This window comes from Pecten maximus, chromosome 1, assembly GCF_902652985.1.
Source record: "Pecten maximus chromosome 1, xPecMax1.1, whole genome shotgun sequence".
Taxonomy (NCBI): Eukaryota; Metazoa; Mollusca; class Bivalvia; order Pectinida; family Pectinidae; genus Pecten; species Pecten maximus.
This window is the reverse complement of record NC_047015.1, coordinates 21,414,215-21,464,949: the sequence shown is the minus strand read 5'-3', so window position 1 is coordinate 21,464,949 and position 50,735 is coordinate 21,414,215. Positions and strand designations below refer to the sequence as shown.

The window sequence follows — 50,735 nt, the reverse complement described above, 5'->3', positions numbered from 1 at the left end:
GTCTCCTCTTTATAACTGTGTGTCTCTCCTCTTTATAACTGTGTGTGTCTCCTCTTTATAACTGTGTGTGTCTCCTCTTTATAACTGTGTGTGTCTCCTCTTTATAACTGTGTGTGTCTCCTCTTTATAACTGTATGTGTCTCCTCTTTATAACTGTGTGTGTCTCCTCTTTATAACTGTGTGTGTCTACTCTTTATAACTGTATGTCTCTCCTCTTTATAACTGAATGTGTCTCCTCTTTATAACTGTGTGTGTCTCCTCTTTATAACTGTGTGTGTCTCCTCTTTATAGCTGTATGTGTCTCCTCTTTATAACTGTGTGTGTCTCCTCTTTATAACTGTGTGTGTCTCCTCTTTATAACTGTGTGTGTCTCCTCTTTATAGCTGTATGTGTCTCCTCTTTATAGCTGTATGTGTCTCCTCTTTATAACTGTGTGTGTCTCCTCTTTATAACTGAATGTGTCTCCTCTTTATAACTGTGTGTGTCTCCTCTTTATAACTGTGTGTGTCTCCTCTTTATAGCTGTATGTGTCTCCTCTTTATAGCTGTATGTGTCTCCTCTTTATAACTGTGTGTGTCTCCTCTTTATTGCTGTATGTGTCTCCTCTTTATAATTGCTTGTCTCTCCTCATTATAACTGTATGTGTCCCCTCTTTATAACTGTGTGTGTCTCCTCTTTATAACTGTGTGTGTCTCCTCTTTATAGCTGTATGTGTCTCCTCTTTATAACTGTGTGTGTCTCCTCTTTATAACTGAATGTGTCTCCTCTTTATAACTGTGTGTGTCTCCTCTTTATAACTGTGTGTGTCTCCTCTTTATAGCTGTATGTGTCTCCTCTTTATAGCTGTGTGTGTCTCCTCTTTATAACTGAATGTGTCTCCTCTTTATAACTGTGTGTGTCTCCTCTTTATAACTGTGTGTGTCTCCTCTTTATAACTGTGTGTGTCTCCTCTTTATAGCTGTGTGTGTCTCCTCTTTATAACTGAATGTGTCTCCTCTTTATAACTGAATGTGTCTCCTCTTTATAACTGTGTGTGTCTCCTCTTTATAACTGTGTGTGTCTCCTCTTTATAGCTGTATGTGTCTCCTCTTTATAGCTGTATGTGTCTCCTCTTTATAACTGTGTGTGTCTCCTCTTTATTGCTATATGTGTCTCCTCTTGATAATTGCTTGTCTCTCCTCATTATAACTGTATGTGTCCCCTCTTTATAACTGTGTGTGTCTCCTCTTTATAACTGAATGTGTCTCCTCTTTATAACTGTATGTGTCTCCTCTTTATAACTGTGTGTCTCTCCTCTTTATAACTGAATGTGTCTCCTCTTTATAACTGTGTGTGTCTCCTCTTTATAACTGTATGTGTCTCCTCTTTATAACTGCTTGTCTCTCCTCATTATAACTGTATGTGTCCCCTCTTTATGACTATGTGTCTCCTCTTTATAACTGCTTGTCTCTCCTCTTAATAACTGTTTGTGTCTCCTTTTTATAACTCTTTGTGTCTCCTCATTATAACTGTTTGTGTCTCATCTTTATAACTCCTCGTGTCTCCTCTTTATAACTGCATGTGTCTCCTCTTTATAACTGTGTGTGTCTCCTCTTTATAACTCTGTGCGTCTCCTCTTTATAACTGTGTGTGTCTCCTTTTTATAACTGTTTGTGTCTCATCTTTATAACTTTTCGTGTCTCCTCTTTATAACTGCATGTGTCTCCTCTTTATAACTGTGTGTGTCTCCTCTTTATAACTCTGTGCGTCTCCTCTTTATAACTGTGTGTGTCTCCTTTTTATAACTGTTTGTGTCTCATCTTTATAACTTTTCGTGTCTCCTCTTTATAACTGCATGTGTCTCCTCTTTATAACTGTGTGTGTCTCCTCTTTATAACTCTGTGCGTCTCCTCTTTATAACTGTGTGTGTCTCCTTTTTATAACTGTTTGTGTCTCCTCTTTATAACTGTGTGTGTCTCCTTTTTATTACTGTTTGTGTCTCCTCTTTATAACTGTGTGTGTCTCCTCTTTATAACTGTTTGTGTCTCCTCTTTATAACTGTGTGTGTCTCCTCTTTATAACTGTTTGTGTCCCCTCTTTATAACTGTTTGTGTCTCCTCTTTATAACTTTTGTGTCTCCTCTTTATAACTGTTTGTGTCTCCTCTTTATAACTGTTTGTGTCTCCTCTTTATAACTGCTTTGTGTCTCCTCTTTATAACTGTTTGTGTCTCCTCTTTATAACTGCTTTGTGTCTCCTCTTTATAACTGTTTGTGTCTCCTCTTTATAACTGCTTTGTGTCCCCTCTTTATAACTGCTTTGTCCCCTCTTTATAACTGCTTTGTCCCTCTTTATAACTGCTTTGTCCCCTCTTTATAACTGTTTGTGTCTCCTCTTTATAACTGTTTGTGTCTCCTCTTTATAACTGTTTGTGTCTCCTCTTTATAACTGTTTGTGTCCCCTCTTTATAACTGCTTTGTCCCCTCTTTATAACTGTTTTGTCCCCTCTTTATAACTGTTTGTGTCTCCTCTTTATAACTGTTTGTGTCTCCCTCTTTATAACTGTTTGTGTCTCCTCTTTATAACTGTTTGTGTCTCCTCATTATAACTGTTTGTGTCTCCTCTTTATAACTCCTCGTGTCTCCTCTTTATAACTGCATGTGTCTCCTCTTTATAACTGTGTGTGTCTCCTCTTTATAACTCTGTGCGTCTCCTCTTTATAACTGTGTGTGTCTCCTTTTTATAACTGTTTGTGTCTCATCTTTATAACTTTTCGTGTCTCCTCTTTATAACTGCATGTGTCTCCTCTTTATAACTGTGTGTGTCTCCTTTTTATAACTGTTTGTGTCTCATCTTTATAACTTTTCGTGTCTACTCTTTATAACTGCATGTGTCTCCTCTTTATAACTGTGTGTGTCTCCTCTTTATAACTCTGTGCGTCTCCTCTTTATAACTGTGTGTGTCTCCTTTTTATAACTGTTTGTGTCTCATCTTTATAACTTTTCGTGTCTCCTCTTTATAACTGCATGTGTCTCCTCTTTATAACTGTGTGTGTCTCCTCTTTATAACTCTGTGCGTCTCCTCTTTATAACTGTGTGTGTCTCCTTTTTATTACTGTTTGTGTCTCCTCTTTATAACTGTGTGTGTCTCCTCTTTATAACTGTTTGTGTCTCCTCTTTATAACTGTGTGTGTCTCCTCTTTATAACTCTGTGCGTCTCCTCTTTATAACTGTGTGTGTCTCCTCATTATAACTGTTTGTGTCTCATCTTTATAACTCCTCGTGTCTCCTCTTTATAACTCTGTGCGTTTCCTCTTTATAACTGCATGTGTCTCCTCTTTATAACTGTGTGTGTCTCCTCTTTATAACTCTGTGTGTCTCCTCTTTATAACTCTGTGTGTCTCCTCTTTATTGCTGTATGTGTCTCCTCTTTATAATTGCTTGTCTCTCCTCATTATAACTGTATGTGTCCCCTCTTTATAACTGTGTGTGTCTCCTCTTTATAACTGAATGTGTCTCCTCTTTATAACTGTGTGTGTCTCCTCTTTATAACTGTGTGTGTCTCCTCTTTATAACTGAATGTGTCTCCTCTTTATAACTGTGTGTGTCTCCTCTTTATAACTGTATGTGTCTCCTCTTTATAACTGCTTGTCTCTCCTCATTATAACTGTATGTGTCCCCTCTTTATGACTATGTGTCTCCTCTTTATAACTGCTTGTCTCTCCTCTTAATAACTGTTTGTGTCTCCTTTTTATAACTCTTTGTGTCTCCTCATTATAACTCTGTGCGTCTCCTCTTTATAACTCCTCGTGTCTCCTCTTTATAACTGCATGTGTCTCCTCTTTATAACTGTGTGTGTCTCCTCTTTATAACTCTGTGCGTCTCCTCTTTATAACTGTTTGTGTCTCATCTTTATAACTTTTCGTGTCTCCTCTTTATAACTGCATGTGTCTCCTCTTTATAACTGTGTGTGTCTCCTTTTTATAACTGTTTGTGTCTCATCTTTATAACTTTTCGTGTCTACTCTTTATAACTGCATGTGTCTCCTCTTTATAACTGTGTGTGTCTCCTCTTGATAACTCTGTGCGTCTCCTCTTTATAACTCCTCGTGTCTCCTCTTTATAACTGCTTGTCTCTCCTCTTAATAACTGTTTGTGTCTCCTTTTTATAACTCTTTGTGTCTCCTCATTATAACTCTGTGCGTCTCCTCTTTATAACTCCTCGTGTCTCCTCTTTATAACTGCATGTGTCTCCTCTTTATAACTGTGTGTGTCTCCTCTTTATAACTCTGTGTGTCTCCTTTTTATAACTGTTTGTGTCTCATCTTTATAACTTTTCGTGTCTCCTCTTTATAACTGCATGTGTCTCCTCTTTATAACTGTGTGTGTCTCCTTTTTATAACTGTTTGTGTCTCATCTTTATAACTTTTCGTGTCTACTCTTTATAACTGCATGTGTCTCCTCTTTATAACTGTGTGTGTCTCCTCTTTATAACTCTGTGCGTCTCCTCTTTATAACTGTGTGTGTCTCCTTTTTATAACTGTTTGTGTCTCATCTTTATAACTTTTCGTGTCTCCTCTTTATAACTGCATGTGTCTCCTCTTTATAACTGTGTGTGTCTCCTCTTTATAACTCTGTGCGTCTCCTCTTTATAACTGTGTGTGTCTCCTTTTTATTACTGTTTGTGTCTCCTCTTTATAACTGTGTGTGTCTCCTTTTTATTACTGTTTGTGTCTCCTCTTTATAACTGTGTGTGTCTCCTCTTTATAACTCTGTGCGTCTCCTCTTTATAACTGTGTGTGTCTCCTCATTATAACTGTTTGTGTCTCATCTTTATAACTCCTCGTGTCTCCTCTTTATAACTCTGTGCGTTTCCTCTTTATAACTGCATGTGTCTCCTCTTTATAACTGTGTGTGTCTCCTCTTTATAACTCTGTGTGTCTCCTCTTTATAACTCTGTGTGTCTCCTCTTTATTGCTGTATGTGTCTCCTCTTTATAATTGCTTGTCTCTCCTCATTATAACTGTATGTGTCCCCTCTTTATAACTGTGTGTGTCTCCTCTTTATAACTGAATGTGTCTCCTCTTTATAACTGTGTGTGTCTCCTCTTTATAACTGTGTGTCTCTCCTCTTTATAACTGAATGTGTCTCCTCTTTATAACTGTGTGTGTCTCCTCTTTATAACTGTATGTGTCTCCTCTTTATAACTGCTTGTCTCTCCTCATTATAACTGTATGTGTCCCCTCTTTATGACTATGTGTCTCCTCTTTATAACTGCTTGTCTCTCCTCTTAATAACTGTTTGTGTCTCCTTTTTATAACTCTTTGTGTCTCCTCATTATAACTCTGTGCGTCTCCTCTTTATAACTCCTCGTGTCTCCTCTTTATAACTGCATGTGTCTCCTCTTTATAACTGTGTGTGTCTCCTCTTTATAACTCTGTGCGTCTCCTCTTTATAACTGTGTGTGTCTCCTTTTTATAACTGTTTGTGTCTCATCTTTATAACTTTTCGTGTCTCCTCTTTATAACTGCATGTGTCTCCTCTTTATAACTGTGTGTGTCTCCTCTTGATAACTCTGTGCGTCTCCTCTTTATAACTGTGTGTGTCTCCTTTTTATAACTGTTTGTGTCTCATCTTTATAACTTTTCGTGTCTCCTCTTTATAACTGCATGTGTCTCCTCTGTATAACTGTGTGTGTCTCCTCTTTATAACTCTGTGCGTCTCCTCTTTATAACTGTGTGTGTCTCCTTTTTATTACTGTTTGTGTCTCCTCTTTATAACTGTGTGTCTCCTTTTTATTACTGTTTGTGTCTCCTCTTTATAACTGTGTGTGTCTCCTCTTTATAACTCTGTGCGTCTCCTCTTTATAACTGTGTGTGTCTCCTCATTATAACTGTTTGTGTCTCATCTTTATAACTCCTCGTGTCTCCTCTTTATAACTCTGTGCGTCTCCTCTTTATAACTGCATGTGTCTCCTCTTTATAACTGTGTGTGTCTCCTCTTTATACATGTGTGTTTCCTGTTTTGATTGTTTGTGTCTCCTATTTGTAATTATGTGTGGGTGTCCGTTTCGTAATTGCGCGTGCGTCCTCACGTTTGTGTTAACTATTTCATGTGTAGACATCTATACATTAGAACCGCCGTCAGAAATACAAGTCCTCCAAATTGCTGCCTTAACACTAAAAGTCGCAATGGCACATGCTGAGAGTCGAGGATATTTACTCTGGGGAGGGGGCAAATGCGGCTTACTAAATGTTATCTAACAAATTGATTGAGTTGTTCGGCATGAACGGAATATTTGGAGCCGTTTTTGAGCGAAGTGGATGTGACAGGATTCACTAAACACCACTCTGGGAGACCAGGTTTTCCGCGTATCGAGTCATAACAGTCCAATTTTCCTTTATTTTTTTCGAATTTGATTTAATTTCTATTCAAACTCTACTCACCACGTTGTAGTCAATAAAAAAGAGTAAGTTTGAGGTATCCGGCCTAGTGACAGTAGCTCTCTATTACACATTTATGATACCTAGGGGATCAACAAAACCAACAGGACTTTCAGTCTAGATAATACTAGAACAGTGCACAATTAAAAAAACAAAAAACCCAACATGGCTGCTTAATCGATACGAATTGCCTCGCTGTTTAACATTGACCAATAAATAATAAAGGATGGCAAAAACTGTCTAATCATTATGTCGTTCAGAAAAATACCACTTAAAAATCAGAAGATAACAGTTGTGAGTTTGAAGTTAACGGAGTTGGTAGAGTGAGGATGACAAACATCTATTTATGGTTAGAGTAACCTCAATTTGGTCGCTTGAAATTGAAATACGAATTAATTCAAAAGATCATAGTTGTGAGTAGATGTATGCCGTTTTAGGACAACTAGATACAGTGTATAACCAATGAAGTAGGAAGAGTGGAGGATTTTAAACATCTATTTATATTAACAGTGACCTCTATTTTGAGTTCAGGAGACCTTTGGGTAACCCCTTTCCATAAAAAAGGATGGTTGTAAATGTATGCAGTTCCAAGACTTTAAGAAATAATGACGTCGATTGAGCAAAGACATCGAAATCGACTTCAAAAATCTGTTCATAGTAACAGCAACACAATCTAGCAAGATGTGATGATTGCTGGTAAGTGCATTCGTGAAATCTGTGGAGGAAGGACCTCGAAAATCTATTTATAGTGACAGTGACCTCAATTTTATCTCAGTTGGTAGAAGCGCCAACTCGTACCAGATATCATACAATGTACAATTGTACAAAATGTATTTCTGAACAAGAAGATGAAGATTGAGGACAATCCGATACATTTTTTATTGTATAATTAATGAGGTCGGTAGAGCGATCATGTCGAATACCTATTTATAGTAACGGTGATATCAATTTTGACCCCAGAGGTTTGAAACCAAAATTTCCTCAAAAGATAATGGATGTGAGTAAGTGTATGCTGTATTACAGTTCTACAGTTATATGTCACTGGAATTAAAGCTCCTCTCTATTAGGCTATCGTTAGTCCCTCTTACACAGTACTGATTTCATCTCTCTTCGTAAGGCATCGTACATAAGGTCATCACCAGAGAATTCCAGTGTTGTCTGTCTTTGGACATTCGTTGTCCCCATGTACATGTATATCCTGCTTCCTTGATTTCTTTTTCGACCGACTGCCTCCAGATTTCCTTTGGTTTACCTCTCCTGATGGGGTCCATCTCATTTCTGCCCTTGGGATGGAGTCCGGGTGCATCTTGTAGATGTGCCCTATCCTCCGCAATCATCCTCGCTGTTTTTCCTGTGACAGCGGTTGTCCTCCTGTATAATTCTACATTGGAGATGGTATGAATATTCGTTACATCTTTTCTGGAAGACATCCAGATTACTGACGATTCTGTTGGTTATCTCCCATGACTCCGCACCATAGACAAGGACCCCAAGGCCATTGCTTTTAAATATCTTCAGCTTGATGGTGTTGCTGATCTTGGTCGTTCTCCAGATGATCATCAATGATGCAAACGCTCCTCTGGCAGTTACAATGCGGGTCTGCACCTCTACCTCGGAGACCAGCTCTATGCTGTGATATCAATTTGGATAGATTCATTTGACTTTGCGTTGACCTTCAGAATCTTGTTTTTGTTTTTTGTTTTTTGTTTTGCTTGCATTTCTGTTCAATCCAACCTCAACCTCTTTTCCTGTTGTAGCCATGTCACTAAATTTTTCATGGATGCCACACTTGCTGTCAGCAGCGCTATGTCGTCTGTGACATCTAGATAATCTAGCATCTCCGTCATGGTTCAGGTGATTTCTCTCTTACTTCTCCTTGTGGTTTCCGTCATAGCCAAATATATGCAGAGGAAGAAGAAGAGAGGGAAAGCAAACACCCCTTCATCACTTCTGTCTCTAGTTCGATCTCAATTGTCAATCTGGATACACCGCTGACGTTAGCTATTAAGTCTACGTACAGCATCCTGATGATGCAGACGACTTTATCTGGTATGCCGTAGTAATTAAGGATTCTCCACACGGATGGATGGTGGACACTATCGAACGCCTTTGTGAAGTCGATGAAATTGACATAGACGGACGAGTTCCATACATATCTGTTCACTGCATGATCTCCCCTTCCATATCACTGCTTGTCCTCAACTTAGTAGACAGTCTTTTACTTACATATGCATTTGAAAAGTAAAAAAGTCGGAAGAGCAAGGGAATCGAAAATCTACTTTTAGGAATAGTGACCAGCGGCAAAAACTTCCAAACAAAAGATGATGGTTGTAAGTAAATGTGTGACATTTCAGAAAAATAGAACCATTAATGAAACTGGGAAAGTGAGGACAACACTCACTGGTATAATGTGTTAAGAGACGAGGACGGTACGGATCCAGGTGTCTGTAACACGTGTATAATATAGGAAGGGGACGAGGACGGTACGGATCAAGGTGTCTGCAACACGTGTATAATATAGGAAGGGGACGAGGACGGTACGGATCAAGGTGTCTGTAACACGTGCATAATGTAGGAAGGGGACGAGGACGGTACGGATCAAAGTGTCTGTAACACGTGTATAATATAGGAAGGGGCCGAGGATGGTACGGATCAATGTGTCTCTAACACGTGTATAATGTAGGAAGGGGACAAGGACGGTACGGATCAAGGTGTCTGTAACACGTGTATAATGTAGGAAGGGGACGAGGACGGTACGGATCCGGGTCTCTATAGCACGTGTTTAATATAGGAAGGGGACAAGGACGATACGGATCAAAGTGTCTGTAACACGTGTATAATGTAGGAAGGGGACAAGGACGGTACGGATCAAGGTGTCTGTAACACGTGTATAATGTAGGAAGGGGACGAGGATGGTACGGATCAAGGTGTCTGTAACACGTGTATAATGCAGGAAGGGGACGAGGATGGTACGGATCAAGGTGTCTGTAACACGTGTATAATGTAGGAAGGGGACGAGGACGGTACGGATCAAGATATCTGTAACACGTGTATAATGTAGGAAGGGGACGAGGATGGTACGGATCAAGGTGTCTCTAACACGTGTATAATGTAGGAAGGGAACGAGGACGGTACGGATCAAAGTGTCTGTAACACGTGTATAATGTAGGAAGGGGACGAGGATGGTACGGATCAAAGTGTCTGTAACACGTGTATAATGTAGGAAGGGGACGAGGACGGTACGGATCAAAGTGTCTGTAACACGTGTATAATGTAGGAAGGGGACGAGGATGGTACGGATCAAGGTGTCTGTAACACGTGTATAATGTAGGAAGGGGACGAGGACGGTACGGATCAAAGTGTCTGTAACACGTGTATAATGTAGGAAGGGGACGAGGACGGTACGGATCAAGGTGTCTGTAACACGTGTATAATATAGGAAGGGGACGAGGATGGTACGGATCAATGTGTCTCTAACACGTGTATAATGTAGGAAGGGGACAAGGACGGTACGGATCAAGGTGTCTGTAACACGTGTATAATGTAGGAAGGGGACGAGGATGGTACGGATCAATGTGTCTCTAACACGTGTACAATGTAGGAATGGGACGAGGATGGTACGGATCAAGGTGTCTGTAACACGTGTATAATGTAGGAAGGGGACGAGGACGGTACGGATCAAGGTGTCTGTAACACGTGTATAATGTAGGAAGGGGACGAGGACGGTACGGATCAAGGTGTCTGCAAAACGTGTATAATGTAGGAAGGGGACGAGGAGGATATCCGTGAATGTTCCTGAAAATTTAAAACCAAACAGACATCCTAAATGACTTCTGTACATGCATCGAACAGAAATATTTACACATAAATCATACCAACCCGGCTGCCGTATACATTTCTTCTGACTGTTAACAATAATTTTATGTCTGCAGTTTTATAATCTTACTGGACATCTTTTAAAAAGTCAACCGTTTAAACGTGAAATTGACGTAAAATCTAACTGAATCTTTGACCAGTTGGATGGATGGACCAGATGTTTTTTTGTTTATTAAAGAAGGACGGGTCTGGTGTTTTGAAGCTGTTTTCAGGCATTATTTACCCAAAATATAGGTTACCGTTTTGTCCTTTATTGAGTTTTAACGAGGAATTGGTACCAGCTTCTTCTGTCTCAGAGAGATTCTAATAACTGTAGTCATGACAATCATTTTTATTACTCTACTACTTGTCCATAAAATGCGCTGATTTTCCATGTTGTCGTTATATAAATGCCGGTAATTGTCATACAGATTTTTTTGATGATCTAGACTAGATCTCTGTGGATTAAACATAGCGAAATCAATATTGTAGACTACTTATTCATTGACTTCCACAGCAAAATGACAAGATGAGGGTAATTCCTGGCAGTTACAAATATATGGGTATCTTTCATCGATATAGTACGGACACTGTGTATACAGGGAATGTGTCGGCTATACACCGCCTGTATACAGCCATTCCACCTATTGGGTTCGTCAACCATTTTTTCTGTTTTTATATTTAATACGCTTTTATGTTGAATGGTTTCCTCAGACAGACCAGCAGCAAGCTTTGTAATAGTACAATAGAAAACAATAAGCAATACTTTAAGTTTTGATTGAAAAGGGCCGTTTTATTGAAACAACATAACATATAACATACATGTTACAATCATGTAATAAGCCCCTTACAAAGAATACAACTTGCATTTGCTTAGTATTTATCTAAAGCAATACAAAATAATATTAAATTTGTATAACTATTGTAGGTGAGGAGACCAAAAAACGCCCCCTCACCAAAACAAAACACATGTTACAAATCATGACATGAAAAACCAAACAAATGACATAGGCGGCGCAACAAAAGGGGTGGTGGCGGGTAAATCAATATTAAGATGGCGCCTACCTTTTGACCTGCGGGAATTTTCTGAGAGAGTGACACTATCAACGATCACGTGATCTAGTATCCTTCCGCATCACAGTTTCTCAAAGGGGACACATCACTCAGAAAATACCACTCTGCGCCAAGGAAAATAAACCATACCAAAAAATACAACCATCATCATAAAGCAATTTTATTCTCTGAATTAAATTGCTGTTTTATGTTGAATGGTTTCCTCAGACAGACCAACAGCAAGCTATGTAATAGTACAATAGAAAACAATAAGCAATACTTTAAGTTTTGATTGAAAAGGGCCGTTTTATTGAAACAACATAACATATAACATACATGTTACAATCATGTAATAAGCCCCTTACAAAGGATACAACTTGCATTTGCTTAGTATTTATCTAAAGCAATACAAAATAGTATTAAATTTGTATAACTATTGTAGGTGAGAGGGACCAAAAAACGCCACCTTGCATCAAGAGGCATCTTTATATATATACACGAGTATAAAAATGGCTCCTCGATGCAACCCCCACCATGTAACGTATTACATGTAAATGATGTAAGAATTCCGACTATAGAAGGAATATTGCGATCTCAATATTACAACGTTCAATGCCATATTCTGCAGTCAGCGCACTTTAAAATCTTTATGAACACGCCTTCTCTTTTTTTAACCGTAATCTTACTTAAATTATCAAGAAGCTTAAGATCGTCTGACAGATTTTTTTCTCTTTCCAAAATACGGTTTATTCGGGGAATGTAAATACAACGAAGCCTTCAATCTTTTTGAAAGGAAAAAAATATTCTAAAAGTCGTGTATATTTAAACATCAAAAGTACTCTGTTAAGTGCTACCACGTGTCGTCTGCACGTGTAAGTTCATTTAGTGAGTAATTTCAACCATTTGGAAAACTACCTGTTGTTTCGGCCGTATTTGACATACTTCTTCACTTGAACATGAGAGGAAAATTCCGTTGGTAGTGACACCGATCTGTTTTTATGTTTATGCTTGGTTTATAACGGAGAATATGCCCAATTATTTCCCAGATAAAATACACTATCCTATGCGAGAAACCGCCACAGACTACACCACGGAAATTGTCGGTACATCTGTGGAGGAATTTGATGGAACGGTTGGCCTATACAATTTGATAAAAACATTTTTTTTTTTTCATTTTTGAATGGTATCCATGTACGTAGATGACCTTCGTACGATCACGTACATCAACAGGCCTTCTTTTCTGGCAAGTATGAACCTTGAGTTCGACATAGTATAATTCTTGACAGAAATGACAACATATACATATAATTGTATGTATACTGTTAGATTTAGCATAAAAACCAATCGTTTACCAGGATCTTGAATCATATGGCGCAATGACGAAATATTATCAGTTACCTATATTTACATTATGTCGCTCAAGGTATTGTAGGTGAAGCAAATTGAAAATGGCCGCCAGTTACTTTCAGTATCAACAGGCGTAGAGGGCTAATAGTTACAGTTATAATTTAGTCACATGAGATGGTCAAGGTCACTGAGGACCTGGTTGGAGTTTGTTTTCATGTGCTCTATCAAAACCTCTATTTACTTGAAAAAATCAGCAACTGTTTAACTTCTAGTTTGAGGTGTGGTTAATGATTATACTTCACAATGGAATGTGCATACACTGGACAGTGAATTTCTTAGGGAAAGGTGATTTTGATGAGCTTCAAAATATTTCAAAATACTAGACTGATGATCAGGACTCACCATGGTTGAGTGACCACACTAGAAAGACTACCATCAGCCAGGTAAACACAACAATGTTATAGACAATTTGATCAGCATGTATTCTACCTGAGCAGTCAAACCGGGTGTACCTAATGAGTGACCAGGGAGTAATGAGTGTCCAGGGAGATACTTTTCACGCCCAGGAATTCGTTAATGAAGATTTTTTGAAAAAATTTTCTGCAACGTACATATTGTCCCATTATCTACCACCATGCAAAATCTCACTTCGATCGGACCAGTGCATATTATGTAAATGCACCGATGAAGGTGCAGTGCAACGTGCACTCGGAGTATCCCGGGCGTATTTTACACGCCCAAGAAGTCGTTGATTTAAATTTTTTGATTATTTTTTCTGAAACATACAGATTAAACCTTTATCTAACATCATGCAAAATTTTACTTCGATCGAATGTGTGCATAATACTAAATTTTACCATTAATCTTACGAAGTTACGATGAAATTGCCCTGTATTTCGGCTGCGGTCAGCACGTGAGTGTCCAGGGCGTATTTTTCACGCCCAGGAAGTCGTCGATTTATATTTTTTTATTATTATTTCTGTAACATACAGATTATACCTTTATCTAACACCATGCAAAATGTCATTGCGATCGGACGTGTGCATAATACTAAATTTTACCGTTAAATCTTACGAAGTAGTGTACTCCAAAGATTGGAAGGGAAGTAACTCTATTGTTAAAATAAGAATGTTACCAGACTGCGATGAGGACGCGGTTCTACAAAGAGTCCATTATTTATTTATTTTAAAATGAGTATAACTAATATATTGGCTATATGTAACACATTCACTTTATTTTTTTGACTCTCCATAATTTTATTTTATTTCTTAACACTAAGATATTGTTTATGATAAAGTTTTTCAAGTATAAAATCAGAATATACTATTTGGAATAATTTCCTCACTTTGCATTAAAACATTATTTGATTATAGATGAAGATGTAATTTATTATAAAACTTATATTATGTGTATTTTTTACTGAATAATGTCACAATGTTTGATGATGATTTAATATCTTAACCAATTTCTGCATTGTACTTTGCATAATAGTTATTGTTGTAACAATGTATTCATCTATATTCATGTATTATTTTTTATGATATTTATTTATTAAATGTTTGATAATAACTTAATATCTTAACCAATTCATGCATTTTAATTTGCATAGTAATTATTGTAAGTCATGATCTATTCATCTTTATTAATGTATTATTTTTTATGATATTTATTTATTGAATGCCTTTACATGAGTTATATATACTAACTGTTTTAGACTTTTAGTTAATTTTTGTTGTTGTTAGTTACTTAGTTATTGATAAATTGTTCAATTGGATATTTATATAATTACATTTTTTAATAAACTGCTGTAAAACTATTCTGATGTGAAAAATTCTGACAGGATTGCCTGATAATAATGCTATGTACAGTGTGATTTTTGTTTTTAATATGCAGCATTATTTCTTTTAACAGTATAATTACAAATCTTATAAGAGCTTACAATCAATTTATTTTGTATATATTTTTTCTATTGCAATATTCCCTTTAGAGTGTTTAAACTTTGTATGAAACCTTTTGAAAAAAAACAAATTTTACTTTTAGAGTATCCTAAACTTTTATTTTTTTGGCAGTTGTCTTGGCATTTCTTACCCTTTTTCCTGTCCTGTCTCTTCTTTAAAAGTTAAATATTGTGCTAGCTAAAACCGGCTGTACTTCCTCCTTTGTCATTAAGAAATGAAATTTAGAATTATAACAGTAATTTAGAAAGTCAGCATTCACTGTTTTGTCATGATTATAAAGTTTTTGATGTTCTTGGTTATAAAAGATATATTTGCCTAAAAAATGGGATTCTGTTTCAAAGAAACGTCGTAAGAATTAAAGTATACAAGTAAATTAAAACAAATACATGTACACATATGTCGATGTTTCTTTCGTGTAAGTATATTCTTTATTGTTTTTCTCATTTCAAACATTGATTGTTAACACAGCAAGGAAGTATAAGTACAAGTAGTATAACATAGAAAATGATACAGTAATGTATTAAATAAAGGTATTAGACAACAGACTTTTAAGAGAAATTAAAGGAAGAAAAAAAATCATATCTAACATATGATTCTTTTGAAATGCGTGTATATTATAATCATATAAATTAGAGAGTTTGAAATCTGAAATGAAATACAAATAAAACAGTCAACTGGCATTGGAAACTGTCCTATATCCAATAAACAGTTCTTCAAAATCTATTTCAAAGTTTGAAACTCGAAATGAAATACTGATAAAAACTTGTTGATATAATGATAAAAAGAACGTGCATATGGGATAAGAATGTGAAATGGCATCGAAAACTGCATGAAATAAATGTTTTACATGGAGTGTACAGAGGAGTCCGCGTGTAAAAAATATTATAATCTGTCAAAATGTATTGCAGTATTTCAAAGTTAGAGTCTGCAACCAAATTGTGAATCATGATACGAGATTCGTATCAAATAATAGAAAAAACGGTCGATGGATTTTAACTGAAATAAAAGGTGATAATTCGTGCCATTTCGGGAAGATAAATGTGTACAAGTTTGTACATGCAGGGACATACTATACTCCTACATTTGTTTAACCAAGGACAGATCAATTAAAAATCTTAAGTCCCTTATATCCAAAATAAAAAGGCCACTGATTTTATTTTTTATCCGACCATATTGGGCTGATACCTAGTGTGATTAGAACCATCTTCTTGGGATCTAGATAAACCCTACCCTACCACATTGTTCCGACAATAAACGATCAGTACCTCTAAAAACGGCCCTTTTCAAAGCCGACCCCTTAACGAAATGTGTTAAAAAAATCGCGAAAATGCACAACTTAAATCGATAGAACTTACACTTCAAAAAGCCAATTGGTGGTATTACGTAGTCATCAATAACAGTAATTGATGATTATTCACTCGGGCAACAAACGGTCATTTTTGTACACGTGTTGTTGCAGCAGTACAAGATGCAGAAAATTACATTTGGTAATAAAATGACTTTATTTTTTCATTTTTCTGGTAGCAACAAAATATTCTTTTTATATTAGAATAGAAATAAGCAAACTGATGGTGAGGGACAAACAGCACGACACCTAATTTGTTAGTTACGTGACTCCGCCTACTGATGGCTTTCGTCACCTGTCACTCGTCTTCCATTGAACACAAGTGAGGCGGAGACGCGGGTTAGTTGACAGCTAGACAGGCGCCAAAGTTATATAAACTAATCCAATTAGACTACACCGCAGGTGGGCGGAGTTACCGATAGATGATCTTTTTCACTTGACTCGGTCAATTATTGTTTTATAAAATATTAATGCATTTATTGATCACTTCGAAATTGTAAGAATGTATTCATGGTTTTGATGAAATAATACGTTTTTATAAGTATTTTATTTCAGGTTTCAGATTTAGAATTCCACAATTGACATATTAGAGACGTGTACATAATTTGGTTTGATTTATTTTGTTTAACGTCCTATTAACAGCTAAGGTCATTTAAGGACAGCCTCCCGTGCGTGCGACATACATGCGTGTGGTGAGTGCGTATGTGTGTTTTGGGAGGCTGCGGTGTGTTCGTGTTAAGTCTCCTTGTGATAGGCTGGAACTTTTGCCGATTTATAGAAGAAACGCAGAGAATGTCTTTATTCTTCTCTACCAAAAATGGTATAGATATAAATATTCTTTGTGACATCATGCCAGAAAGATTAGCAGAAATCCGTAATATTTTAGATTCCCATCATCTGAGACAACCTAACTTTCGATTAGAAAATATGCGTATTTCCTTCTTTCCGTCGTCCATCAAACTGGAACGATCCAGATATTAAAGGATTCGTCTACTTAGAAGTTCATTAAAAGAAATATACCTAGGAAGTGTCCAATAATAAAGGCATCTTGGTGTGTGGCTCCCGCATGTTAAAAATACTGCATAGCCGTTTGAAGAACCGTGCTAGCTCTCTTAACTATGACCTTTTCAGAGCAAATTTTAAAATTAATTCTCCTGATTATATGTGTGGTAATCCTTGAACGACCCTAAAGGTCCTTGGTTGTTTTTCTATTTACAATTTACATTGTTATAACCTTTCCGCAAAAATCAAACCTCCGACTTTCTCCTATTGGGCGAACCAGAATACGGGCATGTTAAATAAGTCCATAGCCGATTTTAATACATTTATCAGGTATGGCAACGGAGTTATAACGTTACAATCAATTCTGTCATAATGCGTTATATTCTATTTCATTTGCAGGAGATTGATAAATAATTGCTATATTTATTTTTAAGTCGTTAATTGTACTAGAATACTAAAACAATATATGTTTGCCTCTGATTGTACGTTATCTAGCGAGTGTCTAGCTAGATTAGCCGAACACGCGGGTTTGTCACTCAATAAAACTATTTATATTGTAAAAAAATAATGTTAGTATTTAACTTGGAATGTATGATTTTCGTATTTATTTTAGAACTCAAAGTTTACGATGTTATTAAACGTTCTAATTACAGAACTGAAACTGTAACTGAAGGAATAATCGTAACTGATGAAATAGTAAGTTTTTATTTGTATTTTATTCCGGGTTGCAATATGTTATATATCAATTAACAGGGACATGTGAAGTTGTTATGTAAACCAATACAATTACCGGTCACACCGCAGGTGGGCGGCGCTACGGGATTAATTTGTCAGATCACAGGTAGATATAAAATGGCCTGGACAATGAAGTGATCACCTAAGGCTGGATTCAGTAACAAAATACAATAATATACACTCGTCCGATCGAAGTGAAATTTTGCATGGTGTTAGATAAATATATAATATGTATGTTACAGAAAAAATAATAAAGAAATATAAATTAACGGCTTCCTGGGCGTGTAAAAACCTCCCTGGACACTCATGTGCCAACCGCAGCCGTAATACAGGGCAACTTCCATGTAACTTCGGAAGATTTAATGGTAAAAATTAGTATTATGCACTCGTCTGATTGAAGTGAAATTTTGCACGATGTTAGATAAAAGTATAATCTGTATGTTACAGAAAAAATAATCAAGAAATATAAATCAACGACTTCCTGGGCTTGTACAAACCTCCCTGGTACACATGTGCCGAGCGCAGCCGTAATACAGGCCATCTTCATCGTAACTTCGTAAGATTTAATGGCAAAATTTAGTATTATGCGATCGTCTGATCGAAGTGAAATTTTACACGATGTTAGATATAGGTATAATCTGTATGTTACCGAAAAAAAAATAAAAAAATCTTCAATAACGGCTTCCTGGGCGTGTCAAATACGCCCCGGACACTCAAATGCACGCTTTAATGCACCTTCAGTGGTGCATTTCCGTATTATAAAATCATTTGATCGCAGTGAAATTTTGCATGGTGTTAGATAATGATGTTATTAATATGTTACAGAATTTTTTTTTTAAAAATCTTCATTAACGAATTCCTGGGCGCGCCCGACACCCGAGTGCACGCTGCACTGCAACTTCAGAGGTGCATTTCCATATTATGTAATCATTCGATCGAAGTGAAATTTTGCATGGTGTTAGATAATGGTCTCATAAGTATGTTACAGAAAAAATTATTAAAAAATCTTCATTAACGAATTCCTGGGCGTGCAAAATGTCCCTGGACACTCCCTGGTCACTCATTAGGTACACCGGTCAAACCAGCCATTCTTACATATGTTTTGATTTGGAGTCATAAGTGACTCTCTCCTGTATCATACATACTGACCAGTTGATATTTATATTGAAGAGAACTCTACCTCAGTTATTGTCTACTTCCAACATGGCTGCTAGTAATCTAAGGAGTGGTAGTACAAGTGGAAAAACTGCTAAAAATAATAACCCCAGATTGAGTGATGCTAATTTAAAATCCGGAAAACTATCAACTGATGAAAGACTAGATGAAATCTGCGTAGTGTTAGCCTCACTTAAAGATGACATGAGATCTCAGATAAGGGCACTCGGTGATGAGATGAAAGCTGAAAATAGAGATCTTGTTGAAAGGCTTGAAAGTAGAGTGATGGACTTAGAGCTAAGAAATGATGTTCTTAATAAGAAAGTGACCCTGTTGGAGCAACAAGTTATTGACCTAAAGGAAAATCAAAGAAAACAAGAGTGGGTTGACAATGATATTGAACAACAAGGGCGAAAAAATTCTATTAGAATAATTGGTCTTGAGGATAAAAACAGAAATGAAACTGTAGAACAGAGTGTAGAAAAGATAGTTAATTTTGTGAAAAACAAATTGAAGGTGCCAATTACTGAGGCTGATATTGATACGGCTCACAGACTTGGACCGTATACTGGACAAAGACCGAGAAATCTGATATGTAAATTTACACATAGAAGGAAGAAAATGGAGATTATCAGGAACCGAAAAATTCTCAAAAAGTCAGGAATTGTCATCACAGAGGACCTCACTAGGATTAACCAACAAAGACTGAAATTGGCCTATGAGTTACCTTGTGTTGAGAAATCCTGGAGTATGGAGGGTAAACTTTTTGCATTGCTGAAAAATGGTAAAAAGAGACAACTTCTCTACACAACAGAACTGACTGAGGAGTTCTTGACAAATGACAGAAACTTCCCAAGGAGCTTTTAATATTTCCGTTGTGCAATCTTTCAAGGACAAGTGAACTCTGTAAAACTTTTGACTCATAAAATACATAAATATAGATTAAGATATGCATGCATTTACATATATGTTTTACAAAAATATGTAATCTATATAAAGAATTATTTTAATATTCTGGGTAGTTCAAATTAATATAGCTTCAGTATTATGTTCAACACAGAGGAGAGTTAGTTTTACTCCTAAAATGTACTTATATATAGTGAAGTGTTGAGGCTATTCATGAATGCGAGTCGAAACTGGATTAATACTTATACTAGTTAATGCAAGTATGTATACTCTTCTCAGTCCGATAAAATAGTAAAATTATGGTGGCATTTTTTAGGGGTTTTCTTTAGCCCATTATTTTTCTTTTTTACTCCTTAGCTGTACTGTATGGATCTATGGTAACTTCACAATTATGTACATGTGAATCTACTTACGTTATTTAGGGCATGTATCTATCTTCGTACAAAATAAAGATAGTAATTGGTATATAATCTTGAAGAGAGTGCAACTCCTTCCAATAATAATTTGATATATATATATACATGTATATAGCTGAGTTGTAAACTAAAGTAATATCCGATAGTATAATACCTTAAAGTAATATCTTATACATGTATAAGTACATTTACATATATAGAGATGTTTTCATTTATTAAGGAATGTAACATCCATGTATATAGGCATTTAGTTTTCTTTTGGGTGATTTATGTTGGCAATAATGATGATTTTTATATATATATGATGTTTATACAGTTCTTTAACTGTATTACCAAATAGTAATACGAGTCTATCAATTAAAGAGTATATGTGTGCTGTTTGGTTATCCTTGGTCCAGATCTTGGTATGCTTTGTCCAATATTTTAAGTATAATTAATGTTTTAACCTTATGTACTTGGATATTAGCCTAATCATTGACATATATTATGGCCTAATTAATAATAACGTACAAAGAAAATGAAGCTTAGTGTGATTAAATTCAGGCATAAAAAATATGAGCAGATACAGCATTGATTTACTGTACTTGAAAATGTACTTACCCGATAATCTCTATAATGATAGTTTGCATACATGTAAACCGGATCTTAAGTCAATATTTATATTGATGCATTATGGTTTCCGGTGCGGTCCCGGTCAGCTGGACTCTTGTTTTACTCACACCATAGTCTGTATGACGTAAAAGAACCTGGTCGAAACAGATTAGTTGCCGGCAACCGATGGATTGTTGTTTGATCTGGATTTTTTTTTCTGTGAGAGTATGACAGTACATGTACATGAGGGACTGAGTGAGTGTGCAAGTTTGTTTGGCTGGTGGTAAGTCTTTTTGACCTATTTCAATGATTTTACGTTTCCCGTTTGTTTGTATGTTTTTTTCTATGTTGTATGTTTTTGTACTTATTGTGTCTCGTTTAAATTCCCTTTCTTTCCTTTCTTCTGTTCTATCAGGTCAGGCATTTCAATATGATACTCCAGATACATGTATGTACGCCGCATACTTGCAGGATTCAAACACGTTATCTGATCCACGTAGTCCTCTAAATGTAATATCTAGACATGTAGAAAATACTTTAGTGTATCCATGTTACCGATTGTCCAAGTTGACAATATTATTTCTTCATGCAATAGTTTTGATTTTATCAATCCATTTAGGGAGATTAGAGTTACTTTCTTATAACTTTTATGGAAGGAATTAAGATATTAACAGCAAATTGTCAGGGGCTTGGGGACAAATTAAAAAGGAAGGATGTTTTTTCATACTTAAGGGACAAAAGTTACAATATTTACTGTCTTCAGGACACACACTTTACAGATGAAATGGAAAATATAATTCAATCAGAATGGGGGTATAAATGTTATTTTAGCTCTTTTAAATCTAATGCAAGAGGGACTGCAGTGCTGATAAATAATAACTTTGATGTGAAGATTTTTAAAGAAAAAAAAGATTTGACAGGCAACTTTTTAGCATTGGATTTAGAAATTGAAGGTAATAAAACCACATTAATCACTCTATATGGTCCAAATTTGGACACTCCTTCCTTTTTTGATAAGATCTCGGAAACTATCTCAGACTTTAATAATCAGAATTGTATAATTTGTGGAGATTTTAACTTAGTGATTGACCCTGACATAGATTATGATAAAAATTATAAACGGGTAAATAATCCAAAAGCTAGGGAAAAGATGTTAGAAGTTATAGAGAATTTGAATTTAGTTGATGTGTATAGAGAGCAACATCCTAATACCTCAAGATACACATGGAGAAAGAGTAGACCAATAAAACAAGCACGATTAGATTTCTTTTTAGTATCTGTAAACCTTCTACCAAGTATCTCTGATTCAGCCATAGATCCAGGATATAGATCTGATCATTCCTTCCCAAAAATAACTTTAGAATTTAATGAATTTAAAAAAGGTAAAGGCTTATGGAAATTCAATAATTCATTGTTGCATGATCAAAACTATCTTGAAATTATAAATGACACTATTGAACAAATCAAAATGCAATATAGTCTTCCAGTTTACAATCCTGAAAGGATAACTGATATCCCTGATTCATGTTTGCAATTTTTTATAAATGATCAGCTATTCCTAGAAACTCTTTTAATGGAAATCAGAGGCAAAACTATTTCCTACTCATCTTTTAAAAAGAAACAAAGTCGACTAAGAGAAAAAAAACTCCTACATGAAGTGCAATTGTTAGAAAGTCAAAATAATGTTGACATTGAAGTTTTAAATCTGAAAAAAAAAGAATTGGAAGATATAAGGTCACATAGAATTAAGGGCAGTATAGTGAGAGCTAAGGCTCAATGGACTGAGGAAGGGGAAAAACCCACTAATTATTTTTGTAATTTAGAAAATAGAAACTTTACATCGAAGATAATTCCAAAATTACAGCAAAATAATGGGGAAATAATAACAAAACAGGAAGATATTTTGACTGAGGTAAAAACTTTTTATGAAAATTTATATGGAATAGATAGTAACACCAATGAAGTAAATATTGATGAATTTCTTGATGAGTTTGATGTTCCTAAATTAGATAGAGAGGAAGCTTTGGGTCTAGAGGGTATGATATCTTTAAAAGAAGCTTCTGTAACTCTTAAAAATATGAAAAATAATAAGAGTCCTGGGTCTGATGGCTTTACCTCAGAGTTTTTTAAATGTTTTTGGAAAAAGATAGGTAATTTTATTGTACGGTCTATAAATTTTGGTTTTGTAAATGGCCAATTATCCATTACCCAACGACAGGGCATTATTACTTGTATTCCTAAACAGAATAAATCTAAATATTTCATAAAAAACTGGCGACCGATATCCCTTCTAAATATTGTTTATAAAATTGCCTCTGGATCAATTACAAGTAGATTTAAATCAGTCTTAGATAAACTAATTAACTCGGATCAGACTGGCTTTCTATCAGGTCGTTATCTTGGAGAAAATACTAGACTTATTTATGACATCATGCAATATACAGAAGAAAATAATATACCTGGTATGCTTTTGCTTATAGATTTTGAGAAGGCTTTTGATTCTGTGTCTTGGAAATTTATTGATAATGTTTTGAAATATTTCGGTTTTGGTAATGATATAAGAAAATGGGTTAAAATATTACATTATAACAGTAATTCTGCCATTAATCAAGGAGGTAATTTGTCATCTTTCTTCAATATCAAGCGAGGCTGTCGCCAAGGCGACCCGATCGCCCCATATTTATTTATAATGTGTGTAGAGATTCTGGCAATACGAATCCGAAATAACAAAGATATAAATGGTATAAATGTTAATAACTGCCCTATTTTAAACTCTCAATATGCAGATGACACTTCACTAATACTAGATGGAACCGAGAAATCAATGAAGAAATCAATTGAGGAATTGGATTTTTTTGCAAAAATTTCAGGTCTAAAAGTCAATACAGGTAAAACACAAGTTGTTTGGATAGGCAGCAAAAAATACAGTAATGACATTTTTCTACCAGAGTTGAATTTTAAATGGGGAGTAGATAGATTTACCCTTCTTGGGATTGAATTTCATGTAGATTTACATAAAATACCTAGAATGAATTTTGATAAAAAACTTACTAAGATGAAATCAATAATTAAGAGTTGGAGTAAAAGGTTACTTACTCCAATAGGAAGAATCACAATAATTAAATCACTATTAATATCACAGTTAAATCATTTGTTTATTTCCCTACCAAATCCAGATGGAAAGTTTATAAAAGAACTGAATTCACTTCTGTTTAATTTTCTATGGAACAGTAAAACAGATAAAGTAAAGAGGGATGTAATTATTCAAAATTATAGTGATGGTGGCCTTAAAATGGTTAATTTGATAGCTTTTATTGAGTCTTTAAAGATAGGATGGATAAGAAGGATTTTCAATTCAAAAGGGAAATGGTTAGAAATTCTTAAGACCCGAATAAACCTTAACCTTTTGGCTGTTTCTGGAAGGAAATATCTTGACAAAATATTGACTTGTTGTAAAAATGTGTTTTGGGTGGATGTTTTTAAAGCCTGGAATAATCTTAGAGTAAGAGAAGAAATATATAAGAAAGATGGTTATTCTATTCTTAAATCACCGTTATGGTATAATAAAAATATAATTGTGGGTAAAAAAGTAATCTTTTTTCCAAACTGGTTTAAGAAAGGAATAATAATAATTAATGACCTAATTAAGGATAAAAGTGATGGTTCTTTCTTTTCATTTGAAGAATTTTGCAATATATATGGGAACATAGCTAACTATTTACAATATCATGGAGTAATTAGAAGCATAAAAGAGTTCCTTAATAACTATCCTATCCTAAATAGAACCCCACAATACCCGATCATCCCTTTAGATTTAGAAATTATTTTTAAACAGAAAAAGGGGTCTCAAGATTTTTACAAACTACTTATAAAACAAGAAAACATTGTTTTAGCTCAAAATAAGTGGGGAAATATATTTGATTTTAATAATGATGCATGGAAAAAGATATACTCTCTCCCATTTAGAATAACAAAAAATACAAAACTACAATGGCTACAGTTTAGAATAAATCATCACATATTAACCACTAATGCTTTTATTTACAAGATTGGCCTAACAAATAATCCTAACTGTACATTCTGTAATGGTGACAGGGAGACAATCACCCATATTTTATGGGAATGTAATGAAGTTCAACAATTTTTGTTCACTTTTGAATCACTTTTAGAGATCATTACTATTCCTTTTGCAATTAATAAACAAGCTATGATTTTTGGATTATTTGAACATAAAGGCATTTATAATAAAGTTGATAATGAAATTATTTTAATTTTTAAACAATACCTGTACCAAACCAGGTGCGCTCATAAATCATTAAATGTTATGGCATTGGTAAATTTGATAAAAGATTATTACAAAGTCCAAAAGTATATTGCTCAGGGAAAAGGTGAACAGTGCCTCAATGTTTTAAATAATGAATGGAAAAAATGGTTAAAACTTGTTGAACTTGCCTGATCAAAAACGTTAAATTTAATATTTTTTATATATAAACCAAAAGTCTGACCACCTCTCACCCTAATATCCCCCTATCTCCTATCTTCTCTATCTTTTCCATCACCATCACCCCCCCCCCCCCCCCCCCCCCCCCCTTTTCTGTCTCTTTCTTTACTATAGCTCTTTTATATGTGTTATATTTTTGTTCTGCTGTTTCTTTGTGCTTTGTCTGATTCTGTATGTCTTCATGTTGTATGCGAGTGTGAATGTAAGGTGGGTTGGATCTAACGTAAGTATTAGTGTGATCAGTTAAACTGTTCAAATGAGAGAATGAAGAAAATTTGTGAGCAAGTAATTATATAAATGTACTTGTGAAATGTAACCTGTTTGATGTTTATCATGCAAAATGTTTAAAAAATAAAAGAAATATAAAAAAAAAAATTTAGTCACATGAGCCACCAAAAAATACTTAACAAGTTATGACACTACAAATTTATTATAAGAAATGTATTTGTCACACTAAGCGCTATTCTACATACGAAATTACCTTTTGTCTACGTCATTAGAGAGGCCTATTTTCGAACTTTGAGAAATGCAAGACAGGCCAACTAAACATCTGTCATAGATGACATAGCAACACAATTGACGGAGGAAGTCGTGCCCTGACCGGGACTCGAACTCACGATATACGGCATCTGATCGCCTAGCCAGAAATACCCGCATCTTAAACCACTGCTCCCAAAAAAGAACGTTTGAATGGCGCAGGTGATAGTCGGCCCGATATCCTGACATAACCATAGGGGAGTCGTCTATTAGATGATATGACTACCTGGGATGCGAATTTACACATATTATAAATATTCATCACAGTACAACTACGACATTTTGCTAATTATTTGATATATAACATAGTAAGAATGCTAGTCGTTTCGGTAACAAGTCGTTTCGGTAACAAGTCGTTTCGGGACTACCGAAACGACTCGAAGTCGTATCGAGTCGTTTCGGTACATTCTCAAGATATTTCGGGACATTGATAGGACGTTTCGGTAGACTTCTAAAATAATTTATATTCTATCATAATTGTATTAATTGCAGTTCTGTTGTTTGGTTCAACATCTGTATGTTTCTTTACGATAGTTAGGGTTATGTCCCTTACTACGTTTTTTCTTCCGGGTTGTGATGAACTCTGCCACGTGCCACGGGTCAAAAGTCTGCGTAGTTAACATCCATTTGGTAGGCTAATATATTCTTTTTTTTTCTCTAGGAAATATTTCTGTAATGTTACGGAAAGACTTTTGACCCGAAGCTGCATAAAACTACATGAGAATATTATGGAAAATCAGCACAAAACCACAACGCACATGTAATGTTTTTATTATCATTAATAACAAGCAAATATAACAGTGTAAAAATATCAGTGTAACAAACAATAATTTTATTATAAGTTCATAAAAATAACAATGATGTAAAATGAAATTATATAATATAAATCAATTAATAATAAAAACAAGTTACCACATAAATGCATATATTATATGACATGCTGTTGAAAAGCATTCGCTACACAATAAATTAATATATAATATACATGTATATCTGTGTACCCAGGACTCGGGACGTGGACCCTGCTTTTCTGAAGCCCCATATTTTTTTTTTTTTTTTTTGCTTTTTTTTATTATTAATTTTTTTTTTTTTTTTTTTTATTTTAATTCATGATATCTATTAACACTACAATCTATAAACATATCTATGAACAAAACTACGAGAGAACTACATAAGCGCTACATAAATTAACATTGCATGATTGGACCATCCTGGAAATAAACTAACAAAATGTTCATTCAGCACTACAAACTATATACATATCTATAAACAACTATAGCACTACATCAGCACAACACATAGCACTACACAACACAACACTACAGTTCATCTACATAAACACACTTTCAATGTAACAAACGTCCTATCCTCCGCATCAGCTGGGAGGTTGAAACCTCACCATCTGTATACTGTCCCCACAAACGAAAGACTTCCCTCTGAATGTCCCGTGTTTTCTTGCGCTGGTATCTTGCGAGCTTGTTCTCGCAAACCATCTTTGATTGAAGGGGGATCGCGGTGGCTTCCCTGAAGAGCTCCTGCAACAACAGATAAAATGGAACGGGACCCCTGATGTTGACTCGGGAATTCAACCTGTTGTGCCACCCTTCTACGTCGTTGTTGGTTCTAATAGCCGACATGAAAATGGACCACGAGCTGACGGGGAAAGTTCTGTAGAGAAACAAAGAATGAATTAGTAATGCGACTAAATAATAACATCGTTTTTAGGTTTTACTTTATAGTAAAATAATATCGGATTACACTGTATGCTATTTTCGAAAAAATATGATTTCAAAACTAATATATATATGTTACATTATACAAATAGTTATTTCTTCCAACCCCTTATTTTAACGCACCTGCTTCGAATCCATGTTCTGTCGATATAATCCATCAGGGATGCTAATGCCGGTGATGTGACGCGGTCATCCAGCCTCATGAAAGTCTCCACAATCTGTTCTGATGGAAGGAACGGGAGACACATCACTTGCCGAATGAAATCGTACACATCTCCTCTCTCGTTGTAGGCAGTCTGTATATATTTTCTCTATCTTTCCATAATTCTATACCTATAACCTTAACTATTTTGCCGTAAACTACATGTATATATTTTCTCTATCTTTTCGTAATTCTTATATATGTAAAATATTTTCTATCTTAGCGTAAACTACATGTATATATTTTCTCTATCTTTCCGTAATTCTTATTTATGTAAAATATTTTCTATCTTATCGTAAACTACATGTATATATTTTCTCTATCTTCTCGTAATTCTATACCTATAACCTTAACTATTTTGCCGTAAACTACATGTATATATTTTATCTATCTGATTCAAGACACCTCACAGCTAGTATCAAATATACAACATCAATTATTCATATAAACATATACACAAATATAAGCATACAGCAATGAGAACAAATACTTTACATGGGCCCGGAGAATTTAAAAAAAAAAAATTTCGGCATTTATATACATACTTTCTTGTTAACTTTCTTTCAATATAAGTATGTTTTCTAAGAAAATGTCATAAAGCCTATGTTTAATGCTTTTTACATTATAAAAAAAACTGTTGCCGTACTTTCTTTCAAAATAAGAAATGGTATCTAAGAAATAGCAATAAAACCTGTGTTATGATATTAAAATAATGTAATAAAATATGTCAATACAGACTATTAGAATATCAACAATTTGTCTTGTTTAATTTCCATAGGAAAGGCCCCTGTAATCGCATTTTAAATTCTAAACATGTAACAATTTTTTTCACAACACTCACCTGAATTGCACGTTCTATGTTGCCATCTGGAGCACTTGTCACACTCAAGACCCTCCTGTCGAGGACGAACGGGTTTCGTACACGCGACGCAAAGATCCGATGAAGACATGTTGAGAGATTCAATTGATAGGTGCCAATTGGTGACAGTATTTAATATACCCATTGTTAATGTTTTTCCTCATCCATGGAGTAACAATTAATTATGTTTTCTTACGAGAGTTGCTCCAATTCATTAGTGTAATGATCGGTACATGTAGGTATACGCATGTATAAAATTAATTAACTAGGTATAATTATGTTTTCTTACAAGAGTCGCCCCAATTAGTGTAATAATCAGCTGGTATGCGCCCGTAAGTAATTAATTAATTATGTTTTCTTACCAGGGTCGCGTCACTCCACCGTCGTACGTAAAGCACACATCAATCAGCGCCGACTAAGAAAACATTGTTTGTATTAATGATACAATTGTTTTCAAAATCAGCAGTAATCATTGATTAATAATGTATCAATTATCTACGGGTGCAGCTTCAATAATAAAATAATAAAAAGATAAATACACAATATCAAGGAATAAATACACAATATCAAGGAATTAAACATCAAAATAGTAACTATTCATTTCTTTGATTATTTGTTAACTATTACTTTCTTAATGCTTTATACATGTATATGCTATCAAAGTAATGAAATCAACCTGTATAGACTTTATTTCTCGGGCATGGGTTGTTATAACAATTTTTGAAAATTATCTCCCGAAACGACCCGAACTTCTACCGAAACGACCCGAACTTCTACCGAAACGACTTCCGAATGTCCCGAAACGACTTCCGAAAAAGTCCCGAAACGACTTGTTACCGAAACGACCTGTTACCCATAGTAACACTATTAACGAAGGAAGACAACTTTATGACTTCCTCTATGATCATGTCAGGATATCGGACCGACATCACTGCGCCATTGAAACGTTCTTTTTTAAGAGCAGCGGCATAAGCTGTGGGTATTTCTGGCTGGCGATTGAGTGCCGTAGATTGTTCGAGGCGTGGTCATGGCACGAGTCATCAAGTTGTCTTTCTTTGTCAATTGTGTTACTATTTTATATATCAAATAATTAGCACAATCAGTGAATGTATCATATGCACTATGTGTTGATGATCCGAATAGTGATCCGAAGATGAAGATTTGAATTTCCTGTCGTAGTTGTACTGTGATGAATATATATATATAAAGGAGAAAGCTAGCCAGTATCGACATGGTTTTCTGGTGTGTTTACTTGATTTTTGGTTTTCTGATTTCTCATTGATGTCAAAAGCCTGTCTTACAACAAGAACCCGAGTCTCCGTGGACATCTTCTGCTACCTAGACACTGATATGGCCGATAAGACATAGAATCTGTATCAAACAATATAAAAACGTAAGTGTTTCTGAGAAATTAATCGAGTCTAGCCGGCGAAGAAAGAAAAACAATAAGAAAACATGAAATTGTTTACAATTTTGCGATATCAATTTATCTGTCATCCAACTTGTATTCATAACGAGTATATACATGTACTAGTAAAACATACATCGATGTAGTAACAGTTCAGATCTTAAATTATGTCAGCATTTTGTATTGTTCTTTTCACATGTATGACGATGTTTCCGCGTGACGTTGCTAATCACGTGACGTTGCTTACCGCGTGACGTTACTTACAGCGAGATGTTGCTAGTCACGTGACGTTCGATTGTTCTCTATTGTTGTTGGTGGTAATAATACAACAAACTTGTACAACATTAATCTTAATTATGTCTGGATCGAAGAGTCGTTTAGATCACGGTGACGCTATGTGGGGGGTCGGTTTAAAAGGGGAGACGGAGACAGAGAGACGACAATATCAGGTAGGCTGTGTTTTTTCTTGTCGATATAAGATGACAGGGAGACGGAGACAGCTGATGTTACAGAGAGACGACAATATCAGGTAGGCTGTATTTTCTCTTGTCGATATAAGATGACAGGGAGACGGAGATAGCTGATGATGTCACAGAGAGACGACAATATCAGGTAGGCTGTATTTTCTCTTGTCGATATAAGATAACAGGGAGACGGAGATAGCGGATGTCACACAGAGACGACAATATCAGGTAGGCTGTGTTTTCTCTTGTCGATATAAGATGACAGGGAGACGGAGATAGCGGATGTCACACAGAGACGACAATATCAGGTAGGCTGTGTTTTCTCTTGTCGATATAAGATGACAGGGAGACGGAGATAGCGGATGTCACACAGAGACGACAATATCAGGTAGGCTGTATTTTCCCTTGTCGATGCAAGATGACAGGGAGACGGAGATAGCTGATGATGTTACAGAGAGACGACAATATCAGGTAGGCTGTGTTTTCTCTTGTCGATATAAGATGACAGGGAGACGGAGATAGCGGATGTCACACAGAGATGACAATATCAGGTAGGCTGGTATATCTGGGTTTTTTTCTCTACTCGATAGGCGGCCACACGGTTGTGTTCATATTCTTCAGTGATACAGTGTTAATGTGTTATGATCCTCCCAAAGAATACAATCAAATTATTATTTCATGCCTGTAATTTGAATCAAACTATTTAATAGAAATAACAGAAACATGTAAATTATTAAAAAAAAAAAAAAAAAAAGTGAAGAAAAACTCTATACCTTTTAGGGGAAACAATCATATGGAGATGTCTTATGTCCTCAAAGTCCGAGATCTGACGGTGACCTGAGGGACCAAACAAAGCCTACATGTAAGTGTTTTGATGTTCTTATCAATTTTCCTGGGCTTTCCTACTGTAAAATAATGTCAAAAAAGTTTGTACAAAAATAAGTTTGGCTTCTGGATAAAATTATACATGTATTATTGATACCTAATGTCAAGCTGGTTTTTGTTGTTTTCTAAATGTTTTAAACATTTCGATTATACAGGTACAATGGGGCATTTTTCGACAGACCTGACACAAAAAGGCACACACCTAGCACCTGCCGGTGTGGAACTCACAATGGACCAGTCTAATGATACCGTGATCAGTGTTGAAGATAGGGTCGCACGTAGTGAACACACCAAAGTCCCGATGTTGAAGTGTTTGGTACCACACATTAGCGTTCCGACCAAGGTACCAACAAACCGCCCCTCCCCCGGATACACAAGACCACAATGCAAGCCCTGTGCCATATTGGTAAACGGTAAATGGGTGAACTTGAACAAACGACCCTGTGTACTGGTAAGACTGGGAGAAAGAATGGCGCGTGTGTTTCGCCGACTGAACCGTTGGTACGATGAAGTGATGCTTGATTTTGTCATCATCAGGGCCCGGAGGCAGGCCGATAAGAGGAGGGAAGAAGGACTACGTCAGCAGAATGTTTAAGATACGGACGTGTCATGTGACACATTCCATGGAGAGGCAGAGAGACAATCTGTTTATATTGACAATAAGATGTTTAAATCATCAAAATCAGGCATTTGTATATTTAGCACTCGAAATGTGTAAAAGGCAAGAGCAATTGAATGTAGATAGATCGCTACTTCTTGGATCTTAGAGTACACGTTTGGTTAGCATACTATACATGTACTGTATATGTTACAGCAAGTGAACTCTGTTGATTATAAATAAACATTTTCTTTTAACAAAAATGTCCTCTTGAAAGCTTTCTTTAAATTCAAGATTGGAAATGGCCGAAGGTATAATATACGAGTACCATGTATACCTTACCGGAAAATAATCTTATGTATAAAAGATGTGGAGCGAAATCGGCACCCTAGCGTGTCCCATTGTTAGATACATTCTTCTAAACAATAACACAGACTTGTGACCATAAGTACACAAAAACAAAATGTACTATGTTGAGAAATGATATCCAGTTCTGCATTCTACATATTTTGTCACTGATACAGGGATATTTATACTATTTTTTAACTATGAACGTGGTTGTACATGTGTGGAAAACTATGGCAGATTTTCACGAGTCTCGGAAGATTCGATTTAAAATCGACCATCAATGATAGACTGTTCATAAAGACGTCAGATTTCAAAATGTCTAGTTTTGGCTCCGTTTCACGGCTATAAAGACGTCTTTGGTTATTTCAAGAAAGACTTTTTCTACTTATGGGTGATATAAGATTCGTGGATAGTATGCACATTTTGTAGGACCTGTATCTGTGTTGATAAAACGAGGAGAGTTATTCTCGACACCAATCTAATATGTCACTGACTACATCACATACTTTAACAATAATCATATGTCCACATCTAGAAGGCATTCATGTACAATTCACTTGTATTTAAATACTTTCGAGAGAATGAACTTCAACATTTACTGACTTCGAGGAAAAAAAGCTGATATTTGTCGGAGATAATAAAGGCCTAAGTATCTCTTCAAAGATACACTCTTTAAACAATATGAAATGGGGAAGAAATAAGTCGATAGCATTTGAAAACATGGATATCTTCATCAGGGAATTCCGCCATGTTGTGATCTGACCACGGAAAAGGACATAGACTTCTGTGATACATTACAGTACAGAAGATTAACCAAGTTAAAAGCTAGATACTACGGTGGCTGATTTGTGCCATTTCGTCCTTTCGTCTTTACGCCCCGAAAAGACGAAAATCAAATATCTTAATTCTCTTCCTTTCGGACGAAAATTAGCAAAACTTAAATTTCGCCTTTCGTCCCGAAAAGACGAAACATCATACGCGAAAACATGAAATAAACTGACGCAAATAAGCGACTAACATTTCTTCTTTTGGGGTTCATTATTTTCGTCTGTTCGAATTTACGTCTTTTCGCCCCAAAAAGAAAAAAATAAACAAACCTTAAATTCGTCTTCTCACACAGGACCAGAGGTCGTCAACAGATACACAAACACTGGGCCAAAGGTCGTCAACAGATACACAAACACAGGGGCCTAAGGTCGTCAACAGATACATAACACAGGGCCAGAGATCGTCAACAGATACATAGCACAGGGTCAGAGGTCGGCAACGGAGTCACAAACACAGGGCCAGAGGTCGTCAACAGATACATAACACAGGGCCAGAGGTCGTCAATAGATACATAACACAGGGCCAGAGATCGTCAACAGATACATAACACAGGACCAGAGGTCGTCAATAGATACATAACACAGGGCCAGAGATCGTCAACAGATACATAACACAGGACCAGAGATCGTCAACAGATTCACAAACACAGGACCAGAGGTCGTCAACAGATACATAACACAGGACCAGAGGTCGTCAACAGATTCACAAACACAGGGCCTAAGGTCGTCAACAGATACATAACACAGGACCAGAGGTCGTCAACAGATTCACAAACACAGGGCCTAAGGTCGTCAACAGATACATAACACAGGGCCTAAGGTCGTCAACAGATACATAACACAGGGTCAGAGGTCGTCAATAGATACATAACACAGGGTCAGAGGTCGTCAACAGATACACAAAACAGGGCCAGAGGTCGTCAACAGATACATAACACAGGGCCAGAGGTCGTCAACAGATACACAAAACAGGACCAGAGATCGTCAAGATACACAAAACAGGACCAGAGGTCGTCAACAGATACACAAACACAGGGCCTAAGGTCGTCAACAGATACATAACACAGGACCAGAGATCGTCAACAGATTCACAAACACAGGACCAGAGATCGTCAACAGATTCACAAACACAGGACCAGAGATTGTCAACAGATACATAACACAGGGCCAGAGGTCGTCAACAGATACATAACACAGGACCAGAGGTCGTCAATAGATACACAAACACAGGACCAGAGATCGTCAACAGATTCACAAACACAGCACCAGAGATCGTCAACAGATGCACAAACACAGGACCAGAGATCGTCAACAGATACATAACACAGGGCCAGAGGTCGTCAACAGATACATAACACAGGGCCAGAGATCGTCAACAGATACACAAAACAGGACCAGAGGTCGTCAACAGATACACAAACACAGGACCAGAGGTCGTCAACAGATACATAACACAGGGCCTAAGGTCGTCAACAGATACATAACACAGGGTCAGAGGTCGTATACAGATACATAACACAGGACCAAAGATCGTCAACAGATACATAGCACAGGACCAGAGGTCGTCAACAGATACACAAACACAGGACCAGAGGTCGTCAACAGATACATAACACAGGGCCTAAGGTCGTCAACAGATACATAACACAGGGCCAGAGGTCGTCAACAGATACATAACACAGGACCAGAGGTCGTCAACAGATACATAAAACAGGGCCAGAGGTCGTCAACAGATACATAAACACAGGACCAGAGATCGTCAACAGATACACAAAACAGGGCCAGAGGTCGTCAACAGATACACAAACAGAGGGCCAGAGGTCGTATACAGATACACAAACAGAGGGCCAGAGGTCGTCAATAGATACACAAACACAGGACCAGAGGTCGTCAATAGATACCCAAAACAGGGCCAGAGGTCGTCTACAGATACATAACACAGGGTCAGAGGTCGTCAACAGAAACACAAAACAGGGCCAGAGGTCGTCAACGGATATACAAACACAGGGTCAGAGGTCGTCAACAGATACATAACACAGGGTCAGAGGTCGTAAACAGATACATAACACAGGGTCAGAGGTCGTCAACAGAAACACAAAACAGGGCCAGAGGTCGTCAACGGATATACAAACACAGGGTCAGAGGTCGTCAACAGATACATAACACAGGGTCAGAGGTCGTAAACAGATACATAACACAGGGTCAGAGGTCGTAAACAGATACACAAAACAGGACCAGAGATCGTCAACAGATACATAACACAGGACCAGAGATCGTCAACAGATACATAACACAGGGCCAGAGGTCGTAAACAGATACATAACACAGGACCAGAGATCGTCAACAGATACACAAGAATAGTTGGCATCAGGAAGGAAAGACAGTGTCGCTAAAAATCTGGAGCAGGATAGCAGTAGTCGACACAATTTAAATGCCCAACCACAGACCAGTTTTTGGAAGACAACGAAAATACATGTAGCATACCGACCACCCTACCACAATTCCACATTATACCCGACACAACCATTACTGGAAATATAGGAGATGAGGAAGAAAGACTTGATAAAGAAAAACAATTATATATAGTGCTACATGCCTAGTATCATGAAACTCGGTTATTGAAAAAGGCGTTTAATAAGATTTACAGTAAAACCTGGATATAACGAACTCACAGGGACCATGCAATTTTTTTCGCTATATGTACATGTTTGATCCATGTGACCTTAAGAGAAGGTTAAGGCACATTTTGTAACACCGGTAGTCCTTTATCGAAGTACCTTACTTACCCAATACCATGCATCTGAAACGCTTGGTTATTGTTATAGTTCTTTAAAAATTAACATTTTGGATACCAATGAACTTAAAAGTTGGTCGATGTCATTCATCCGAACAACCTGAGGATCATTTTATTCCTCTATGCCACTGGCCCAGCATCGTGACACTGTGCCTATTCTTTATTGGACTGAAGTCTTTGAAAGAAGAACAGGGTCAGGTAAGTTGAAACAAATACCACAGATCGAATATATGTGTTTCTTCTTAATGGGGGCAAGTTGTAAGAGAAAACGCTGACACCAGACGACGACAGACGGACGCCGCCGACGCCGACGCCGACGACGACGACAGACGTCATGGCACGACATAAACTTCGGTACAACACCAGCACACGAGTTCTTCTGATACATGCATACCTGCACATGATTTCAGAAAATAAATGTTTTTCCTCTCTGAAGTACAGACTAAAACAGGCACATGAGCCATCTAATCTAACCTCTAGACAGATTATTCACATTTATAGTGACGTCAAGTGAAGAATGCGACCCCAGTTATAAAATGTCTAGGGACACATACCGCCAACGTAAAACATCAGCCATACACGTTTTGTTATCAGTATATGCAATTCTTCTTGTTCATCAGAAATGCACTTTAGCGTACTCATCGCATTGCGCCATGTAAGGCAGTCACATCTAAATTGAATTTTGACATGTGTAGGTGTCATATCTAGCTATTTGTGATATGTGTAGGCGTCATATTTAACACTTTGTGATATATATAGGTGTCGCATCCAAGGTATTGTGACAGGTCTAGGTGTCACATCCAAGGTATTGTGACAGATATAGGTGTCAAATCTAAGGTATTGTGACATGTCAAGGAGTCACATCTAACGTATTGTGACAGGTCTAGGTGTCACAACTAACGTTTTGTGACAGGTCAAGGAGTCATATCTAAGGTATTGTGACAAATCTAGGTGTCACATCTAACGTTTTGTGACAGATCTAGGTGTCACATCTAACGTATTGTGACATGTCAAGGAGTCACATCTAAGGTATTGTGACAGGTCTAGGTGTCGCACCTAAGGTATTGTGACAGGTCTAAGTGTCACATCCAAGGTATTGTGACAGATCTAGGTGTCACATCTAACGTATTGTGACATGTCAATGAGTCACATCTAAGGTATTGTGACAGGTCAAGGAGTCATATCTAAGGTTTTGTGACAAATCTAGGTGTCACATCCAAGGTATTGTGACAGATATAGGTGTCACATCTAACGTATTGTGACAGGTCAAGGAGTCATATCTAAGGTATTGTGACAAATCTAGGTGTCACATCCAACGTATTGTGACATGTCAATGAGTCACATTTAAGGTATTGTGACATGTCAAGGAGTCACATCTAAGGTATTGTGACAGGTCTAGGTGTCACGTCTAAGGTATTGTGACAGGTCTAGGTGTCACATCTAACGTATTGTGACAGGTCTAGGAGTCACATCTAACGTTTTGTGACAGATCTAGGAGTCACATCTAACGTATTGTGACAGGTCTAGGAGTCACATCCAAGGTATTGTGACAGGTCAAGGAGTCACACCTAAGGTATTGTGACAGGTCTAGGTGTCGCACCTAAGGTATTGTGACAGATACAGGTGTCACATCCAAGGTATTGTGACATGTCAAGGAGTCACATCTAAGGTATTGTGACAGGTCTAGGTGTCACGTCTAAGGTATTGTGACAGGTCTAGGTGTCACATCTAACGTATTGTGACAGGTCTAGGAGTCACATCTAACGTTTTGTGACAGATCTAGGAGTCACATCTAACGTATTGTGACAGGTCTAGGAGTCACATCCAAGGTATTGTGACATGTCAAGGAGTCACACCTAAGGTATTGTGACAGATACAGGTGTCACATCCAAGGTATTGTGACAGGTCTAGGTGTCACATCTAACGTATTGTGACAGGTCTAGGAGTCACATCTAACGTTTTGTGACAGATCTAGGAGTCACATCTAACGTATTGTGACAGGTCTAGGAGTCACATCTAAGGTATTGTGACAGGTCTAGGTGTCGCACCTAAGGTATTGTGACCGATCTAGGTGTCACATCCAAGGTATTGTGACAGGTCTATGTGTCACATCTAACGTTTTGTGACAGATCTAGGAGTCACATCTAACGTATTGTGACAGGTCTAGGAGTCACATCCAAGGTATTGTGACAGGTCAAGGAGTCACATTTAAGGTATTGTGACATGTCAAGGAGTCACATTTAAGGTATTGTGACAGGTCTAGGAGTCACATCCAAGGTATTGTGACAGGTCTAGAAGTCACATCCAAGGTATTGTGACAGGTCAAGGAGTCACATCTAACGTATTGTGACAGGTCAAGGAGTCATATCTAAGGTATTGTGACAAATCTAGGTGTCACATCTAACGTATTGTGACAGATCTAGGTGTCACATCTAACGTTTTGTGACAGATCTAGGTGTCACATCTAACGTATTGTGACATGTCAAGGAGTCACATCTAAGGGATTGTGACAGGTCTAGGTGTCACATCTAAGGTATTGTGACAGGTCTAGGTGTCGCACCTAAGGTATTGTGACCGGTCTAGGTGTCACATCTAACGTATTGTGACAGGTCTAGGAGTCACATCCAAGGTATTGTGACAGGTCAAGAAGTCACATTTAAGGTATTGTGACATGTCAAGGAGTCACATTTAAGGTATTGTGACAGGTCTAGGTGTCACGTCTAACGTTTTGTGACAGACCTAGGTGTCACGTCTAAGGTATTGTGACATGTCAAGGAGTCACATTTAAGGTATTGTGACATGTCAAGGAGTCACATTTAAGGTATTGTGACAGATCTAGGTGTCAAATCTAAGGTATTGTGACAGGTCTAGGAGTCACATCCAAGGTATTGACAGGTCTAGGAGTCACATCCAAGGTATTGTGACAGGTCAAGGAGTCACATCTAACGTATTGTGACAGGTCAAGGAGTCATATCTAAGGTATTGTGACAAATCTAGGTGTCACATCTAACGTATTGTGACAGATCTAGGTGTCACATCTAACGTTTTGTGACAGATCTAGGTGTCACATCTAACGTATTGTGACATGTCAAGGAGTCACATCTAAGGTATTGTGACAGGTCTAGGTGTCGCACCTAAGGTATTGTGACCGATCTAGGTGTCACATCCAAGGTATTGTGACAGATCTAGGTGTCACATCTAACGTATTGTGACAGGTCAAGGAGTCATATCTAAGGTATTGTGACAAATCTAGGTGTCACATCCAAGGTATTGTGACAGATATAGGTGTCACATCCAAGGTATTGTGACAGGTCTAGGTGTCACATCTAACGTTTTGTGACAGACCTAGGTGTCACATCTAACGTATTGTGACATGTCAAGGAGTCACATCTAAGGGATTGTGACATGTCAAGGAGTCACATCTAAGGTATTGTGACATGTCGAGGAGTCACATTTATGGTATTGTGACTTGTCAAGGAGTCACATTTTAAGGTATTGTGACATGTCAAGGAGTCACACCTATGGTATTGTGACTTGTCAAGGAGTCACATTTAAGGTATTGTGACATGTCAAGGAGTCACATTTAAGGTATTGTGACATGTCAAGGAGTCACATTTAAGGTATTGTGACTTGTCAAGGAGTCACATCTAATGTATTGTGACAGGTCTAGGAGTCACATCCAAGGTATTGTGACATGTCAAGGAGTCACATCTAAGGGATTGTGACATGTCAAGGAGTCACATCTAAGGTATTGTGACATGTCAAGGAGTCACATTTATGGTATTGTGACTTGTCAAGGAGTCACATTTTAAGGTATTGTGACATGTCAAGGAGTCACACCTATGGTATTGTGACTTGTCAAGGAGTCACATTTAAGGTATTGTGACATGTCAAGGAGTCACATTTAAGGTATTGTGACATGTCAAGGAGTCACATTTAAGGTATTGTGACTTGTCAAGGAGTCACATCCAAGGTATTGTGACAGATCTAGGTGTCACATCTAACGTATTGTGACAGGTCAAGGAGTCATATCTAAGGTATTGTGACAAATCTAGGTGTCACATCTAACGTATTGTGACAGATCTAGGTGTCACATCTAACGTTTTGTGACAGATCTAGGTGTCACATCTAACGTATTGTGACATGTCAAGGAGTCACATCTAAGGGATTGTGACAGGTCTAGGTGTCGCACCTAAGGTATTGTGACCGGTCTAGGTGTCACATCTAACGTATTGTGACAGGTCTAGGAGTCACATCCAAGGTATTGTGACAGGTCAAGGAGTCACATTTAAGGTATTGTGACATGTCAAGGAGTCACATTTAAGGTATTGTGACAGGTCTAGGTGTCACGTCTAACGTTTTGTGACAGACCTAGGTGTCACGTCTAAGGTATTGTGACATGTCAAGGAGTCACATTTAAGGTATTGTGACATGTCAAGGAGTCACATTTAAGGTATTGTGACAGATCTAGGTGTCAAATCTAAGGTATTGTGACAGGTCTAGGAGTCACATCCAAGGTATTGTGACAGGTCTAGGAGTCACATCCAAGGTATTGTGACAGGTCAAGGAGTCACATCTAACGTATTGTGACAGGTCAAGGAGTCATATCTAAGGTATTGTGACAAATCTAGGTGTCACATCTAACGTATTGTGACAGATCTAGGTGTCACATCTAACGTTTTGTGACAGATCTAGGTGTCACATCTAACGTATTGTGACATGTCAAGGAGTCATATCTAAGGTATTGTGACAAATCTAGGTGTCACATCCAAGGTATTGTGACAGATATAGGTGTCACATCCAAGGTATTGTGACAGGTCTAGGAGTCACATCCAAGGTATTGTGACATGTCAATGAGTCACATCTAACGTATTGTGACAGGTCAAGGAGTCATATCTAAGGTATTGTGACAAATCTAGGTGTCACATCTAACGTATTGTGACAGATCTAGGTGTCACATCTAACGTTTTGTGACAGACCTAGGTGTCACATCTAACGTATTGTGACATGTCAAGGAGTCACATCTAAGGGATTGTGACATGTCAAGGAGTCACATCTAAGGTATTGTGACATGTCAAGGAGTCACATTTATGGTATTGTGACTTGTCAAGGAGTCACATTTTAAGGTATTGTGACATGTCAAGGAGTCACACCTATGGTATTGTGACTTGTCAAGGAGTCACATTTAAGGTATTGTGACATGTCAAGGAGTCACATTTAAGGTATTGTGACATGTCAAGGAGTCACATTTAAGGTATTGTGACTTGTCAAGGAGTCACATCTAATGTATTGTGACAGGTCTAGGAGTCACATCCAAGGTATTGTGACATGTCAAGGAGTCACATTTAAGGTATTGTGACATATCAAGGAGTCACATCTAAGGTATTGTGACAGCTAGAAGCATTATATCTAAAAGCACTGTGTTAAGTCTTTGAGCGACGTCATATGTATTATGACAATTTCACAATAAAAGTGGTGTGATGTGTACTACGACCATTGGCCCTTCAGTTTCGAAGTGGACACTTCCCGTATATGGTATACATTTGTAATTACATGTGCAGTATGAACTTTCGTTATAGTCGGGAGTACTTTTTAAGAATGATGTATTGCGATTGGTTTTCAAGAATTAGATGTAGCTCTCCTTAAAATATAAATTGCTGATAAAAAAAATCAGCCCTATTTCGGAATAAACCTTAGATTTGCAGTGTCACGGCAGTACATTGTCGTAAAAGTCACCGTTAATTAAAAATATACAATCCTACCATGGCCCTCATTGGCTAACAACCGTGTCATGTTAACCATTAACATCATCACTGACACTAAAAACAAGTGTTAAGCTTCTGTCTGAACCAGATTGTGAAGGTAAAAATGTGCCGATTTCGTCACTTCCGTATCTTGCACATTGGTAAATTGGACGGGTTTTAAGGTAATCAATCATTAATTCAGCTGTGGCCTTAGAGTACATACAATGTAACTATCAATGTACGACGATGTATTGTAGTTTGTAGTGACTCGGATAGTTTGTTATACTGTTTACATTCACGGAATTGATTTGTATGTAATCTGTCCTATCACACCTGCACGCATCCGGGTAGGGTTCTTAAATATTCAGATAAGTATTATTTTTATTTATGTAACAGGCCTAGCCTCTCCTTCTCCAATGGTCATAAGTGAAGTATAAAAAAAACCTGACAAACACAATAGGAACAGTTCCATTCGGTTTTAATCACTTAATAAGCACATGTACATAGGTGGTGTCACTCATCATATGTCACATTCTCATACTGTCATAAGTCAGTGTGTTAAGGGACAATAATGTACTGCTATATATATAGCGAATAAAATATAAATAGCTGTAACAGTTACTTTACGTTGAAACATTTTTGTCTTTGAATACTATAATGGAACGTTCGACCCTAAATACCAGTACACTTGAATTACCGTTACTTTTTACTTTAGTAGCAATAAACCAATAACAAATGCTATGTGATTAGAATATAAATAAACGTACCTAGATCTTAGAGTTAGCTCCCTTTATTATATATAGAAGATGTGTCGGGTGCAGTGCAAGCTATCAAGATTGCATGGCGGGTATGACTTTCGAGCCCCCCCCCGCCCCCCCCCCTTTTTTTTTTACCTTTCTCACAAGATCACATGACCTCTCTCAACCAATCAGATCGCGTCTCACATCCAATCTCATAAAAAAGTTCCTCTTGTTCGCACATTACATTATTAACGACATAAGAAACCTTTTAGTATCTATAATTATATATTTTATATTAAGTATCCATTCAAGCCACATACTCCCAAACAACCTAAAATTCTAGTTACACACATGTATTAATGCTCATTCAACCTCTCCTAACATTATAATGACCACTGGCCTAGACGCTTGACCGGGGAGTCCTTGAGACATCAGTGTATAACAAGAAATATCTTTAAAAAGATAAACGGCATAGTTTTAATGCTGGTGGTTATAATGTAAAACTGATGATGAAATAAATCAACGAACTAATGCGTTTCAGCACGGATAACAAAATTATATCAGTTTGAATGATTTTTGGTGGTAACAAGACTGCATTTGAATCAGGAATATAATTTTATAATGTGTCATTTGAAAAGATACATCCACTTATTCAGCTTGCATTCTTAACTTGGTTTCGTTTTTAACTGCATATCTGCATTTTGCATTTACCGCTACATTGACCAATCACATACTTCATCTTGACCAGTAACGCCACCTGTCGCGTCATATCCGGGGCTAAAAGAATATTATACGGCTATGCCGAAAAATAACTCGCCGCATTTATATTTATCGCGAGATTTGTCACGGAGCCGAGAACGAGGCTAACAACGTGCACTGCATACATAGACTACACACATGGCCGTTGTTTGAGCATACACTTTGTACGTGAACTTTACCTAATAATGCCTTCATTTAAACATATTAACAGAATATTCGCGTAATAACTGAACAAAATAAACATAGTTTACATTTAAATATTTAATTTCAAAATGTAGCAATATGCATACAACAAAACAACGATAACATTTTAGATCGGTAAAGTTGACAGTGTTTAAACGCTAACCAGCAATCCAATAGACGTCCGGCAAAATCGGAATTCGAGTCTATTCCCTTTCCTTTTCTCGCTAAGTTTCAACGAATCATTTCCTTTCCTAAGGAAATACTCGGATTTTGCCGATTCCACTCACGTTTGCGTCTTTTTTTGGCAGAATCTGTCTGTGTTTTCCTAGGCCCACGCTTTCGGCGTTCCGCCATTTTGTATGGTCTGTAAAACCCGCCGTTGTATTGTGGGACTAATTCTCAGAGAAACTTGGTCCGGCAGCCACAGTTATTATTTATGGGAATTCCCTGTATACTTTCATGAATACACATTTTCTTTAAGTTTCTGATTCACGATAATCTGTTAGGTATGTATTAAGTCCGAAAACTGTAAAAAGCTCAAAATGTAAACATTGATATAATAATAGCAGACGACGTGCGTAACGTTACTAGTAAAAAAGAGAGAATTGTTCAGAAGGATATAGTTCCTACGATTATACATTAACACCACTTTTTACATAATGAAACTTGCAAATAATGATCAAATTCCAAAATTGGCCCTATAATATAATCATCTTAGTTATAAATGAACAAAGAAATACTTGGTTAATTCTTACTAAACTAGACGAGGACCAAACAATAGTTGGCTTAATTTCATGTGGATTTATGTTGTGTTTAATTGTCAGTAAAACTGATACTTCAAGTCATCTTCTTGGAAATAGTAAGATATGTCAGTTTGGTCAGTTCCAATACTTAGTTTGATTATGTAATGCATGATGCATTATTATCAGCTACGGCCCTCTTTTGGTGCAAGGTGTATGGGTGTGGTGAATGTGTTCATGTTTTGTCTCGTTGTGAGTGCGCCATGGAACTGAAGCTACTCGTTGAAGCATACTGTTGAATACACCAAACAGGACTTCACCGACAACGGGCGAACGAGTCGTCCCACTCCCGATATCTCGGCCAGGGAACAGAACTTTCCTCACAGGGGCGAACGCTCAACTGAAGCCCAAATATGAGGCAGTATCAAGGGAGGCATTAGGAAGAAGAAAGATGTTTAGAAAGAAAAGATAAGATACCAAAGGAGGTGGTGCATAGGAGGGCTAAATCGGCCCACGGCGAGTTTTTTCCCGGAAACATATTTTTGTCAAAAGCATAATACATATGTATCCCCTATTATGTGAGAGGAATTAATTTCCATTCCTCAATGTATATATTCTTTTTTTGGTGATTTCATTATTTCCCCATCAAACTGCATAAGAAGCTAATGTTTTGACTACTAATTATTATAGAACACATTTTTATTTCCTATTTGTGAAACAAATTCACCCCATTTGTTTAAGGTTTAATTTTGTATATGAATCATCACGCTCCGTGACACTAAAATTAAATTTCAGCCTAACTTGATGTCTTCTTTGTGAAAATCATTGTTTTAAACTTTTCATTTAAAGTCTAATACCACAAAGTTATTAATGGAGTACTATCAAAATTTCCGGTTAGAAATAATCTATGGATATTCATAAACATTTAATGAAACAAATTTATTTTGTGAATTAATGGATATGCCAAGATTTTATTATGTTAAATGCATACACCCCAAATTTTGGACAACATATCAAAGTACCGAAAGTACTGAAAAATAGAGGCAAATGCTACAAAAGGTACATCAAAACGTTCGATTAAACATTATTTTACTGCTTTACTGCTTGTGTCAGACAGGGTGCTCCTTTGTAACCTTTGGTTTTTTAATACAATTTACTTCATGACCTTTCTTTGTATGCAAAAATCTTTTGTTATCCAGTAATTTTTGATGATTTTTTTTGATTGTGTATTAAGATTAATATGCAAACATGTTTTTTAAAAGCAAAATTTGATAGTACTCCAACGATTATTACATTTTATCTACTTAACAAATAAAAGAAAATTTTAAGAAGGTACATTTTTTACTGATAATTTTGTTAAAAAAGCTGTAATTACACTTTCTATTATACAAATTCATACTAAACACACATGTTTTTATAAAATACAACATCACACGAGACTATCAATGCAATATGAAATTTATCAAGTACTTTTGTACGAGAAATATATTGAATCTAAAAGGGAGGGTACACATTTTTTACAGAAATCATATTAGGTGGCGCTGCGTATACAGCATTTGCCAATTTTCGTTTTAGTGTCTAAAATGACATGTATTTGGTAAAAGTATATCACAATATCATGCATAAAATAAGATTCGGCCGTGGGCCGCTATGCACCACCTCCTTTAGTCGCCTTTAACGATCATTCACTGGCCATGCTCGATCTGCACTAACTGCTGTGCCATTTCTAAAAAAAAAAAAGGAAAAAAAGCTCGCTCGTCAAAGTAGCATTACCAGGGAATTTTAAGTTAGTATACTGTTTGCATGCTTCCTAAAATTAACATTATACCCAACATTAAACATCAGTTTGAATAGTTATTGATCAATATCCATATACTGTATGTAATATTCTAAATGAATTATCATCGAATTAAATAAAAATGGCCATTTTGTGTTTGTGAGAGATGAATCGTGAAATTTTAAGTGTTTGATGTTAGCGGAACTGGTGTAAAAGGCACCCCAGGAGGTTGTTTTGTATTAAATATCTATTTAAACAAGGATGAACTGGATATCTGTAAAATAGATACGACGTGTTATGATTTGATCTCTCCACTGATCTGGTATCGACTTGTTACACGTTCCGGATCATTTCATTCTTCTTCGGGTCCGCTTACATTATTAATCAAATGAATGCAAAAGTTCACAATGTAGTAATTATATCTAGGATCCTAAATGGGCTTTCATTTCATATAATATTTAATGAAACTTGCCTTACATGTTTTTATTTTTTTTGCGAGCCTCGACGAGCAAAAAATAAAACTTCAGAACGAGTTTCATGAAATCTCATTTGAAAGAAAACAAATTCAAAATACTTTTCACTGAGAACATTATGCATGCTTTATGAAATTAGCATTTAATCCAAATCCAAACATAAATTTGAATAGTTATTGATTAATACACTTATATAAGTAATATTCTGAATAAATTATCATCAAATTAAATAAAAATGACCATTTTGTGTTTGTGAGAGATGAATCGTGAATATTTTTAAGTGCTTGTGTTAGCGGAACTGGCTTAAAAGGAACCCCAGGGGCTTGCTTTGTATTAATTATCTACTTAAACAACTATTATGTTAAGCGAGTATTAGATGTTTCTATTTTTGCGACCTTAGCCGAGCAAAAAATAAAACTTCGAAACGAGTTTCATAAAATCTTCTTTGAAAAGAAAGTAAATTTAAGATAAATTTTACTCAGAAATTTTACATTTTGACAAGTGTCTCAGTCAAAATGAAAAGGACAACATCAAACTGATAATCATTTTGATGTGCTATGTACAATTCATGACGCAGTACATGACGCATATTATGACGTCGTGATCGATTTCTGACTGGCACAGCCGATGGAAAAAGCTGTATATATCTAAGCATTGAACGGTTTGTGTATGCTATTCGCACTTTATGTTGTCTGCTTAGAAAAGGTCTGGCGTTCCAAGAGATCATATATACCATACAAAAACAGCTCAACGTTTACATAAACATCTTCTTCACTTTTAAAAAATAATTTGCTAAAAGATCATATTTAAAATTCATTTTTTCCCGACTTACCGACAGTCATCAAACGTTTTGGTAATAAGATGGAGTAGCTGGAACATGTTCGCGTGCTGATTGGCAAACAAAATAGTTTAAATAAATACTTCAATTTTGTTTAACATTTCAATTTCATTATAATGCGCACATGGCATGTTTCAATAAAAAATGATGTAGACAAAATAATTCCTCGTTGAAATTTGTTTTAAACAATGTTTTGATTTTCACATTAAGTACATTGTAGTTTCGGTTTGCGTCGTATGGGACCTGACAAAATAAACAGTACCCCAATATGACTGAGGCCCTGACATAGTAAACAGTACCACAATATGACTGAGGCCCTGACATAGTAAACAGTATCCCCAATACGACTGAAGCCCTGACATAGTAAACAGTACCCCAATACGACTGAGGCCTTGACATAGTAAACAGTACCACAATACGACTGAGGCCCTGACATAGTAAACAGTACCCCAATATGACTGAGGCCCTGACATAGTAAACAGTACCACAATACGACTGAGGCCCTGACATAGTAAACAGTACCACAATACGACTGAGGCCCTGACATAGTAAACAGTACCACAATGTGACTGACGCCCTGACATAGTAAACAGTACCACAATACGACTGAGGCCCTGACATAGTAAACAGTACCACAATACGACTGAGGCCCTGACATAGTAAACAGCACCACAATGTGACTGACGCCCTGACATAGTAAACAGTACCCCAATACGACTGAGGCCCTGACATAGTAAACAGTACCACAATACGACTGAGGCCCTGACATAGTAAACAGTACCCCAATATGACTGAGGCCCTGACATAGTAAACAGTACCCCAATACGACTGAGGCCCTGACATAGTAAACAGTACCACAATACGACTGAGGCCCTGACATAGTAAACAGTACCACAATGTGACTGACGCCCTGACATAGTAAACAGTACCACAATACGACTGAGGCCCTGACATAGTAAACAGTACCCCAATACGACTGAGGCCCTGACATAGTAAACAGTACCCCAATACGACTGAGGCCCTGACATAGTAAACAGTACCACAATATGACTGGGGCCCTGACATAGTAAACAGTACCCCAATACGACTGAGGCCCTGACATAGTAAACAGTACCCCAATATGACTGAGGCCCTGACATAGTAAACAGTACCACAATACGACTGAGGCCCTGACATAGTAAACAGTACCCCAATATGACTGGGGCCCTGACATAGTAAACAGTACCCCAATACGAATGAGGCCATGACATAGTAAACAGTACCACAATACGACTGAGGCCATGACATAGTAAACAGTACCCCAATACGACTGAGGCCCTGTCAGAATAAACAGTACCCCAATACGACTGAGGCCCTGACATAGTAAACAGTGCCCCAATATGACTGAGGCCCTGACATAGTAAACAGTACCCCAATATGACTGAGGCCCTGACATAGTAAACCGTACCACAATATGACTGAGGCCCTGACATAGTAAACAGTACCCCAATACGACTGAGGCCATGACATAGTAAACAGTACCCCAATACGACTGAGGCCATGACATAGTAAACAGTGCCCCAATATGACTGAGGCCCTGACATAGTAAACAGTACCCCAATACGACTGAGGCCCTGACATAGTAAACAGTACCCCAATATGACTGAGGCCTTGACATAGTAAACAGTACCCCAATACGACTGAGGCCCTGACATAGTAAATAGTATCCCAATATGACTGAGGCCCTGACATAGTAAACAGTACCCCAATACGACTGAGGCCCTGACACAGTACCCCAATACGACTGAGGCCCTGACATAGTAAACAGTAGCCCGATACGACTGAGGCCCTGACACAGTACCCCAATACGACTGAGGTCCTGACATAGTAAACAGTACCCCAATACGACTGGGGCCCTGACATAGTAAACAGTGCCCAAAAACGGCTGAGGCCCTGACATAGTAAACAGTATCCCAATACGACTGAGGCCCTGACATAGTAAACAGTGTCACAATACGACTGAGGCCCTGACATATTAAACAGTATCCCAATATGACTGAGGCCCTGACACAGTACCCCAATACGACTGAGGCCCTGACATAGTAAACAGTACCACAATACGACTGAGGCCATGACATAGTAAACAGTACCACAATACGGCTGAGGCCCTGACATAGTAAACAGTGTCACAATACGACTGAGGCCCTGACATATTAAACAGTATCCCAATATGACTGAGGCCCTGACACAGTACCCCAATACGACTGAGGCCCTGACATATTAAACAGTATCCCAATATGACTGAGGCCCTGACACAGTACCCCGATACGACTGAGGCCTTGACATAGTAAACAGTGTCACAATACGACTGAGGCCCTGACATAGTAAACAGTACCACAATATGACTGAGGCCCTGACACAGTACCCCAATACGACTGAGGCCCTGACATAGTAAACAGTATCCCAATATGACTGAGGCCCTGACATAGTAAACATTAGCCCGATACGACTGAGGCCCTGACATAGTAAACAGTACCCCAATACGACTGAGGCCCTGACATAGTAAACAGTACCACAATACGACTGAGGCCATGACATAGTAAACAGTACCCCAATACGACTGAGGCCCTGACATAGTAAACAGTACCCCAATACGACTGAGGCCATGACATAGTAAACAGTACCCCAATACGACTGAGGCCATGACATAGTAAACAGTACCCCAATACGACTGAGGCCCTGACATAGTAAACAGTGTCACAATACGACTGAGGCCCTGACATATTAAACAGTATCCCAATATGACTGAGGCCCTGACACAGTACCCCAATACGACTGAGGCCCTGTCAGAATAAACAGTGCCCCAATACGACTGAGGCCCTGACATAGTTAAGAGTACCCCAATACGACTGAGGTCCTGACATAGTAAACATTATCCCAATACGACTGAGGCCCTGACATAGTAAACAGTACCCCAATACGACTGAGGCCCTGACATAGTAAACAGTACCCCAATATGACTGAGGCCCTGACATAGTAAACAGTATCCCAATACGACTGAGGCCCTGACATAGTAAACAGTGTCACAATACGACTGAGGCCCTGACATAGTAAACAGTACCCCAATACGACTGAGGCCCTGACATAGTAAACAGTACCACAATACGACTGAGGCCCTGACACAGTACCCCAATACGACTGAGGCCCTGACATAGTAAACAGTACCCCAATACGACTGAGGCCCTGTCAGAATAAACAGTACCCCAATACGACTGAGGCCCTGACATAGTAAACAGTGCCCCAATATGACTGAGGCCCTGACATAGTAAACAGTACCCCAATATGACTGAGGCCCTGACATAGTAAACAGTACCCCAATACGACTGAGGCCCTGACATAGTAAACAGTACCACAATACGACTGAGGCCCTGACATAGTAAACAGTATCCCAATACGACTGAGGCCATGACATAGTAAACAGTACCCCAATACGACTGAGGCCCTGACATAGTAAACAGTACCCCAATATGACTGAGGCCCTGACATAGTAAACAGTACCACAAT

At 37.2% G+C, this 50,735-nt stretch overlaps 3 protein-coding genes across 3 annotated transcripts; 2 read left to right on the top strand and 1 right to left on the bottom strand.

Annotated features, from left to right (window-relative positions):
• Positions 1-12,999: 12,999 nt before the first annotated feature.
• LOC117327576 lies at positions 13,000-20,301 on the top strand. The gene is made up of 2 exons (XM_033884634.1): positions 13,000-13,180; positions 18,800-20,301. Exon 2 carries the CDS (start codon positions 18,918-18,920, stop codon positions 19,734-19,736), a length of 819 nt encoding a protein of 272 aa, XP_033740525.1. The 5' UTR covers positions 13,000-13,180; positions 18,800-18,917; the 3' UTR covers positions 19,737-20,301.
• A 5,840-nt stretch (positions 20,302-26,141) lies between these two features.
• Positions 26,142-28,020, bottom strand: LOC117327565. Its single transcript, XM_033884626.1, has 2 exons — positions 27,677-28,020; positions 26,142-27,488 (listed from the first exon to the last, which is right to left on the bottom strand). Exons 1-2 carry the CDS (start codon positions 27,799-27,801, stop codon positions 27,167-27,169), a joined length of 447 nt encoding a protein of 148 aa, XP_033740517.1. The 5' UTR covers positions 27,802-28,020; the 3' UTR covers positions 26,142-27,166.
• Positions 28,021-30,305: 2,285 nt separating this feature from the next.
• Positions 30,306-32,226, top strand: LOC117326356. Its single transcript, XM_033883111.1, has 3 exons — positions 30,306-30,471; positions 31,267-31,348; positions 31,527-32,226. Exons 1-3 carry the CDS (start codon positions 30,379-30,381, stop codon positions 31,964-31,966), a joined length of 615 nt encoding a protein of 204 aa, XP_033739002.1. The 5' UTR covers positions 30,306-30,378; the 3' UTR covers positions 31,967-32,226.
• The last annotated feature ends 18,509 nt before the right edge of the window (positions 32,227-50,735 follow it).

Bases quoted from the DNA above. Each gene is read 5' to 3' on its own strand.
- LOC117327576 (XM_033884634.1), top strand. From the start codon at position 18,918: ATGGCTGCTAGTAATCTAAGGAGTGGTAGTACAAGTGGAAAAACTGCT.
- LOC117327565 (XM_033884626.1), bottom strand. From the start codon at position 27,801: ATGTGTCTCCCGTTCCTTCCATCAGAACAGATTGTGGAGACTTTCATG. The intron at 27,489-27,676 runs GTGCGTTAAAAT...GTTTCTCTACAG, and splicing joins AGAACATGGATTCGAAGCAG to AACTTTCCCCGTCAGCTCGT.
- LOC117326356 (XM_033883111.1), top strand. From the start codon at position 30,379: ATGTCTGGATCGAAGAGTCGTTTAGATCACGGTGACGCTATGTGGGGG. The intron at 30,472-31,266 runs GTAGGCTGTGTT...TATACCTTTTAG, and splicing joins CAGAGAGACGACAATATCAG to GGGAAACAATCATATGGAGA. The intron at 31,349-31,526 runs GTAAGTGTTTTG...TCGATTATACAG, and splicing joins GGACCAAACAAAGCCTACAT to GTACAATGGGGCATTTTTCG.